The sequence below is a fragment of the Pleurodeles waltl genome, chromosome 2_1, assembly GCF_031143425.1.
Source record: "Pleurodeles waltl isolate 20211129_DDA chromosome 2_1, aPleWal1.hap1.20221129, whole genome shotgun sequence".
Lineage (NCBI taxonomy): Eukaryota > Metazoa > Chordata > Amphibia > Caudata > Salamandridae > Pleurodeles > Pleurodeles waltl.
In genome coordinates this window covers 634586077-634658165 of record NC_090438.1, presented here as the reverse complement: position 1 = coordinate 634658165, position 72089 = coordinate 634586077, and positions in this window count along the sequence as shown.

The window sequence follows — 72089 nt, the reverse complement described above, 5'->3', positions numbered from 1 at the left end:
AAGACATTTCCTGGAGAAGAGAACCTGAAGCAGAACCTACATCCTGCCAAGAAGAACTGCCTGGCTGCCCAAAGGACTCACCTGATTGCTTTCTGTGAAGGACTGCTGCCTTACTGTTTCCCTGCTACCTTGCTGCTCTCTGGCGAGAAGTGCTCTCCAAGGGCTTGGATAGAGCTTGCCTCCTGTTCCCTGAAGTCTCAGGACCAAAAAGACTTCATCTCTACAAGAAGGACTTCTTATGTGGCGAAAATCGACGCACAGCTTGCCAGAAACGGAGCAGAGCCTGCACTGCGGTGAAAAATTCACTGCATGCCGAACCGGAACGATGCAGCCCGACTTTGCAGCGAGAAGATCAGTGCAGCACCAACGTAGCAACTAGAAATTAGACGCACAGCCCACTGGATCGACGCACACCTGAGCCGGAACTGTTAGGGTTTGTACACAGCAAAGAGCATGTCCCCTCTCACTGCACTAGTGGGTTCTGTAATAGCTCCCTTTTAAACTTACTATTCAAAGCCTTTCTTGTTATCTCACCTTCCCCCCCCCCTAGGCTTCTGTGTATGTTGTTTAATGTGCTGTTTTGTTTACACATTGGGCCTTGCTTTTACCAAGGCTTCTTTAAAACACTCCTCCCTAGGCCATGTGTTAATCCAACTCATTTGCATAATAACTGAAACTCTGCACACCTTTCAAGAACATGTGCAGCATGTGAGGACCACACCCAGCTCTTCAAACCACACCCAGCTCTGCACACCTTCCAAGAACATGTGCAGCATGTGAGGACCACACCCTGCCCTTCAAACCACACCCAGCTCTTCGAACCACACCCAGCCCTGTCTATAAAAGGCATCCCCCGAGCCTCACCCAGTGCTTGTGCTCGTCTACCTCCCGCTTACCTGAGAATAGATCCCTCGGCGCTGGCACTCCTGCTCTTTACAGACTTTCTTTGACTTCAATTGGCGCAGCTGCTGGCTCTTCCTTCTTCCGGTTTCCGGTTCCTCCTTGCCTCAGCCTCTCTCCTACGAGTAACCTGCAAAAGAGAAAGAAGACAAGGTTAGACTGATCAGTATCTCTTGCCAGCAACAAGTAAGTGCAAAACTTTTTATTACCTGAGGGAGCTTTGACGGCAATTTCTGGATTCGTGTATAGACAGTTTGAGGCGAAGTGCCTTCCACGAGCATTGTGATTAAGGCTCTTTGTTGCAGGATTATTTTGCAGGACTTTGTGAAGCGGACATTGTTTTTTTTCATGGAACTTTTGGGAATCGAACAGTGGAAACCATTGACAGCAAGGAAAACAGTAAATCAAGGACTTGCACAAATTACATGCTGTATTTTGATGTAAAAGTACAGTATTTGTTTTATAAAAGATTCTGGAAATATGCGAAAAGTGAGTCTGCTATTGGGAATTTAGGCTTTAGTTATATTATGATGAATGTTTGATATTGGTAATTCTGATAACGGTATTTGTTTAATTTTTTAGAAGCTTAACAGTAATAGAAAACAAATCCCAGAGCAGTAACACATTCCGAACCTGGAAACTAGAGACCAGGATCCAAGAGGTACTTTTAGAAGAGAATTTCCAATAAATAAAGGGATAGTCAGGAACCCATTTAGGAATAGGTTGCACTTATCTGTTCTTTGTTTATGTTTCATTAGGCACCAGTTTCTACAGAAGTCAGAAAGGGCCGCAGATTTGTGCAGCACTTCAACAGTGGAAACGCAAGAACGGTGTTGTCTCTCTTTTTTTAATTTTATCCACTTCCCCCCTTCCCTTGAGCTTCTGTTCTTAGTGCACTGTTTTAAAAACTAGTGTGCTGGAACAAGCAGTTTCAGGGTGGGGTCGGATTGTCTTCAACCTCCATCAGAACTGAACAAGAACTCAGGTGAGCTGGGCTTTGACAGAAGCACAAGCCTTAAAAAAAAAAAAATCAGTTCTGGTGGACGATGAATACCGGGGAAGAAATAGAGGGCATTGACGTCACGGATATGGCGCAGGCCCTAAATGAGGACTTGGCTCATAATGAATCAGTGTCTGGCATCTTGCAACATATGCAAGAGGAAATAGAGAGATTAAAGATGGAGAATACCTCTTTAAAACAGGATTTAAGCAGGTATAAATTTAGGGGATCTCAGTGGAACACAGCTTCTACGCCTTTGTTTAAAACCTCCTCAGAGACAGGGGCGCCATCAAAACATACAACTTTGCCTTCCCCAGTTGAGGTTACTGTTAATGTTCCTAATGTTGTGCCCTTAGCAGCACCTGAACGTTTTCATGGAGATAGTAACAAATTCCATGTTTTTATCAATCAATGTCAATTACACTTCATTTGTAAGCCACAACAGTTCCCTACTGATGATACGAAAGTGGCATTCGTCTTGTCTTATTTGGGTGGCACAGCAGCCAATTGGTCAATTCCTTTCGTGGATAGAGATGATCCCATCCTCCATAATTGGAATCAATTTAAACGTACCATGACCAGCCTTTTTGCAAAACACACTTTCATGCAGGCAAGTGATAATGAGCTTTTAAATCTTAAACAAGGTAACAAGGATTTATTGACCTATCTCACTAGTTTTAATCGTTTACTCACCGAGACACAGTGGCCAGAAGAAAAGCGTGTCTCCCTTTTTTATAAAGGTTTGAGAGACGAGTTAAAAGACGCGCTGGCTCATATCGTTGATTTGCCAAAAGACTATTCAGACTTTGTAGATTTAGTTGTGAAATTAGAACATAGACTAGGAGAAAGAAAGAGAGATAAATACAAACTGGAATCCCGGTTAACTTTTATTAGACACGAGAAGAAAGACACAGATAATAAACTCCCTGAACCAGAGCCTATGCAAATAGGGACACTCAGAGGTCCACTCACATCAGAGGAAAAAGAAAGAAGGAGAACATTTCAATTATGTTTATATTGTGGCAGGGCAGGTCACTTTGCCAGAGAATGTCCAGTAAAGCCTAAAACTCCACGAAAGGGTGCTGTTTCCTCCACCTCCTCAACTGAATCGGGAAACGATTAAGCTCGACAAGGGGAGAGGTTACTTGTTCGAGAAAACATCTTAATCAAACCTCTAATGCTGCAGCCTTCAGGGTACCGCACATACCTAGACATTTCATAATTCAGGTCGTTTTAATTGTTACTACCCAAGTGAGGCATTCTCTCCCTGTCCTACTGGACTCAGGCGCGACAGGAAATTTTGTGGATAATAAGTTAGCTGAAATCTTAGGACTTCCTATGTGCCTAAAGCCTTGTCCAGAAGCAGTATGTGCAGTGAATGGGTCAGAATTGACCTCTGGATTAATCACAAAACAAACAAGTCCACTTGTTATGGTCTGTCAGAACGGGCACACAGAGGTGATTAGCTTTGATCTGATAGATACTCCTAATTTTGGTTTGATTCTCGGGGTACCCTGGTTAACAACTCATAACCCAAAAATTGATTGGGTGAATAGAACTGTTACTTTGGATTCCTCTTTCTGTAGAACCAATTGCTATCAAGAAGCAGGTACAGAACAGAGCACAGTATTACACTGTGCTAGTGTTACACAAGATGAACCAAGTCTCCCTCCTGAATATTCTGACTTTAAAGACGTCTTTGATCCAGTAAAGGCTAGTGTGCTGCCCCCACATCGGTCTTATGACTGCCGTATAGATCTTATCCCAGGGGCCCCTTTACCTAATAACAGAGTATATGCTTTGACTGACGAAGAAACCAAATACTTAAGAACCTACCTAGATGACCTACTACAGTCTGGGTTCATCCGTCATTCCACATCTCCAGTGTCATCTCCACTCTTTTTTATCCCGAAGCCGGATAAATCCCTGCGCACGTGTATCGATTATAGAGGACTAAATAAGGCTACAATAAAGAATAAATATCCTCTTCCTCTAATACCTGTGTTGTTGGATCAATTAAGACATTCTACTGTATACACTAAACTAGATCTGCGGGGAGCTTACCACCTGGTCCGAGTAAAAGAGGGGGATGAGTGGAAGACAGCTTTCAAGACAAAGTTTGGTTTATTTGAGTACACAGTAATGCCCTTTGGGTTATGTAATGCCCCTGCGGCCTTTCAGTTCTTTATAAATGAGGTCCTACACGAATTCCTGGACGTTTGTGTCATAGCATACATAGACGACATCCTCATTTACTCTAAGAACTCAGAAGAACATACCCAACATGTTCGTGCAGTATTATCAAAGTTAAAAGAAAATCATCTTTTTGCTAAGTTAGAAAAGTGTACTTTTAATGTCAACAAGGTGGACTTTTTAGGATACTGCCTGTCACCTCAAGGAATAACTATGGATGTAAAGAAAATCAGTGCTATTGCTGATTGGCCAGAACCATCCTCTGTAAAAGATAATCAGAAATTTCTGGGTTTCGCCAATTTTTATAGGAGGTTTATTGCACATTTTGCAGACATTGCAGCCCCAATAACTACCTTGTTGCGGAAAGGGCAACGATTTCTTTGGACTGATGAGGCGGCACACGCCTTTCAACTCCTAAAACAAAAGTTCACTTCAGCCCCAATTCTGAAACATCCTGATCCTGACTTGCCCTTTTTTGTTGAAGCGGATGCTTCACAAGTAGCTTTAGGAGGAGTTCTCTCTCAACGAGATGCAGTAGATGGCCAGTTACATCCTATAGCCTTCTATTCCAAAAAGTTATTACCAGCTGAACAAAATTACACTGTGGCTGAAAGGGAACTACTAGCTATCAAAGTAGCCTTTTCAGAATGGAGGCCCCATTTAATGGGAGCCAATTACCCAGTTACAATCTTTTCTGACCATAAGAACCTACAGTTTTTTGGATCACTTAAAGCACTAACACCACGTCAGATGCGCTGGTTAAATTTTTTTAGCACATTTGACTTTGTTATAACCTATAGACCAGGTGCACAACAAATTCAATCTGATGTGTTATCTAGATACGGACATACCTCAGACATGAAACAAGATAAAATAGGAGAACCCATTATTCCTCCCCAAAAGTTGTTGGCACCAGTACAACAGAAGGATTTCATCACAGATCTATATAATGCACACATGCAAATAGCACCTCAGGATTGGTTAAAGGATTCCCATAACACAATACAACGAGGTTTATTGTATCACGACAACATGCTGTTAGTGCCCACCTCTGAATTACAAACACAGGTGATAATTTGGCATCACGCCTCACCGTTGGCAGGTCATCCTGGTTGGGTAAAAACCCTGGAAAATGTGCAAAAACACTTTTGGTGGGACACTATAAGAAAGGACATTAAGCAATTTGTCACTACCTGTCCAATTTGTGCAAGACATAAATCTTCTCATAAGGCTCCTGACGGCTTGTTAATACCAATGCCAACACCCAAACAACCTTGGCACACTGTGAGCGTAGACTTTATTGTAGGTTTACCACCTGTAAAATCCTTCACATGTCCCGGTTTCGGACGGGGCTGATCAGGACTTTGGTTGGGACACCCCTTGAGGTCACCGAATATCCTAAAGAGGTAGTACACTGGGGCAGAGGAGCAGCTAAAGGCATACACGGAAAGGACAGCTATGGATAGGCACAGGAAACAGGAAAGTAAAAGCAGAGCAACCCTTGTGCGAACAAACAGGAAACAGATTACCAGTGGACAAACACGCTGGGGTTGTACACAGAGTAAGGCGCAGAACCTCCCACAGTGACAGGGAATCTCAATGCCTCTGTGCAGTTTGCTCTTACAGATAGTCACCCTGCCAGCCCCATAGAAAGGAGGCGGCAGAAGTGATTCTGTCTCTGGACCCTAGAGCACAAACAAGGATAGTACTTACATACACAGGACACGCTCTTGTGGGTCCAGCTGGAAACACAGTGGCGATTCCTGAGAAAACAGCAATAGCACACTGTCACTGTTAGGCACGATATACAACGTATAACACTGGACAAGGATGGGGGCTGGAATTGCCTCCTGGAAACCAGGAGCCAACCCCAGTACACAGGAGGACACGTATACACTGGTGAAGACTGATAGAACACTTACCAGACACAAAGAACCAAGAAGAAACAGAAACAGAAGGGAACAAACAAAGAGGCAGAGGCAAGAACTAGGAACAGGCTCAGGCTGAAGCAAAGGCGGGACTAGGACTTGAAAACAGGGCGCAAACTTCTGTCTGGGACAGACAGAGACAGGACTGGGAAATTGAGAACAGGCTCTGGCTGGAACAGGCAAGGACAGGACTGGAATACAGGGAGTAGGAAATGAGCAGTAAACAGGACTGGGAAACAGAGAGAAGGTTCAGGCTGAAACAAGGCAGGAGCAGGGCAGAGAAACAGGGAGCAGGCTTTGGAAGAAACAAACAGGTACAAGGCTAAGAAATAGGGAGCAGACTCTGGCTGGAAAAATCAGGAGCAGGGCAGAGAAACAGGAAAAAGGATCAGGCTGGAACAGAACAGGAACAAAACTGGAACACCATCCGACAAGGGGTCTGTAACACAAAGGAATTGAAGTCCGATGCACGACGGGGAGCTTGAGGAAATGGCTGCTTATAAGCAGTTCCAAGCTGGGCTGCACAGGAGAGGTTTCAGGTGTGTGTGGTTTCGGACACTTGCAAGTCCTGGAGGAGAGGATCCAGTGAAAAGGAGCAACTGGATTTCTCCCATTGAAAACAATGGGAAACAGAATCCGGGTTTTCCTGACTACCAAGCAGTGCATTATGGGATTTGCAGTCCCAAGAAGCAAATGTAGTCCTACACAAGTGTACCATGGAGAAAAGAGAAACAAACAGGAGTCAGCAAGGGACTCTAGATAGGTGTTCAAGGTGCTTCCCAGGCTTCTGACAGTCCCCTTACAGCGCCCCCTGGAAATGGGACGACCGAGTCGTAACATCACAACAGTGTTGGTTATAGTGGATTTTTTATCTAAAATGGCACATTTTGTACCATTACGGAAATTACCCACGGCGGCAGAATTTGCCGATATTTTTATAAGGGAAATTGTGCGTTTACATGGTTTGCCAAGCAAAGTGGTGTCAGACCGAGGGAGCCAGTTCAACTCCAGATTTTGGAAAAAATTATGTGAAAAACTGAAAATAGATGTGGCCTTATCCACTGCTTTCCACCCAGAGACAGATGGACAGACTGAACGACTGAACCAAACCTTACTTCAAACGCTACGTTGTTTATTGGCTGATTATTCTAGTGAATGGTTGGAAGCTCTTCCTGTAGCAGAGTTTGTTTATAATAATACTGAGCATTCAGCTCTACTTTGCTCACCATTCTATTTCTTGCAGGGGTATCATCCAAGAGCTATACCCATTTTGTTAGAAGATTCCCTGTTGCCTACAGTAACGGATAGACTAACGAGGTTAGGTGACATACAAGACAAAGCCAGGAAACATTTATTAAAGTACAAGGAAAGCATGAAAAGACAAGCAGACAAACACAGGTCTGAGGCCCCAATGTATAAAATTGGTGACAAGGTATGGCTCTCCACAAAAAACCTAAACATAGAGGGATCCCGAAAGCTGCTACCACGTTTCATTGGACCCTTTAGTATAACTACCATAGTAAACCCGGTAACAGTAAAATTAGATTTACCAAAAAATATCCAGTACATACTACATTCCATGTGTCCTTGCTTAAGCCGTACAACTCAAAAACCCGACCTGAACCACCACCTCCACCCATACCAATTAAAGGAAATCTGGAATATGAAGTGAAAAGCATAAAAGACTCAAAAAGAATTAGTGGACGTCTGTTTTATTTAGTAGAATGGAAAGGATATGATGAATCTGAGAATTCATGGGAACCAGCATCATATGTACATGCCCCACAGCTGATTAGACGGTTTTATTTAAAAAATCCAGGAAAACCCCGTCCTGTAGGAGGGCCTTTGAGGGGGGCAACTGTTAGGGTTTGTACACAGCAAAGAGCATGTCCCCTCTCACTGCACTAGTGGGTTCTGTAATAGCTCCCTTTTAAACTTACTATTCAAAGCCTTTCTTGTTATCTCACCTTCCCCCCCCCTAGGCTTCTGTGTATGTTGTTTAATGTGCTGTTTTGTTTACACATTGGGCCTTGCTTTTACCAAGGCTTCTTTAAAACACTCCTCCCTAGGCCATGTGTTAATCCAACTCATTTGCATAATAACTGAAACTCTGCACACCTTTCAAGAACATGTGCAGCATGTGAGGACCACACCCAGCTCTTCAAACCACACCCAGCTCTGCACACCTTCCAAGAACATGTGCAGCATGTGAGGACCACACCCAGCCCTTCAAACCACACCCAGCTCTTCGAACCACACCCAGCCCTGTCTATAAAAGGCATCCCCCGAGCCTCACCCAGTGCTTGTGCTCGTCTACCTCCCGCTTACCTGAGAACAGATCCCTCGGCGCTGGCACTCCTGCTCTTTACAGATTTTCTTTGACTTCAATTGGCGCAGCTGCTGGCTCTTCCTTCTTCCGGTTTCCGGTTCCTCCTTGCCTCAGCCTCTCTCCTACGAGTAACCTGCAAAAGAGAAAGAAGACAAGGTTAGACTGATCAGTATCTCTTGCCAGCAACAAGTAAGTGCAAAACTTTTTATTACCTGAGGAAGCTTTGACGGCAATTTCTGTATTCGTGTATAGACAGTTTGAGGCGAAGTGCCTTCCACGAGCATTGTGATTAAGGCTCTTTGTTGCAGGATTATTTTGCAGGACTTTGTGAAGCGGACATTGTTTTTTTTCATGGATCTTTTGGGAATCGAACAGTGGAAACCATTGACAGCAAGGAAAACAGTAAATCAAGGACTTGCACAAATTACATGCTGTATTTTGATGTAAAAGTACAGTATTTGTTTTATAAAAGATTCTGGAAATATGCGAAAAGTGAGTCTGCTATTGGGAATTTAGGCTTTAGTTATATTATGATGAATGTTTGATATTGGTAATTCTGATAACGGTATTTGTTTAATTTTTTAGAAGCTTAACAGTAATAGAAAACACATCCCAGAGCAGTAACACATTCCAAACCTGGAAACTAGAGACCAGGATCCAAGAGGTACTTTTAGAAGAGAATTTCCAATAAATAAAGGGATAGTCAGGAACCCATTTAGGAATAGGTTGCACTTATCTGTTCTTTGTTTATGTTTCATTAGGCACCAGTTTCTACAGAAGTCAGAAAGGGCCGCAGATTTGTGCAGCACTTCAACAGTGGAAACGCAAGAACGGTGTTGTCTCTCTTTTTTTAATTTTAACAACGCAGCCTGACTTCCAGAGAGGAATTGACGCAGTGGCTGACGTGCTGTAGAAATTTCCACGCAACGCCCACCGGATCGACGCAGCCCCTGTGACTTCGTCCTGTCAGTGCTGGAAATCCATGCATCGTCCCTGGGGTGTCTGAAAACCCCACAACCTGAAGAGGATCCATGACCGAGCACCGGAAATCGATGCACAGCCGTCCCTGCGTGAAAACTAAATGACACATCGCCGTGTGCGGCCTGAGAACTCAACGCACACCCCCTTGTTTTCCACACATTTCCTTCTCTGCGTTCTTTGTGGAGATTTTAAACGCTTACCTTGTGCTTGAAAGAAACATTGATTGCTTTTAAAAGACTAAAGACACTTTATATCCCTTTTTAGAGGAATATCTCAACATATACTTATTTCATTTTAATCATTTTGACCTGCATCTTATCAGATAAATATTATATATTTTTTTCTAAACACTCTGTGGTGTATTTATGTGGTGCTATACTGTATTGTTGCATGATTTATTGCACAAATACTTTACACATTGCCTTCTAAGTTAAGCCTGACTGCTCAGTGCCAAGCTACCAAAGGGTGAGAACAGGATAATTCGGATTGTGTGTGACTTACCCTGACTAAAGTGAGGGTCCTTTCTTGAACAGGGGGTAACCTGACTGCCAACCAAAGTCCCCATTTCTAACAGTTCACAATAATGTTCACTTCTATTCTTTAATCAGTTGTGGGTTGCTGGGGTAACCTCAAGGGGAGGAAGTACATGTACACCTCAGAGGCAAATGGGTGCAAGCGTAGCAATAGCTTAACATGAAGAGGCTTAATGGTACAGTGTTAGACCTGACAGCCTTAGGGTGGTCTTCCCCCCAACCTTTTGCCTACCTTCTCCACTTTTCTGACCTCATTTTTCCTGGTCTTAGGACTAAGTGCCCTTTACAATTGCTAAATACTTTGAAAGTGTATATGCTTGCTCCTTAAAACATGGTAATTTTGGCTTATCCTCAATCAGTATATGTAATGAGCTAATAAATCCATAGTAAAGTGCAGCACATGTGCCAAGGGCCTCTAAATTAAAAGCTATTTGTGGGCTTGCAGCACTGATTGTACCACCCATTTAGGTATGTCTCAGGCTTGCCATTGCAGAGCCAGTTTGTGCACTTTTACACTACCATGTCTACCTGACAAAATAACCCTTTTGCCAGGCCAAAACGTCCCTTTTTTATACATATGTCACCCTTAAGGGGGGGCCTTCGACAACCAAAGAGATCCGGGTGCAAGGTATTTAAAAGAATGGGCATGTACTTTTGAATTTTATATGTCCTGGTAGTAACAAAATTCCCAAAGTCGCTTTTCACTATAGTAAGGCCTATCTCTTGTAGGATAACATTGGGATTACCTTATTATATCTTATAAGTATAATTCACAATCTGGAAGAGAGAAGTTTTTTGAGTTTGGTGTCTCTGTAATCACTATTCAAAATCACAATTTATGGTGAATTCGGATTTTAAAATGTAATTCTGCAAATACCTCTTTTAGAAAGCTGGCATTTTCTTAATTTAGCTATTTGGTGTCTGCTGCCTGTCTCTGATCACCTGTCGTGGGTGGGTGACAGCTCGACTTTGTGTATTCCCCTCAGACTCTCACACACAATGGAAGCTTAGGTGTGACTTGATGGCCCTTGTTGGACCATCCTGGCAGGATGGCAGGGAGGAGCTGGCCACATCAATCAATCAACCAAAAAATGTATAGAGCACGCTACTCACCCGTGACGGTCTCAAGGCCCTGGGAGGATGTGGTTAAGGGGGAGCAGTGAGGGTCACTGTTCGAACAACCATGTCTTGAGGCTCTTTCTGAAGAGCAGGAGGTCTTTGGTTTTGCGAAGGCTGGTGGGGAGGGAGTTCCAGGTTTTGGGGGCGAGGTAGGAGAAGGACCTGCCTCCTGTGGTGGTGCGTTGGATGCGGGGGACTGTGGCTAGGGCGAGGTCGGCTGATCAGAGGTTGCGCGTGGGAGTGTGGAAGTTCACTCTTTCGTTGAGGTAGGTTGGGCCGGTGTTGTGGAGGGATTTGTGTGCGTGGATGAGGATCTTGAATGTGATTCTCTTGTCTATGGGGAGCCAGTGAAGGGATTTGAGGTGTGGTGAGATTCGTTCGTGGTAGGGGAGGCCAAGGACGAGGCGTACGGATGTGTTCTGGATTCTCTGGAGTTTGCGTTTGAGTTTGAGTGTGGTGCCGGCGTAGAGGGTGTTACCGTAGTCTAGTCTGCTGCTGATGAGTGCATGGGTGACTGTCTTCCTGGTCTCTGGGGGAATCCCTTTGAAGGATTTTTTTAGAGTGCGGAGTGTGTGGAAGCAGGAGGAGGTTAGAGCATTGATTTGCTGTGTCATGGAGAGGAAGGGGTCCAGGATGATGCTGAGGTTGCGTGCGTGGTTTGCGGGGGTAGGTGCAGGGCCTAGGGCAGTGGGCCACCAGGCGTCGTCCCATGTGGTTTTGTTGGGGCCGAAGATGATGATCTCGGTTTTGTTGGAGTTAAGCTTGAGGTGGTTAGTAGTCATCCAGTTGGCGGTGTTGAGGAGAGCAGCATGTAGGTTGGTTTTGGCGGTGGTGGGGTTGCGGGTGAGGGAGAGGATGAGTTGGGTGTCATCTGCATAGGAGAGGATAGTGATTCCGTGTGCTCAGAGGATGTTGGCTAGGGGGATCATGTAGCTGTTGAAGAGTGTGGGGCTGAGGGAGGACCCTTGGGGGACTCCAAAGATGATCTTGGTAGCGGTGGAGTGGAATGGTGGAAGCCGGACTCTCTGGGTCCGGTCGGTGAGGAAGGAGGTGAGCCAGTCTCTGTAAGAGCGACCTCTGACCTGTTTTTGGTCCAGAGCTCGCCCCCCACGTCCGCAGCACCAACCTGCTGTCTCCTGCCTCTGACCCCCGCCCACGCTGCTGCGAGCGTGTTCGAGGCCCTGAGAAGCCTAACTTGACCCGTGTAGCGCTTTTCGCCGTCTGTAAGTGTTTTTCCGTTTTTTCAGCGCCTTGCCTCCTTGCGCTTCTGCCCTCGTTGTGCCCCTCTGATTGCTGTACCCCGAGTGTAACTTGTGCCATTATTGTATTTTGTGCCTTTTTTAAGTTTGTTTCCTTACTGTTTTGTGCCTTTTTCCCTGGTCTTTTTTCGCCCCTTGGGTGCTCCCCCTTGCTGATTTCCCCTTGCCGCTGCCTCCCTGCGGCCCCGCCCCCTCGCGCCCCCATTCGCCGCTCCCTCCCGCCTCCTGCCTCCCAGCTGCTCCTCCCTTCCCCCTCCCCCTCCCTTCTTAATGGCTGGCGCTGCGCGGCGCGAGTGAGCGACCTCTGACCTGTTTTTGGGTCCAGAGCTCGCCCCCCACGTCCGCAGCACCAACCTGCTGTCTCCTGCCTCTGACCCCCGCCCACGCTGCTGCTAGCATGTTTGAGGCCCTGAGAAGCCTCACTTGACCCGTGTAGCGCTTTTCGCCGTCTGTAAGTGTTTTTCAGTTTTTTCAGCACTTGCCTCCTTGCGCTTCTGCCCCCGTTGTGCCCCTCTGATTGCTGTACCCCGAGTGTAACTTGTGCCATTATTGTATTTTGTGCCTTTTTTAAGTTTGTTTCCTTAATGTTTTGTGCCTTTTTCCCTGGTCTTTCTTCGCCCCTTGGGCGCTCCCCCTTGCTGATCTCCCCTTGCCGCTGCCTCCATGCGGCCCGCCCCCCTCGCGCCCCCGTTCGCCGCTCCCTCCCACCTCCCGCCTCCCAGCTGCTCCTCCCTCCCCCCTCCTTTCTTAATGGCTGGCGCTGCGCGGTGCGAGTGAGCGACCTCTGACCTCTTTTTGGTCCAGAGCTCGCCCCCCACGTCCGCAGCACCAACCTGCTGTCTCCTGCCTCTGACCCCCGCCCACGCTGCTGCTAGCGTGTTCGAGGCCCTGAGAAGCCTCACTTGACCCGTGTAGCGCTTTTCGCCGTCTGTAAGTGTTTTTCAGTTTTTTCAGCGCCTTGCCTCCTTGCGCTTCTGCCCCCATTGTGCCCCTCTGATTGCTGTACCCCGAGTGTAACTTGTGCCATTATTGTATTTTGTGCCTTTTTTAAGTTTGTTTCCTTACTGTTTTGTGCCTTTTTCCCTGGTCTTTTTTCACCCCTTGGGCGCTCCCCCTTGATCTCCCCTTGCCGCTGCCTCCCTGCGGCCCCGCCCCCCTCGCGCCCCCTTTCGCCGCTCCCTCCCACCTCCCGCCTCCCAGCTGCTCCTCCCTCCCTCCCCCCTCCCTTCTTAATGGCTGGCGCTGCGCGGCACGAGTGAGCGACCTCTGACCTGTTTTTGGTCCAGAGCTCGCCCCCCACGTCCGCAGCACCAACCTGCTGTCTCCTGCCTCTGACCCCCGCCCACGCTGCTGCTAGCGTGTTCGAGGCCCTGAGAAGCCTCACTTGACCCGTGTAGCGCTTTTCGCCGTCTGTAAGTGTTTTTCCGTTTTTTCAGCGCCTTGCCTCCTTGCGCTTCTGCCCCCGTTGTGCCCCTCTGATTGCTGTACCCCGAGTGTAACTTGTGCCATTATTGTATTTTGTGCCTTTTTTAAGTTTGTTTCCTTACTGTTTTGTGCCTTTTTCCCTGGTCTTTTTTCGCCCCTTGGGCGCTCCCCCTTGCTGATCTCCCCTTGCCGCTGCCTCCCTGCGGCTCCGCCCCCCTCGCGCCCCCATTCGCCGCTCCCTCCCGCCTCCCGCCTCCCAGCTGCTCCTCCCTCCCCCCTCCCTTCTTAATGGCTGGCGCTGCACGGCTGCGCCGCTGGCGCGCCAGAGGCGCGCCAGAGGCAAGCCCGTCTGCGCCCGTCCGCGCATGGACCGCGCCCAGCGCCACCCCCCCCTGGTCCTCACGACCCCCGCACCCCATGCCTTCGCTACTCGGCCAGCAAACTCCTCGCCCTCAACCCTGGCCCCTCCTCAGAGTGCTTCCTGGCCACCCGGAAGCACACCAAAGGACCTTTTTCCTGCCGCACCTGCAACTTCACCTGCAACAAAACAACGAAACCAGCAACAACCAACACCAACCACCTGCACTGCATCCTCCTCAACACGCGCTCTGCACGAAAGCACGCCATCGAACTCTGGGACCTGCTCGACACCACCGCCCCAGACATAGCCTTCCTGACCAAAACCTGGTGGAACGACTCCTCGGCCCCTGACATCGCCATCGCCATCCTTGACGGCTACAAGATCACCAGAAGAGATCGCACCAACGGAATCGGCGGAGGAATAGCCATCGCCCACAAATCTACCCTTAAGATCCGCACCCACACGGACGACACCCTCAAGACAGCCGAACACCTCCACTTCCAGATTCACACAGACCCCAACACTACCCTCAGAGGAACCCTCATTTACCGCCCTCCAGGACCCAGAGCCCTCTTCAGCGACGCCGTCTCCGACCTCGCAAGCACCCACGCTCTCGCCTCTTCAGATTACATCCTCCTGGGAGACCTAAACTTCCACCTGGAAAACAAGAATGACGTCAATACCGCATCCCTGACCACCAACCTCTCCAACCTCGGACTCCGCCAGCTGGTCAACACTCCCACCCACATCGCCGGCCACACCCTTGACCCACTCTTCACTTCAAGCAACCACATCTCCTTCAGCCACACCTCCGAACTCCACTGGACCGACCATCACTGCGTCCATTTCTCCTTCCAGAAAAACACCGAACACCACCGCACCCCCCTACCGCCTCACCGCCGCTGGGGAAAAGTCACCGAAGATCAACTTACCAACACCCTCGCCAAAAACCCACCACCGGACCCCACCGACCCGGACTCCGCCGCCATCAACCTCCAACAATGGATCCTCGACTGCGCCAACATCCTAGCCCCACTAAAGAGACCCACCGCCAATCAAGAAAAGAAAAAACCAGCCTGGTTCACAGACGAACTGACCACCTCCAAACGCACCTGCCAGAAACTCAAGAAAAAATTGATCCTCGAGCGCACACCCGAGAACCTCACTACCCTCAAGGAAGCCAACCGTGAACATCACCGACGGATCCGACTCGCGAAGCGCTCCCACTTCACAGAACGCCTCAACAACAACGCTTATGACTGCAAGGAACTCTTCGGCATCGTGAAGGAACTCGCCAACCCCAACGCCATTATCAACGACATCCCTCCATCCCAGAAACTCTGCAACGATCTCTCCACCTTCTTCTAAAAGAAAATTGCAGCCATCCATGACAGCTTCAACAATCCACCTCCGCCAGACCCCACCCCCAACAACTCCTCCCACGCCGACCACATCACCACCTGGACCCAAGTAGACGATGCCGAAACCCTAAAGACCATGAACTCCATCCACTCAGGATCTCCCTCTGACCCCTGCCCACACCATGTGCTCAACAAAGCCGACGCCACCATCGCCCCCGCACTCCGAAAGATCATCAACCTTTCCTTCAACACCGCCACCTTCCCGGACAGCTGGAAGCACGCAGAAATCCAACCCCTCCTCAAGAAACCTAAGGCTGACCTCAACGATCTCAAAAACTTCCGACCAATCTCCCTCCTCCCTTTCCCAGCGAAAGTCATCGAGAAGATCGTCAACGCACAGCTCACCAACTACCTAGAAGACAACTCCATCCTTGACCCCTCCCAATCTGGCTTCAGACGAAACCACAGCACAGAGACTGCACTCCTCGCTGCCACTGATGACATCAGACTACAAATGGACAACGGCGAAACATCAGCCCTGATCCTCCTAGACCTATCAGCCGCCTTCGATACAGTCTGCCACCGCACCCTACTAACCCGCCTACACGAAGCCGGCATCCAAGGGCCCTCAAATGGATCTCCTCCTTTCTCTCCGGCAGAACCCAGAGAGTCCGACTCTCACCTTTCCGCTCCAATGCCACCAACCTCATCTGCGGCGTACCCCAAGGCTCTTCACTTAGCCCAACGCCGTTCAACGTCTACATGGCCCCCCTCGCACAACTGGCCCTCCAGCACAACCTCAGCATCCTCACCTACGCCGACGACACACAACTCGTCCTCTCCCTGACCAAAGATCCTCTCACCGCCAAAGCCAACCTCCACGAGGGACTGAAATCCATCGCCGAGTGGATGAACAACAGCCGCCTGAAACTCAACTCCGACAAGACGGAAGTCCTCATCCTCGGGCGCACCCCCTCGGCCTGGAACGACTCGTGGTGGCCGACCGCCCTGGGCCCCCCACCCACCCCAGCCAGCCACGCACGAAATCTCGGCTTCATCCTCGTCTCCACCTTCACCATGTCCAAACAGGTCAACGCAGTCTCATCCTCCTGTTTCAACACCCTCCGATTACTCCGCAGAATCTTCAAGTGGATTCCAACAGGAACCAGAAAGACGGTAACCCAAGCCCTCGTCAGTAGCAGACTCGACTACGGCAACGCACTCTACACAGGCATCCCAACAAAAGACATCAAACGACTCCAACGCATCCAGAACGCATCCGCCCGCCTGATCCTCGACATACCCCGCCGATGTCACATCTCCCCTCACCTGAAGGACCTCCACTGGCTCCCCGTGGACAAGAGGATCACCTTTAAACTCCTCACCCACGCACACAAGGCTCTACACGACACCGGACCCGCCTACCTGAACACCAAACTCAACTTCTACATTCCCTCACGACAACTACGCTCTGCCAACCTTGCCCTCGCCATCGTCCCCCGAATCCAGCGCAAGACCTCTGGCGGCAGATCCTTCTCCTACCTCGCCGCCAAAACCTGGAACTCACTCCCGACCTCACTGCGCCAGACCCAGGACCTCCTCACCTTCAGGAGACTCCTCAAGACATGGCTCTTCGAACGATAGCAGCGCACCCCCCCCACCCCTCCCCTCCAACGGGTACATAGCGCGCTTTATAAATTATTGATTGATTGATTGATTGATTGCTTTGTGGCGAATTCCTATGTTGTTGGGGCATTTGTGGAGTGTGTGGTGGCAGACGGTGTAAAAGGCTGCGGAGAGGTCTAGGAGGATGAGTGCAACGGTCTCGCCTTTGTCGACTTTGGTCCTGATGTCGTCAGTGCATGCGATGAGGGCGTCTTCCATGCTGTGGTTCTTGCGGGACCTGGATTGTGAGGGGTCAAGAGTGTTGTTTGCTTCGAGGAAGTGGGATAGGCAGGCGTTGACTAGTTTCTCGGCAACCTTGGCTGGGAAAGGGAGGAGGGAGATGGGGCGATAGTTGGAGAGGATCTCTGGGTCGGCTTTGTTTTTTTTTTAGGAGAGCGGTGATTTCCGAGTGCTTCCTGGGGTCTGGGTAGGTGGCGGAGTCGAAAGAGGAATTGATTATGTCGCGGAGTATGGGGGCGATGGTTAGGCTGGCTTTGTTGTAGATGCGATGTGGACAGGGGTCGGAGGAGGATCCAGAGTGGATGGAGTTCATGTTTTTTTCGGTTTCTTCGTGTGTGGTGGGGGCCCAGGTGGTGAGTGTGGTGGGGGGGTCATGAGTGGGGGTTGGGTAGGGTGAGTGAGGGTTTTGTGGTGGGTGTGTGTGGTATGAAGCTGTTGTGGATGTCCAGGATTTTGTGGTGGAAGTGGTTGGAGAGGGCGTCACATAGGGGCTGTGTGTGTGAGGGGTCTATGTTGCTGGCTTTGGGTTTGGCAAGCTCATTAATGATGGTGAAGAGTTCTTTGCTGTTCTGAGAGTTGTTGTCAAGGCGTGTCTTGAAGTGATCTCTTTTGGCGGTGCGTATGAGTTGGTGATGGGTGCAAATGGTGGTTTTGAGGGTAGAGAAGTTGGTTGTAGAGGGCTCTAGTCGCCATATTTTCTCAGCTTGGCGGCATTTGCGCTTGGAGTTCGGGGGTGAACCATGGGGCGTTCTTGATGTTGCAGGTGGCGATGTGTTTTCTGAGGGGGGCTAGTGTGTCTGCGCAGTTGGTGATCTATTTGGATAGGTTGTGCGCTCCTGTGTTGGAGTCATTGGTGTGGGGGGCGGGTTGTGAGCCAGTTGGGAGTTTAGGCGTTCTGTGGGGATCTTGTCCCACATGCGGTAGGGTGTTGTGTGTTGATGGTGGTGTGTGGGGGGTTTGGTGAAGGAGAAGTGGACGCAGTGGTGGTCAGTCCAGAGGAGTTCAGTGGTGTGGGTGTAGGCTATGTGTTGGCTTGAGGTGAAAATTGCGCCAAGCGTGTGTCCTGCTGAGTGGGTCGGTGCGGTGACCAGTTGTTTAAGTCCGAGGTTGGTGAGGTTGTCTATGAGGGAGGTAGAGTTGTGGTCTTGTAGGTTTTCCAAGTGAAAGTTGAAATCACCGAGGAGGATGTAGTCTGTGGAGGTGAGGGCGTTGCGAGCTGATGGTGTCGCAGAAGGCGGGCGTGGTCCTGTTGGTCTGTAGATTAATGTACCTCTGAGGGTGGAGTTGTTGTTAATGTGGATCAGGAAGTGCATGTGTTCTGTGTTGTTGATAGTGTCTTGGGAGCTGGTGGTGACTTTGATGGTGTCCCTGTGTAGGATAGTGATGCCACCACCTGGCCTCTTGAGGCGGTCTTTGCATTGGAGTTTGTATCCCTTGGGGGTGGTGATGGCTATGTCGGGTTCTGAGGAGGGGTTGGTCCAGGTTTCTGTAAGGAAGGCGATGTCGGGTGAGTGTGATGTGATGAGGTCCCAGAGTTCTATGGCATGTTTGTGAAGGGAGCGGGTGTTGAGGAGCAGGCAGTTGAGGTGGTTGTGGTGGGTGATATTGGTGTGGTGCATGAGTGTGTTGTTGCGGGGTGTGTTCTGGTTGTGGGCTGGTGTGCAGCATGGCTGGTTGGTGGGGGTGGGGGCAGAGCAGGTGAGTATTGCGTTGGGGGTGTTGAGTTTGTTGTCGGGGTTCGCTATGGTTGGTGTGTGGTGTGAGGGATGAGGAGCAGGAGAAATGACAGGTGTGGCAGGTGAAGGGGCCATGAGTGTGTGTGGGGCTGGAAAGGGTGCACGTGAGGCGGGGGCCTGAGTTGAGTGAGTGGAGGGTGAGAGGGAGTAGGTTTGTCTGAGAGGGCCAGGGGGACTGGCGCTGGGCGCGGTCTTGGCGCGGACGGGCGCAGACGGGCTTGCCTTTGGCACGCTAGCGGCGCGACCGCGCCGCGGCTGCCATAAATGGAGGATAGGGTGGGAGTGGCTGCTGGGAGGAGGGAGGGCTGGTTGAATGGGAAGGCTGTGGGGGTGGGGCCGCAGGGGATGGCAGCGGCGGGAAAAAATGCAAAGGAAACGGAGGTGAGGAGGAGGGGGGAGGCGGGAGGGCCCGCAAGGGACGCAGCGGCTGGGGAAATTGACTAAAGCAAAAAAAAAGATGGTGACTACCATAGTCAATGGGATTTAGAATGATGGAGTAACCCGCCCGCCAAGTTCTAAATCAGGCACTAAATGCAATTTGAAGCATATGTACATACATGCTACACTTTTAGAGGAATCATCCTCAATCTTTACAAGATAGAAGGTGGGGTGCAGGTAAGCTGTCTTACCAGAAAACATGGGACGGTGATTTAGAAAGAGAAATATCATATATAGGGAACTATGTTAAAAGTTGATTTAGAATTGGTAATTAATACCGCAGAGTCTGAATGCCTTTACCTGGGGAGTTCAGACATATTAAGGAAATGCAAAACAGAGATGGCAACTCACTTGCACATCTAGTGATTATGTCCAAAATTGAGGGCCTTTTGTAAGGAAGTACTGACCAGAATTACAACAGTGTGGGTTACACCATAACAGTAAGCCAGGAGATGATACTGTTGAGATCTGGGGATCTATGAGCAGGTAGAACGTTAAGAAATGTTAGAGAGTTGGCAGCCCTTTCTTGTTTACTGAACAACACCTTATACAGGTGGTCTGAAAAACACCAGACACATCTCCCTTTGCTAAACGGTAGTGTAAGCTATGGGAGAAGCAGGCATTAAATAGCTACCCCTTGAAATGATGGATTCGCATGCAGGGGTGTAGATTAGTCAGTAAGATTCGAAGGGGGTGAATTTCAATTTTCTCAGTAAAAAAGCAGTGGGAAATATGACAGAAGTTTAGGTTGGACTGCCCCACCCTCCCAAATTAGCAGCAGAGTCAGCACTGATTTGCTTTAGGTGGGCCTCTGAGGCTAATTTAGAGTTTGGCGAACAGGTACCCTATTGCAAATGCAAAGGAGTACCCTGTCTGCCAAACTCAAGGTCTGCCCACCTGATATCATGTCAGGCAAAATGCAGGTTTTACACTGATGGAGTAAAATGTACTCTGTTCATGTGAAAGTTCCTCTGAGAGCCTAATAGAGTGGTGCCCTCGGAAGTAAGCCTTCCAGCCTTCTGCCCAATTTACTGCAGATGGTCGGATGCCTTTTGTTTCTGTCCACCATTGCCAGGTATATTCTGGTAATCGGGGACAATAAGAAACAAAAATGACCCCCCCCCAGACCATGGGTGAAAACTCCCATGGCGTGTGGGTCATTCGTTTTTAAAAACCATAGGGGGTCAATACAACATTGGCGGTAAAAGCCGCTTACCGCCGTGCAGAAGACCGCCAACACACCGCCGCGGCTGCGGAATTCCGCCACGGTCATTATGACCCACAGCTCAGAATCCGCCAAAATCCAGACACCCACACAAGTCCGCCACACCAAAGGTCAATGATAAACTTGCGATAACAAAACCTCCACTGTCACACCAACAGGAATACGCCCACACTATCCCGACCCACGAATGCACACAGCGGTCTTTCAACCGTGGTATTCCATTGGCGGTACACACCGCCACGCTCAAAATACACACACATATACAAAACACAACCACATTAGACAATTCCAAATACACACACCTGATACACATACACACACCACACCCACACACTCAATACAATATAAAACACACACCCACATCACCCACAAACACTTACAACCACAATTGTGACTGAGGGCCAGAGAGAGACACCACCATCTACAAACTAGCATCCACAGGTACTCAACACCATGACTCACACAACATCCACGCACTTCTCACAACACACCTCTAAATATCACCCCACACATCACAACACACACTACCCCACACATCACCCACACCACCCCATGGCACCGCAAAGACACCCCAGGTTCTCTGAGGAGGAGCTCAGGGTCATGGTGGAGGAAATCATCCGGGTAGAACCACAGCTATTTGGATCACAGGTGCAGCACACCACCATAGCTAGGAAGATGGAGCTATGGCGAAGAATCGTGGACAGGTTCAACGCAGTGGGACAGCACCCAAGAACTAAGGATGACATCAGGAAGAGGTGGAACGACCTACGGGGGAATGTGTGTTCCGTGGTCTCAAGACACCACATCACGGTTCAGAGGACTGACGGCAGACCCCCACCTCCTCCCCCACAACTAACAACATGGGAGGAGCAGGTCTTAGCTATGTTGCATCCTGAGGGCCTCGCAGGAGTAGCTGGAGGAATGGACTCTGCTAAGTCAAATCTTAACTAGTGCATCCCCCACCCACCTGCATGCTATCACATACCCCCACCCTCGCCCGCACCCCATCACTCCAACTTCTCATGTATGTCCCAATATCACAAACCATACATCCCAAACTCAAGCCCTGCATGTAACACCAAAGCATGGACACCCATCACCAATGCATGGCCACTACACATACCCATACACCACCCTAAACCATTATCACACAAGGTCCTACACAGGAATGCAAGCACTGGGGTACACGGTCACCCACCCATTGCACACCATGGCACACACAGATGCAATAATCCTGCCTTTACACCCCTGCAGGACCCCTACCCAATTTCACCGGACAGGAGGGTCCAGATATGTCCACTCCACCCACAGAAGAGGCCCACAGTGATGACAGCAGCTCTGACCAACTGGATCTAGATGACCAGCCCGGCCCATCTGGGACCTCGGGACAGTCGGTTTCCCTCACACTGGCACAGGCCACTACAGAGCTTGCCCCCTCTGGAAACACCAGCGCCGCACCCACCCAGCGGGCCCATACCTCTGTCCCCAGGACACGTCAATCAGCAGTGTGTCCACCACTACAGAGAACCCAGGCTAACCCACCACCCCAACAACACCAGGGACCTGGGGGCAGTGGTAGTGGGCACAGGGTTCAGGGGACAGAGGCCCAGGAACACAGGGGAACTGGGAGGGCTGCTGTGCGACAGGGGGAGTACAGGCCCAGGGAACCCACTCTCCACGAGGCCCTCTCCAACATCATGGGAGCCTACCACCATTCCCAGGAGACGATGGCAACGGTACTGGCCAAGTTTCAGGAGACCCAGCGGCTACAGGAGGAACAGTATTTGGGGTTCAGGAAGGAATTCAAATCCATCAATTCCACCCTGGGCACCATTGTAGGGGTGCTGAAAGAACTCGTGAACACCAGGAGGGACACTGTGGCACAACAAGGGGCCCCTGACACTAGCCTGGACGATTAACTGCCCACCACCTCCGCCGGGGCTAGTGGACAGGAGGAACCGCCACAGGACCACCACACCAGCACCCCACCCCCTGCAGATGGAGAACCACTCCGCAAATGGTCCCTGAGATCCAGGACAAAGACAGAGAACAATGCCAAGACCCCCGCCAAGAAATGAGACCACCCTGATTGTCATCCTTCTGTCCCATTTTGTCACCCTGTCCATGCATAAACTGCCCCAGCTCCATTTCCTATGCCCCTTTGGACAATGCACCTGTGAGACTAATAGACTGGACTCTGCCATGGACATTCCTCCACCATCACCCCTGACCATTTTACAACCCCCTCCACTATTGAGCACGTAAATAAACACCCTTAAATCAAAAAACAATCTGGAGTCAGTCTGTGTTTTCGAAAATGTGTATTTGCAATAACAGTGGCAAAATGCTATATCAAATGTAATGTCAACATACCTATGTCACACAGCACTAGTCCATGCGGAAACAAAGCAGATGTCACACAGTGGGACCCACATCTGTGAAATCGTAAGGGAAAGTGACAACTCAGTGACCATACACTGGGTGAAAATGACAGACAGGTGAGAGGTAGTAGAATTAAATCAGATGTAGCAGGCTGTGTTGTCTTCTTACCTGTGTCTCACTGGAAGTATTGCAGGATCACCGTGTTCCTGTTGTCTATGTCCTCTTCTTCAGCTTTCTCGTCTTCACTGTCCACAGGCTCCACAGCTGCCACAACACCTCCATCTGGACCATCCTCCTGCAGAAAAGGCACCTGTCGTCGCAAAGCCAAGTTGTGAAGCATACAGCAGGCCACGATGATCTGGCATACCTTCTTTGGTGAGTAGAATAGGGAACCACCTGTCATATGGAGGCACGGGAACTTGGCCTTCAGGAGGCCGAAGGTCCCCTGTATAATCCTCCTAGTTTGCTCATGGGCCTCATTGTAGCGTTCCTCTGCCATTGTCCTGGGATTCCTCACTGGGGTCAGTAGCCATGACAGGTTGGGGTAGCCAGAGTCACCTGCAAATGTCGTGGGACAACTGTTAGACACACACTAACCCTTAGGGATAACACCAGACCCAGACACCTAGTCACACTGTATAGGGTCCATGTCCTCACCCAATAGCCACACATGGTGCCTCTGGAGTTGCCCCATCACATAAGGGATGCTGTTATTTCTCTAAATGTAAGTGTCATGCACTGAGCCAGGGAATTTGGCGTTCACATGGGAGATGTACGGTTCTGCCAAACACACAATCTGTACATTCATCGAATGGTAACTCTTCCGGTTTCTGTACACCTGTTCACTCCTGCGGGGGGGACCAAGGCCACATGTGTCCCATCAATGGCACCTATGATGTTGGGGATATGTCCCAGGGCATAGAAATCATCTTTCACTGTAGGCAAATCCTCCACCTCAGGGAAAACGATGTAGCTCCGCAAGTGTTTCAGCAGGGCAGACAACACTCTGGACAACACGTTGGAAAACATAGGCTGGGACATCCCTGATGCAATGACCACTGTAGTTTGAAATGACCCACTTGCTAGGAAATGGAGTACTGACAGTACCTGCACTTGAGGGGGGATTCCTGTGGGATGGTGGCTAGCTGACATCAGGTCTGGCTCCAACTGGGCACAAAGTTCCTGGATTTTGGCACGATCAAGTCTGCAGGTGATGATCACATGTCACTCCTCCATTGTCAACAGGTCCACCAGCGGTCTGTACACCGGAGGATGCCGCCATCTCCTCACATGCCCCAGCGGACGGTGCCTATGGAGGAGAACAGCGAGGAGAGAGTCAACCAACTCTGAGGTACATAAACACAGCATACTCAGAAATATTAGCAAATCGACATATGCCTGTATGAGTGTTTAGGCAAGGCCTATATATGTGTGACACAGTCCAAAATAATGCCATGTGGGCCCATGAAATGGCGGCTGCCTGACCTGTAAAGTGGGACAAGGGGATATCAGGTAACTGCGCTGGCGTTGTAAACCGTCACGGTAGGCGGTCAAAGACCGCGGCGCAATCCTGCATTGGTTAACATTGGACCCTATGGGTCCCAGGAGCCAATGACGATGTACGCCGGAGGTGACGGTACGCACTGCCGTGGACGTGACCACCATTTTCTCTCTGTTCAATCACTTGATACCTGATCTTCGACAGGAGAGGACCTACACTGCAAGTGCTGCTGTGACCTCAGTCTGGAAGAGGCAATGGTTTGTGTGTCTGGGGAAAGGGCCCCTGCCTTCAGCACGGAGGAGTTGGAGAAACTCGTGGATGGGGTCCTCCCCAGTACACGCTACTCTACGGTCCTCCAGACAAACAGGTAAGTACACTGTGAGCATGCTGTATGGGCAATGCCTGTGTGGAGTGGTGTGGATGAAAGATAGTGGGGGGTGAGAATGAGGCGTGCATGAAACGACAGTGAGTGCATGTGCGTCATGGCAAGGGTAGGGACGCGGGCCAATGACTGTGACGGTGCGGACGGTAATAACTTATCTTTTTCCCCTGTACTATTCCTGTAGGTCAGCGCCCACCAGAAGAAAGACATTTGGCGTGCCATCGCCAAGGAAGTCCGGACCCTGGGGGTCTACCACAGATGGAGCACCCACTGCCGAAAAAGATGGGAGGACATTCGCTGTTGGAGCAAGAAGATGGCGGAGGCCCAGCTGGGGATGGCCTCCCAACGTGGGAGGGGTGCCCGTCGCACAATGACCCCCCTGATGCATCTCCTTCGTCCCAGGCACCTAAGCCCCCGCCACCCCTGCTGCCCTCAGTGAGGAGGCCATTGACCTCCTCAGGTCCCTCACTGTTGGGCAGTCTACTATTTTGAATGCATCCAGGGTGTAGAGAGGCAGTTTCAACAAAACCAATGCATACCTGGAGGGAATTTACTCTGGTCAGGCAGCCCATCAGCGAGCTTTTCAGACTCTGGCCTCAGCACTGATGGCAGCCATTGTCCCTGTCTCTAACCTCCCCCCTCCAACTTCCTCCACCCAGACCCAAACCCCTGTACCTCAGCCTATCCCAAGCACACCATCAGACCAGCATGCACACACCTCAACACACAAGGGAAGCTCTGGCAAACATAAGCACCACACATCCCACAGGCACTCACGCAAGCATCACACACACATGCAGACACACCAACATACACTGCCTCCACCGTGTCCCCCTCCTCCTCATCTCCCTCTGCCCTCCCTGTCTTGTCTCCACTCACAACTGCATGCACTACATCCTCAGCCACTACCTCCATCACCAGCATACCCACCACCACACCCCGCTCACGTGCAGTCACCACCCCCACTACCATTCACATGTCACCTGTGTCCTCTCCCAGTGTTTCTGTGAGGCCACCTCCCAAGGTACACAAACGCAGCCACACACCCACCCAACAGCCATCCACCTCACGACAGCCTCCAGCCCATGCACCTTCACCCAAAGTCAACAAACGTACACCTCCTACAACCACAACCTCTTTCTCCACTCCCAAACCCCCTCCATCTACCCGTCCCAGTGTTCCTAAGAAACTTTTCCTGTCCAACCGAGACCTCTTTCCCTCACCTCCCCCACCCCTTCAGTCTCCTAGGGCCCGACTCTCCAGGTCCCAACCCAGCACCTCAGCCACAACATCTGCGGGACCAGTGGTGCCAGTAGTAACCGGCTTCTGGAGTGTGCCAGGCAGCAGGGCAGCCAGTGTGGCAAGGAGCCAGAGCACGGACAGTCCCCCACCTGTAAAGCATAAAAAGTTGTCCAGTGCCCGGCGGCAGAGGGGAAAGAAATCAGCCACCAAAGCCTCTCCCAGGGGTACAGTTGGGGGTGTGGAGACAGCTGCGCCACCATCCAAAGTGGGGGAGGGGCACAGTAAAACCGGCAAGTCTGGGAAGATCTGCACAGCGGACAAGACTGCCACCAGCCACGCTGCCCAGGCCACCGCCGCCAGCAGCACCGCTGCCCAGGACACCGCCGCCAGCAGCACTGCTGACCAGGACACCGCCGCCCCCAGCCCCGCTGCCCAGGACACCGCCGCCAGCAGCACCGCTGAACAGGACACTACCGCCACCATCCCCGCTGCCCAGGACACCGCCGCCGGCAGCAACGCAGGCCAGGGAGCGCCAATGATTCCGACGCTACTGAGGCTGCCACGGGCAGGATGAAGCACTCTGGGTACAAAGCTCCCTCCAGAACCAGTGGAGTATCACATCCACTACCTCAGTCCTTAGCAGGATGAAGCACTCTGGGCACCAAGCCCCCTCCAGAACCAGTGGAGAGATACATCCACTACCTCAGTCCTTGGCAGGATGAAGCACTCTGGGCACAAAGCCCCCTCCAGAACCAGTGGAGTATCACATCCACTACCTCAGTCCTTGGCGGGATGAAGCACTCTGGGCACAAAGCCCCCTCCAGAACCAGTGGAGAACAGCATCCACTACCCCAGTCATTGGCAGGATGAAGCACTCTGGGCACAAAGCCCCCTCCAGAACCAGTGGAGTATCACATCCACTACCTCAGTCCTTGGCAGGATGAAGCACTCTGGGCACAAAACCCCCTCCAGAACCAGTGGAGTATCACATTCACTACCTCAGTCTTTGGCAGGATGAAGCACTCTGGGCACAAAGCCCCCTCCAGAACCAGTGGAGAACAGCATCCACTACCCCAGTCCTTGTCAGGATGAAGCACTCTGGGCACAAAGCCCTCTGGGCACAAAGCCCCCTCCAGAACCAGTGGAGAACAGCATCCACTACTCCAGTCCTTGGCAGGATGAAGCACTCTGGGCACAAAGCCCCCTCCAGAACCAGTGGAGTATCACATCCACTACCTCAGTCCTTGGCAGGATGAAGCACTCTGGGCACAAAGCCCCCTCCAGAACCAGTGGAGAACAGCATCCACTACCCCAGTCGTTGGAAGGATAAATCACTTTGGGCACAAAGCCCCCTCCAGAAACCAGTGGAGAATGTTATCCACTTGAGAGACTGTGGCTTTGCACTCCCCAGGATTGAACAGTGGGCAAACCACCCACTGTAGAGACTTGAGAGACTGTTGCTTTGCACTCCGCAGGATATATCAGTGGGCAACCCACCCACTGTAAAGACTTGAGAGACTGTGGCTTTGCACTCCCCAGGATATAGCAGTGGGCAACCCACCCACTGTAGAGACTTGAGTGACTGTGGCTTTGCACTCCCCAGGATATAGCAGTGGGCAACCCACCCACTGTAGAGACTTGAGGGACTGTGGCTTTGCACTCCCCAGGATTGAACAGTGGACATGGAGCCCCCTCGTGGATCTGGCGTTGTGCACTCATCCGGCTGAGGTGCCACCCCTTCCCTTCCCCCTGAGGTGCCTGTTTTATTTCTATCTGATGTCCCAGCAGTGTTCTCTCCGTCTTGTTTGGGTATTGAGTGTGGTCCTCGCCCATGCCTTTTGGGGCCAGTGGTCCACGGACTATGATAGTGGAATACCTTAGACTTGGATTCTTGGTGTATATATTTGTTTATAGTGTGAATATCTTAATATATGTATATATTTTTTATTACTGTCTTCGTATAAATTACAATCATTCGACTCATTTCCTTTTGTCCTTGCATTCTTCCAGGGGAGGCTGGGGGGTGTAACTGTAATGTATCATGATGTATTAGTGTGTGTGTTGTCGTGAGTGAGGGTGGGGGTGGGGTTGTTGCGTGTGTGTCCCCCTGTTTTTTGCCTCCCCCTCCCCTGTGTCATAGGTGCAGTCCTCTCCGTGGTCTTCGCCGCCGGCGTTCGTGCTCCTGGTAGAGGAGCAGGAAGATAAGGGCTGGAAGAATCTGAAGTTCCGGTTCCATGGCGTCCTGGTTCCTCGTGGGATGTGTAGAGGTGAGCGTTTTCCCTTCCAAGTCCTGTTTCTGCCGTGTTTTTGTTTGCGGTGTATCCGCCCCGGAAAAGGTGGCGGATTGGTGGCTTGTAATAATGTGGGCGGTACATTGTCTTCCGCCTGTCTGTTGGCGGTTACCGCCGCGGTGTTTGTTTGTACCGCCGTGGTGGTCGGAGTGTTAAAGATGCTGTCTATGTTGGCGGTTTCCGCCACGGTCGTAATTCCGTTTTTTTTCCGCCGGCCTGTTGACGGTTTTACCGCCGCTTTAACACCGACCGCCAGGGTTGTAATGACCACCATAATCTCCCGCTTTTTGTTCTTGAAAAAAAAAAAACTGGGAAAAGTTTGACTGCCAGCCACAATTTTGATGGCGTGTCCAGTAAATGCTTCCTACTTTGACATCAACCACCATTTTCTATCAATGTATTCATATGTCTGCAGGGCTTGTGGATATCTCTAAATTTGGCAGGCAGAGTTAAGGCAGGGTGACAGGCGTAAATTCCTCTGCCACCTTGTCCACCTTTACTCTGTCTTCCAAACCCTAAATCAGGTCCTCTGTCTAGTGTGGCACGGTGGGCAAAAAACAATGGTTTGGAATGCCACTCCAAGTGATTTCAAGTGTGTACACTATTTGCAAGTCTGGAAACCTAACACTGGTGAACCTTTACATGCCTACTACTGCTAATGAGTATGAATTCCAAAAAGTAGTACATTTGCCTCCATTTAAGGAGTATTTCTGTGGGTGAAGATTTGCTACTTTTTGGTAAACTGGTTACAATGTTTCTTTAAGTTCCTTAACCAGCTAAAACCAGTAAGTTAAATCAGGGCATTAAGAAAAACTAACACAAATACAACAAATCTGGCTTAGAAACCCCAGATCCAACTTTCAAGCCAAGAAAGCATTTATTTGGAAAGTTTCTCATCCTACTCTTCCCCTCCTAGAAGCTATGCCCTTATCAGCAAGAGTGCTTTCTGTGTTCTATTTGCCAACCACTGATCATCATTTGCAGTTGAACACTATTCATATGCAATCAGTGAAAATGCTCATGATGGTTCTGCAGTGCTGACAGGAGTTGGAGCGAACAGGGTCACTCAGAGAGTCATTATGACTTTGGTGGACGATTTACACCGTCCTCCGAAGTCCAGACGGTCAGGTTGCCACCAGTGCGGCCACCTTCCCGTGGCCCCAATAGGAGTTCCTTGCTGGGTCAGCGGGCAGAAACGGTGTTTCAACCTGCTGGCCCAGTGGGGAATGGCCTACAACATTGAGGCCGGCTCATAACAGAGCCGGCGGCAATGCTGTAGTGCGTAGGGTGCACCAGTACCCATCGCGATGTTCACTGTCTGTTGCGACGGGGCTGTCCAGGGGGGTCCTGCACTGCCCATGGCAAGGGCCCCTGCACCCTGTCTCCACCATGCGTTACATGGCAATGCTACCGCCACGTAATCGCTTGCAAAGAAAGGGAGTCGTAATCCCAGGATGGAGCTGCTTGCAGCACAGCCCTGGCAGATTAGGACCGCCAGCAGTGCAAGTCCCTCCTATGGAGGATATCTGGCCGCTCTGGGTCGTAATGAGGCCCTTAGTGTGTATGACTTAGAGCAGCTTGGATGGGAATTTGACTCTTTACTTTTTCTTTCACTTTTCTCATGGCGGTGTGGGATGTGCAGGGGTGGTGGGATGCGTAGTGAATCATGGGACTAGGGTTGGAATTCTTGTCACTACAAGTTGTAAAACGGAAATGGTGGTAATCATGTTGCCGTTTTGTGACTTTGATCTTTATTATTTGAAACTGATATGTTTAGATCAGACCAGTCAACTTGCAAAGAGTACGTTTTAATGACTATCACACCCTTTAGGGAATTATGTAATGCTCCAGCAGAAAGGCGGAAAATAGGGATTATTACGTGCTACTAAGGTTTCAATAGTGCAGGTTGAAGTAACCTACACGTTATTGGGCAGGTTTTGTCGTTATTATTGGGCAGAATGAGCTAGGGCATCATGTGATCCATACAATGTTCGATAAGTGAGTGGATGGGCTTTAGATGCCTTCAGAATTTGGACCTGTGAAGTTATGATGAAATAGGGAAGACGCTGTCTGGCTGTTTAATATTTTCCTTTCTAAAAGTAGTATTGTGAACACTAGGCTGTTGTTTTCGATGAGCTAAACTTACGTTTTGGAACAAATATAATGATAGGGAAATATGACTGTGTGCACTTTTTAAGTCTGTTGTAATGGGATTGTAAACTTAAACTAATCAGCGGATGATACAGGATGGCTTTCGGTGTCTTGTATTAGCCAAAACCTTTTGGCTTTTGATTTTACTAAAATTATAGGCATAATGTAAATTTAGACACTTTCAGTCAGCCCTCTTAAACCATCGGTCTGTTGTTTTGTCATTTACATTTTCTTCCACTTACTACAACATACGTGATTGGGAAATTGGCTAGCCCGTTTCGGCTATTGGCTAATTTCACTGCGAGTGCTGGAATTCTGCACTTTCACAAGCAACACTTCCTCACACAAAATACTTCGTTTTATGCTAATGATTGCCATGTAAATGTGTGCTTTTTGAGACAGAAACATCCTTTTTATAGGGTTATTTTACACAGGGAAAAGGGCCCAGCTCCTGCCTCGATCATTAAGTTTTGCAAGAGCAATGACAAAACAAAACAAGCATTACAAACGCTAAACTGCTGGCAGAACTGTAGATCTATTGGCTTTGCCATTGATTGATTCTAGTCATGGTTCCAAAAGAAGTACTAATTGGCTAAAGTGAGGTTGAAACTGTATTGACTTAAGAGTTTAGCAGACAGGTACATCTGTCTCATAGGTAATGGCACTTGTAATAAGGCAGATGGGAATTCATTCACTCACTTGAGATGGAGAACCCATAGACGACTAAATACCGCATTCATAAGCTGCGCTGAAGATAAGAAAAATCTAGCAATTGTCAGTAGTGTTAACAATTTGTCTATGTGCTTATTCAAACAATGATTTATCCAGTAACCTATCTACCAGAATCAGAAACAATTCTAGGAAAACCTTTACTTCCAACGTTCTCAGACACCTGGCTAAAATGGAATGTGTTATGAACTAACCCCTGCTTATTCATTTTTTTGACTCATGGAGACCCACTAAATTGAGCAAAGATTTAGGGGCATATTCAAGAGCCCCTAGCGCAACCTTAGCACCATCATAGCATCATTTTTTCATGCTAAGCTGGTGCTAAAGTAGCTTTTTCCATGTGCCACTTTGTAAACCCTTGAGCCACGTTATGCCTGCTACAGGCATAATGTATGCAAGGGGGGCGTTCTCCTGTTAATGGGGCTGAAAAAATGGCGCAAAGAAATCTAAAAGTTTTCTTTGGACCATTTTTTGTGGCATTTTAAACACCTGCACAAAGCAGGTGTTAAAATGAGGCTCCCATTGTTTTCAGTGGGCCGCTAGGTGCTTTGCAGGATTAGCGTCAAAATAGCATCTTCAATAGCGTCGACAATTTTGATGCTAGTTCCCTAACTACTGCAGTGGTGCACCGTATGTTAAATATGGCGCACACACAGTGACGTTAGGGGGGGAATTAAGGGCCACAGGAAAAGTGGTCTGCATATGATGCAGCACCACTTTTCTTAAATTTTGCCCTTAGTCCCATATTAGCAAGGGATGTTTCATGCCAGCTGTCCATCATGTGAAATGCCTCATGTTATTATGAGACATGACAAAAAATGGTTCTCCAGGTGAATAGACTTATTGACAAAGTTCAAATGGTGATGGGATATTGCAAGAACAGAGTTGAGTGGAAAAGATTAGTTGGTTGATCTCAGAGAAATATGTCATAGATTACATGATGTTAGTAGTTAACTATGAACCGCTTTCTCAGAAGAGTGAGGCTAAGTTAAGTGCACTTTAATGAATGAGTGGTAGACTTAACAGTCTTAAGTGATCTTCCCAACACGTTTTGCCTGCCTCCATCCATTTTTCTGATCTCATCTTAGCTGGTTTTAGGACTCTGTCCACTTTCCCACTGCTGACCAGTGCTAAAATGATTGTGCTCTCTCCCCTAAACATGGTAACATTGGCTCATACCCAATTGGCATATTTCCCTAGTAAAGTGCACTAAATGTGACCAGGATCTGTAATTTAAATGCTACACGTGGGCTTGCAGCACTGATTGCACCACCCACATAAGTAGTCCCTTAACCATGCTGCATGTCTGCCATGGCCAAGCCTCTGTGGGCAGTTTGTCTGACACTTCAACTTGGCATTGAAAACTACTTGCCAAGCCTTAAATTCCCCTTTTCTTACACATAAGGCACCCCTAGGGTAGGCCCTGCGTAGCCCATAGGGCAGTATGCTATGTAAGTAAAAGGCAGGACATGTACCTGGTAGTGAAAAAAAAAACAAAGTCATTTTTCACTACTGTGAAACCTGCTCCTCTCATAGTCCAACAAACACAAATGGTGAAAGGAATGCGGAACCAATCAAACATTCACCCCCAGTCACAGTTCTGGGTTTAATCCATTAATTCTTTTGCTCACCAAGCCACCCATATGCAAATCAGATTTGACCCTGTTCCCCATTGGAACAGTCCAGCCCGAACTGCCAGGCCAGGTCCTCCCTGGAACGGAAACAAGCATCCTGGGACTGGTTTTAGGGTATCACCCTCCAAAAGCCAGGCTAGCTTGAATCCAGTGGCAGAGTGAGCCCAGGACCCACATCTGGGCATACCCGGCGCACTGAGGGCGACAAAAGCCAACAAACACAAATGATGGACGGAATGCGGAACCAATCAAACATTCACCCCAAGTCACAGATCTGGGTTTAATCCATCAATTCTTTCGCTCAAAGCTGCTTTCCATGTCCTTGTAGATATAGGTCAGCAGTCTGCGCCGCCAATACATCAAAAAAGTGATGCATCGGTGGCACAGGCTGCTTGTAAATCTGGGACCCAATTTCTAACAATGAGGAAGTGGGGCCTGAGTCTCATTGTGAATTAATTTAAAGTGGCTATTCAGATTTTAAGGAAGAGATATTCCAAACCAGTAAATTAAGCAGTGAGAATGAATGGGAACATGAGAACGTAGATGGGACTGATCAATTGTGCTCCAAGGAGGACCACAGATATTGGCAGGGATTTTCTGAGTGATACTGCTACGGAAAGGATGCAATGTATAGAGAGCAGATACACAAGGCAGTATTCCATGAAAACATCTTTGGAACTGGTGAAAGAGTAAACCATGAAAGACGGTGTTTAAAAATCAATCCATAAGAAAGTGCTTACTTTCAGTTTGCTTTTCTTGACATTATTAATTGTAGCATCATTCAGCGTTTAATTGCAGTACAACAGTGTGAAATATGGATGAAGATGAAGTAATGTGTTGGTATGTGAGCATAATGAGTTTAGTGGGTGTATGGCTTCAGTCAAAAATGGCAGATGCTGTCCTGCCAACCTTGTGGTTCACTCAGCTGATTGTGTCGTCCATTGGATGTCCAGGTTTCGTTTGGAAAGCGACTGCTCGCTGTTTTGTTTCATAACAATTATATGAACGCAAATTAAGGGTAACCTGAAGTTGCCTGTGCTGCACAATCAAGCGGCTGGACTGGTGATGGTGATCTAGTGTCTGCTACTTGGAATTTATGCCATATACAAATTTTCCCAGAACAATATAGAGCACTGAAAGACATTGTCATCTTCATTTTTCTTAGACTTTAAAGTTCAGTCAAGGCTGTAAAAACATGTTTAGATTCAAAGACTTTACAAAGCAGCAGGCAAATGACAGTACATCACTTTCAAATCTGTCCCTTAGTTCATATATGTTCAACCCTGAACAGTATCGGCTGCTAATGATACTGGTACCAATGCACAAATGCAAACATAGAAAACAAATCAGGGAGCACTCTATTAGAAGAGTAGATCTATTACGCCCATGTGTTAAAAAGAAAGAAAGACGGAGATGAGGTGTCTCAGTGTTTTTAATCAACCTTTTTATTTCCGTTCCAAAAAGAGCCCATACAGCCAACAGGTTTCATTCAAGCAAAGTTCTTCAGGGCTGCAGATACTAATAAAAGCATGCGACTAAGCCAACATGATTCTAAAATTTACAAAATAAATAAATACAAGTCACAATCCATCAAGTCACAAGAAAACCCCATTAAAAGACCACTTATGTAGTCAAATCATTTAGCTCCTTAATTCATACCCATAATTGATGAGGTCAAGAAAACCAAAGTCTTACCCAAAACTTAAATATACAAAAGGCTCATATTAATCTTCTCAAATATATATCAATTCAAACTAAATAAAACAATAATAAACCTCTTAATCTAGCATGTAAGAGACACGAATAATATAACAAACACAATTATGAAAAGTAGCACAGAACCAAACAAGTGCATGCAAAGATTCATTAGGCACTATGTGCAATCATACATTAAAAAGACCCAGTGATGGTGTATTCAGCTCCATGTTCATGTGGCAGGAAGTTTACATGTAAATATTGTATTTAAAAAAGCCAGATTTTAGTATTTCTCTCTCCCTCTGATTGTTACAACCGTTTTGTTCACAATACATCCAATTTTGAAGTCATTGGTCAATGGTATTCGATACCTAATTATGATTGGAATCAGACATAGAATTCCTAAGTGCAGAAGTTGTAGACCAATAGCATATTGCATAACAATAAACAACATTTGTATCTCCAAATGGTGGGTTTGTACCAGATGCTAGCTATCCTAAAACCCCTATGTAGTTGGCTTTAAGGGACATCAAAGGACAAAAAAAATCTTTAGCGCACTATCTGTTTATAACCCTGTGTAAACTGTAAAACATGCTTAGATTCATTCTCAATTTTCAAAATGCATCGAAATTAATAAAAGCCCCTTTTTTCACTGTGTGCCTCTCACAAATTCTAATTACTAAGGACTTTAATTAGAGTTTGACATCTGCCAGACAGTGAAAGGTGTTGCTTCCTCTCTAGAGTACACAAAGGAAGATGTCCTTTCTACATAGGACATGTTTGAAATGGGGCCTCTGGTTGGCAGTCAGTTTGCTCTCTTTCCAAGCAGGGACCCTCACTCTTGTCAGAGCAAGGAAGATACTTAAGATAACCCCTGCTCACCACCTTGGTAGCTTGGCACAAGCAGTCAGGCTCATCTCAAAGGCAATGTGTAAAGAATTTGTACCAACACACACAGTAATTCATTGAAACCACTACAAAATGGACACCACACCTGTTAAGAAAAATAGCCAATATATGTCTAAATCAAACAAGACAAAAACGAAAAAAATTTAACATACATATGGATATTTAAGAATTTTCAAAATAATAGAATCTTACTCCATTGAAAACAATGGAAACATTGTTACACAAAGTACCTGGTTTGCCTCAAAAATAAAGCCGCACGGGTGAGTGTGCATCGGAAATGTCAGTGATGCGTCGATTCCTTTCTCGCATGTGAGGCCATACATCATTTCTTCTCTGGTCAGGTAGGTGATGTATTGTTTTTATCTCCTGCAAGAGAGTGATGCATCGATTGCCGGGCGGTAACACAGGTTCACGTTGATTTTCACTCCCAGAGATGATGCGTGCAAAATCCGGCCGCATGAGGACAAGAATCCGTGCTGTTTGTGTCGAATTTATCAGCCACAAGTGGGTGCTGTGTCGTTTCACCAGCTGCAATGCAGGGGATGCATCGATTTCCCAGCCACGATGGAGGTGGTGCATTGATTTCAGCTGCGAGGTTGGTGGCGCATTGTTTTTACATCTGCGTCGGAAGTGGTGCGTCAAAACTTTCCCTGCTAGGCTCCTGTGTGTGGATTCTCATCATGGTTCCACCAGCTTCACGTTTCAAGATCCCAAGGACTGGATAGGACACCACTTGGCAGGGTTGGAGTCTCAGCAGAGAGTCTAAGTGCTGACAGAGGAAGTCTTTGATGGCACTGAGACTTCAAAACAGGAGGCAAGCTCAATTCAATCCCTTGGAGACACTTCACAGGCAGGAATATACCACAAAGTCATGTCTTTGTCCTCTTTCAGGCAGAAGCAGCAACTGCAGGCCAACCAAGCAAAGCACAGTCACAGGCAAATGGGCAGTGATCCTCCTCCAGCTTTTCAGCTCTTTTCCTTGGCAGAGGTTCTTCTTGGTTCCAAACGTAATCTGAAAATCTGGGGTTTTGGGTCCACTACTTATACCCCTTTCTGCCTTTGAAGTAGGCAAACTTCAAAGGAGATTCTCTGTTGTTCGCAAGATACTGCCCAGACCTGGCCCCAGACACACAACAGGGGGTTGGAGATTGCATTGTGTGTGGGCAGGAACAGCCCATTCAGGTGTAAGTGTCAGCTCTTCCCTCCTCTCTAGCCCAGATGGCCCATCGGGAAGTGCAGGCTGCACCCCAGCTCTCTTTGTGCCACTGTCTAGTGGAGATTCAAAAAACGCCCAACTGTGAGTCTGACCCAGACAGGGAAACACAGCCAGGCAGAGTCACAGAATGGTTTAAGCAAGAAAATGCCCAATTTCAAAAAGTGGCATTTTGAAACTGACAATCTAAAACCCAACATTACCAAAAGATGTATTTTTAAATTGTGAGTTCAGAAACCCCAAACTCTGCATCTCTATCTGATCCCAATGGGAAACTACACTTAAATTATATTTAAAGGCAGCCCCCTTGTTAACCTATGAGAGAGATAGGCCTTGCAACAATGAAAAATGAATTTGGCGCTATTTCACTGTTAGGACATGTAAAAACATCAGTAAATGTCCCATCTTTAACATACACTACACCCTGCCCATGGGGCTGCTACCTCGGGCCTACCTTAGGGGTGCCTTCCAAGTACAAAAAGGGAAGGTTTGGGCCTGGGAAGTGGGTACACTTGCCAGGTCGAATTGGCAGTTGAAAAATGCACACACAGACACTGCAGTGGCAGGTCTGAGCCATGCTTACAGGTCTACTCATGTGGGCGGCACAATCAGTGCCGAAGGACCATTAGTAGCATTTGATTTACAGGTTTTGGGCACCTCTAGTGCACTTTACTAGGGACATACTAGTAAATCAAATATGCCAATCATGGAAAAGACAATTACACATGCAATTTACACAGGGGACACTTCCACTTTAGCACTGGTCAGCAGTGGTAAAGTGCCCAGAGTAACAAAACCAACAAAAACAGAGTCCAGCACACAGTCAAAACATAGGAAGCAGATGCAAAAAAGACAGGGGAGACTAAGCAAAAGATGCCAGGTCTAACAGGACAGATGTAACATTTGCTACTTTTTGGGGGATATCCTGCATCTTTCACACTCTAAATAAGGCCCTAAATCTTTAGTTAGTGTCAGAGTCACCAGATCCTCGGGGTCTGTGCACGTTCCCAACACGTCCACCACTGAACAGCTCCAAGACTCTGATAGATAAATCACAGAGACTGAGAGAGTTCAAGAGGGGAAGAGGGGATTAGGAAGGGAACAGCCAGGAAGGAGACCTGTAGTAAGAAAAAGGTTAGAACACACAATATGAAAATTATATCTCCTGAAATCAATACTAGACTATGATTCTAAGCCTAGTCACTCTGAAAACATGAACAATCTAAGAGTTAAGTTTAAAATGACTAAGTTTCAAGATGGCCGGATACCTGTAAGGGAATCAAGATGAATTAAATGAAAACTTTCTTATTCAAGTAGTTTCCTTTACATGAGAATCAGAAAAAACATTCTGACTAAATTTTAAACCAGTCATATAAATTCTGTTTTGAGAATGTATGCTAGGACCATACAATATTGCATCTAGAAACTCTGGCCTTCTGTGTACTCTTAAAATGTTTCAACACAAATTGCGCATATTGCAAATATATATATATATATATATATATATATATATATATATATATATATAGTAAACACCATAAAAGGATTGTGCATCATGGATAACACAATATGGATTCAGGAAACAAATCACATAACTTGTCAACTCGAATATTACATAATAAATATCTTAGAATAGTGGCATACAATAAACAACATGAAATAAACTTGAGGAGAGAATCGTGCGTCTTGCCGATTCGAGTGTCACCATGTAAAATACCAAGAAATGGTAACACACAATGAATATCAAAGTCAAATCATCATTAATCGAATTGCGCGTCTTGCCGATTCATAAAACATGATGTAAATGTCAAGAAATAACAGCTCACAATAAATAACAAGATCAAAGTACATTGAAACGAATCGCGCTTCTTTTGCCAATTCTTAAGCCACAATGTAAATGTCAAGAAATGGTAGCGCACAATGAACAACAAAGTTAAATCCTCATGAAACGAGTTGCGCATCTTGCCAATGCGTAAAACATCATGTAAATATCAAGAAATAGTAGCGCGCAATGGACAACAATGTTTAAACACGATAAAACGAATTGCGCGTCTTGCCGATTCTTAAGTCACCATGCCAATGTCAAGAAATGGTAGCACGCAATGAATAACAAAGTCAAACCTTTATAAAACAAATCGCGCGTCTTGCCTATTTGTAAACTACCATATAAATGTCAAGAAATGGTAGCGCGCAAGTAATCTGTTACTCATTTAAGAATTAAACCAAGAATATGAAAATTCACAATAACGGTGTCGGAAAAGTCCAACCACTGTCTTACCGCCTGGAACAATGATCACCAATGAAGGATGAAGGGCAGAAGAATGGAAGATCCAAATAGGCCGCCGGGAGAGGAGCTCAGGAAGAAGCTGCTGCTCTGCACCGGAACCTCTGAATAGTGAGCACTGGGAGTTGGGCTGGCTCTCTTTTATAGAGTCTTGGCCCAGCCCAGAACCACGCCCAGGCATGTTGCAGGGAAAGTTTCTTGAAGGCCCTGGAAAGGGGCCACACCCTAACACACTCTGAAAAGCTGCAGCAATACATTGCAAAGGAACAGTATTTGTAAGCATATTAAAAATAAGTTTTCAGGATTGAACTCTGCAATGCAAAAGGTTAAACCACAACATATCAGCACAATGCATAAATTAAGTTGTATTGAGAGTGCTGGGTTTTTGCATTTTTGTCGCCAATAGAGCGCGTACTGCTCTGGTGTTGACAGTACTCCCCTATCCCAGATGCGCTTTAAGGCCTGGTTTGCTTGGATTAAGACGATGAAAGCGTCTCACAAGTACTGGAGCATGAACATCAGATGCGGAAACCCATGAGTTACTTTCAGGACCATAACCTTTCCATGAGATTAAGTACCATAGATTACCCCCTCTCAGTTTAGAATCCAACACTTTCTTGACTTCGTATTCTTCTTCCCCTTGTACTAGAACAGGAGCTGGATAAGGGTGGACCTTCTGGACTGCCTTTTTAAGAGGGAAGTGTGAAACACTGGATGAATCTGTAAGGATCTGGGCAATTGTAGTTTATAGGTCACTGGATTGATTTGCTGAAGGACAGTATGAGGACCTATGAATTTGGGGTTAAACATGTGCTTCTTCTTGAAGTCTATATGTTTTGTGGAAAGCCACACTTTGTCACCTGGTTGATATTGCGGCCCCTCACAATGTTTCTTGTCATAATGTCTTTTATATTTTTGTTTGGCTTTTTCTAAATGCTGTTGAATCAGTTTCTGGGTTTGATGTAAATGCTGAATGGTTTCTGACACAGCTGGAGTAAGAGAACTTTCTTGAGGAATTGTGATGGGCAAGGTGTCAGGATGATAGCCAAATAAACCAAAAAAGGGTGTAACACCAATAGAAGTGTGGAATGAGTTATTGTAAGCTAACTCAGCTAACCAGAGCATAGATGTCCAAGAATGAAGTGCCTGTTCAGCATAGGCTCGTAGGTATTGTTTCAAAGTCTGACTTAGTCTCTCCGTTTGACCATCTGTTTGAGGTTGGTGACTAGTAGATAGCGTAGATGTCACTTGGAGTGTTTTACACCATGTCTTCCAGAAATTGGAGGAAAATTGTGACCCCCGATCGGAGAGGATAACCTTTGGCAGTCCATGATAACGAACCACTCTGTTCAGTAACATAGTTGCCAATACACTAGAAGTGGGCAATTTTTTACAGCCGATGAAATGTCCATATTTCGTTAGACTATCTACTACCACAAGAATTACTGAATGCTGTTGAACCACTGGCAGACCGGTAATAAAGTCTAAAGAAATGTGCTCCCATGGACGACTTGGGGTTGGAAGTGGATTTAACAACCCTTTTGGTTTTGAATGACTTGTTTTAATGCGATCACAAACTTCACAGTTGTTTACCATTGCTTTTATATCTTTTGTAAGGGTAGGCCACCAAAAATAGCGTTGGATCAGTTCTAAGAGTTTTAGGAGTACCTGGGTGCCTGCCGTAGGTATAACATGCAACCAATGAAACACTATCTTGCGAAGTTTGGTAGTGGGTATGAACAAGCGAGCGTCATGAAAGGGTAAACCTTGCTTGATTGACCTTTTGGGATGTGCTTGGGCCCATGTTTGCCATTTTTCAACAGTCAAAGAGTTGCAAATTTCTTCAAAGAAATCTTCAGTTTTTATGATACATAGAACCTTGTCAGGAGCAATGATAGCTCTGGAGGCTTGAAATGCAGGCAACGTGGTAAACTCTTGACGGGACAAGGCGTCAGCCTTGCGATTATCTTTACCAGGCCGGAAGGTTACTACAAAATCAAATTCAGCAAAAAAAAGCATCCAGCGTAATTGCAGAGGGGTCAAAAGTCTGGCGGAACTCATGAATTGAAGATTACGATGATCAGTATATAACTGTGACAGTGTATTTGGCACCCAACAAATGATGTCTCCATTCTTTAAAGGCGTCACGAATCGCCTGAAGCTCTTTTTCAGCAATGGCATAGTTCTGTTCGGCTTCGTTCAGCTTCCGAGACATATAAGCTACAGGATGAAGTTGACCAGTGTCTTTATTTCGTTGTGATAAGACGGCTCCTATTGCTACATCTGAAGCATCAGCTTCCACTATGAAAGGTTGATTCGCACCAGGATGAGTCAAGACTGGGGCAGTGGAGAGAGCTTCCTTCAAAGTTGAGAAGGCTTGATCAGCTTCTGGGGACCATACACACTTTTCTTTCTTTCTTAGTAGCTTAGTGATTGGAGCCACTGTCTGGGAGAAATGATTTATGAACCTCCGGTAAAAATTTGCAAACCCAAGGAAACATTGTACATCACGAACAGTCTTTGGGTTGGGCCAATCAGATACAGCTTTTACTTTCTTTTCTGCCATGACCATACCTTTAGGGGTAAGAATAACCCCTAAAAACTCAACTGTGGTAACATGAAACTCACACTTGGTTAGTTTGCAATATAAATGGTGTTTTCGAAGGGCTGCAAGAATTTTCTTGACATGTTGGACATGTTCGTTTTCATTGTCTGAGTAGATCAAAATGTCATCGATGTGGACTATGGCAAATATGTCGAGGTACTCTCTAAGAACGTCATTCAAGAAAAATTGAAATGCTGCTGGAGCATCACACAGACCAAAAGGCATGACAGTGTATTAAAAAAGGCCATATCTTGTCTTGAATGCTGTTTTCCATCAGTCACCCCCTCTCATTCTGACCAAATGATAAGCACCTCGAAGGTCAAGCTTCGTGTAGATTTTTGCTCTCTTTACTTATTCCAATAACACCGGAATTAGGGGTAAAGGATATTTATTCTTGATGGTGACTTTGTTCAAACCCCTATAGTCGATGCAAGTTCAAAGTTCTCCATTAGCTTTTGGAACAAAAAACAAAGGCAAAGCTGCAGGAGACTTAGAGGGGCGAATGAAGCCATTCTCCAAAAATTGATCTAGGTATTTTCCTAAATGTTGATTTTCATGTTCTGACAGGGCATATATACGACAGTTGGGAAGTATCGCACCTGGGGCTAGATCAATTTGACAGTCATAAGATCTATGAGGAGGTAGAGTCTCTGCTCCTTTCTCATCAAATACATCTTTGTAAGATGAATACTGTTTGGGCAGCTGAATTTCTTTCTCCGCGGCAGTAGCTATGTAAGAGTTGCAAACTTTTGGTACTTGAATCTTTTGGAGACATTGTTCGTTACATAGCGCAGATGAGAACACGATTTTTCGTTCTGCCCAATTGATCTCCGGATTGTGATGAGTTAACCATGGCAAGCCGAGGATAATCCCATATTGGGGAGCCTGGATCACGTCAAGGATGATTTTTTCTTTATGTTTTTTTTTTTTATTCTTATCTTCACAAATCATCGACAAGGGGATAGTCTGAAGAGTTATCGGACCGCCAGTCAAGAGTTTTCCATCGACTGCCTGGATGGTTTCTGGGGTCTTCTTTTCAATGCTTGGGATCCCCCATGCACGAACCAATTGAACATCAACAAAGTTCCCAGTAGCCCCAGAATCGACTAGAGCTTTTTTGAAATAGATCTTTTTCTTGACCTGAACTCTTATTTCCAGTTTAAGATGTCTAGATTGTGAAGGGTCCACGTGACACCCAAGAGCAACCCTTCTGTGCATCTTGGGTGTTTTAGTTTTCCAACTCGACTGGTGCATTGGCTGCGACCTTCTGAACTGGACCTTGCTTGTTCTCTGGTTTGATTGGACAATCTTTGGCAAAATGACCTTTTCGCCCACAATAAAGACATTGTCCATTTTTTCTGCATAGGTCCTTTTCATCTTTGGTCAAAGGTCTTCTGATGGTTCCAATTCCCATCGGTTCCGGCGTTCTTTCTTTCGGAGTTCTTGAGTCTCTGTTATCATGAACGCGCCATGAATATTTTTCAATCTTTTTGCGCGTTCCTTTACGTTCTGCTAAACGATGATCAAGTCTCAAGACTAGATTTATTGATTCTTGACAGTCTGTAGGTTGTGGGTCGATTTGCGCTAAGATATCTTTTAGTTCCTCTTTGAGTCCCTTGTAAAACAAGACCGCTTGTTTTTCTTCAGGCCAGGATGTCTCGGCAACCAGCTGGTTAAAGTTGGCTACATACGACACTAGGTCTTGATTCCTTTGGCTTCAATCTAATAATTCACGATCTGCTGACTGTGTTACAGTTCTACGATCAAAAACTCTCTCAAACTCACAAACAAAATTTCTCCAGTTGTACAACAAGGGACTATTTTTACGCACAAGAGGAATTGCCCAAGTAGCTGCATCCCCAGACAAATATGATAACAAGAAAGCTACTTTGGACTGGGCATCGGGGAAAGTATTTGGTCTGCAGGTGAAGTGTAGTTCCACTTGAACCAGGAAAGATTGCGCTTTCAAAGGGTCACCTGAGAAATGTTCTGGGGGAGCTAAAGGAATTGCAGAAGGAACATTTAGGGAAATCGGATTACTTCCAGAAGCCTGAGAAGAAGTACCTGGCCAAGACACACCTGTGGGACTTTGTTCCTTCTTCTCCACCTTATCTTGCAACTGACTCACTCTCTCTGCTATGCTAGTTGTCAATTCTTTGGATAATACCACCTCTGCTTGGAGCTGGGTGATAGCCTTGACTAACTCGTCTAGCATGGCCATGCTGAGAACATACACAAGCCAGGAGGATAATAATTTGTGGGCTCACTATTCTGTCAGAGTCACCAGATCCTCGGGGTCTGTTCACGTTCGCAACACGTCCACCACTGAACAGCTCCAAGACTCTGATAGATAAATCACAGAGACTGAGAGAGTTCAAGAGGGGAAGAGGTGATTAGGAAGGGAACAGCTGGGAAGGAGACCTGTAGTAAGAAAAAGGTTAGAACACACAATATGAAAATTATATCTCCTGAAATCAATACTAGACTATGATTCTAAGCCTAGTCACTCTGAAAACATGAACAATCTAAGAGTTAAGTTTAAAATGACTAGGTTTCAAGATGGCCGGATACCTGTAAGGGAATCAAGATGAATTAAATGAAAACTTTCTTATTCAAGTACTTTCCTTTACATGAGAATAAAAAAAAACATTCTGACTACATTTTAAACCAGTCATATAAATCCTGTTTTGAGAATGTATACTAGGACCATACAATATTGCATCTAAAAACTCTGGCCTTCTGTGTACTCTTAAAATGTTTCAACACAAATTGTGTATATTGCATATATATATATATAAATATATATATATTAAACACCATAAAAGGATGGTGCACCATGAATAACACAATATGGATTCAGGAAACAAATCACATAACTTGTCAACTCGAATATTACATAATAAATATCTTAGAATAGTGGCATACAATAAACAACATGAAATAAACTCGAGGAGAGAATTGTGCGTCTTGCCGATTCAAGTGTCACCATGTAAAATACCAAGAAATGGTAGCACACAATGAATATCAAAGTCAAATCATCATTAATCGAATTGCGCGTCTTGCTGATTCATAAAACATGATGTAAATATCAAGAAATAACAGCTCACAATAATTAACAAGATCAAAGTACAATGAAACGAATTGCGCTTCTTTTGCAGATTCTTAAGCCACCATGTAAATGTCAAGAAATGGTAGAGCGCAATGAACAACAAAGTTAAATCCTCATGAAACGAGTTGCGCGTCTTGCCAATTCGTAAAACATCATGTATATGTCAAGAAATAGTAGCGCGCAATGGACAACAATGTTTAAACACCATAAAACGAATCGCGCGTCTTGCCGATTCTTAAGCCACCATGCCAATGTCAAAAAATGGTAGCACGCAATGAATAACAAAGTCAAACCTTTATGAAACAAATCGCGCATCTTGCCTATTTGTAAACTACCATATAAATGTCAAGAAATGGTAGCGCGCAAGTAATCTGTTACTCATTTAAGAATTAAACCAAGAATATGAAAATTCTCAATAACGGTGTCGGAACAGTCCAACCACCGTCTTACCGCCTGGAACAATGATCACCAATGAAGGATGAAGGTCAGAAGACTGGAAGATCCAAATAGGCCGCCGGGAGAGGAGCTCAGGAAGAAGCTGCTGCTCTGCACCGGGACCTCTGAATAGTGAGCAATGGGAGTTGGGCTGGCTCTCTTTTATGGAGTCTTGGCCCAGACCAGAACCACGCCCAGGCATGTTGCAGGGAAAGTCTCTGGAAGGCCCTGGAAAGGGGCCACACCCTAACACACTCTGAAAAGCTGCAGCAATACATTACAAAGGAACAGTATTTGTAAGCATATTAAAAATAAGTTTTCAGGATTGAACTCTGCAGTGCAAAAGGTTAAACCACAACATATCAGCACAATGCATAAATTACGTTGTTATGAGAGTGCTGGGTTTTTGCATTTTTGTCGCCAATAGAGCGCGTACTGCTCTGGTGTTGACAGTTAGCAATGAAATGCTTTACATTATTAATTGATTTTGTGTGAAAACTCATTTTTTACATTTGTAATTATTGATATATGAAGAGATGTGGTTTACCAATAGTAGTTTTGTGTGACTGTTCTTACCAGAATGGTACTTCGTTTATACTGTGTAGGTGCGGCACAGGGCAGTTTTCTGTAAAAACCCTGTTCATGTGTTTCAATAAAAGTAAACAAATAAATAATTAAATAAATAACCATTATAGGATGTACGAGAATGAATATTTGTGTATTCTTGACTACTATTAGGTGAATGTTGTCCTTTTTCATTAAGGAGCCAAGCAGCTGCATGATAAAGTAAAACTATAATCATTTAAAGTGACTTGTTTCCTATTCATAAATATATTACTTTATTTTAGGTGTCAGAAATAGTACGACGTTTTCCATAGGGCAGCAAATCTCTTTAAAGAGAACACTCTATTGTAGCAATATCACAGTGCCTAATTTGTAAAAGAAATACCGGCAGCCAGCATTATTAAATAGCGGCGTGACAAATACCAAAGAAGCCTAATTTTGATTCAACCTAATGCTACTTTCATCCACATTCAGACATTCAATAGCCCACTGTCTCATTTCAAAAGTCAGTCAGTCAGAATAACTTTATTCGGCATACTGCCATAAAAGTACACATACATACATATAAATCATCATAATATACAGTACTTATTTGTATAATTCGAAGACAAATATCTTTGATCTGCAAATCTATAGAATCTAAGTTTACCACTTAAGCCTACTAATCAGTATAAAATAATAAATACTTATAAAATCGTATACAGCAGTAAAACAATATCTAAATTCCCTTAATTAATAATCACGTTACTGATTCGTTTCGGTTCCTAATGGTGATAGCGGATTTGATCAAATTTAAAATAGAACTGCACATTTGTTTGGATGAAAGGCTTTGAATGCCAATCAATCCTTCTTTATAGGAAAGGGTGTGCAAATTACGCAAAATAGGTAATAAAAAGATTTCCCTAGGAGCTGAATAAAGTGTACAAAATAAAATAAAGTGGCAAGTACTTTGTTTTGAAAAATTATCACAAGGGCATGGTGGTAATATTTTTTCCCACACACATTTTGTCGGGAATGCCACTCTAAAATGGATCAAGTTAAATCTAAAAAGTACAAGTAAAGAGTATAAGGAGGGGATCGGGAACCAAACAAAATAAGGTACTAACGAATCTAAAGATGAAATTTGTACATATGAATTAAAAGAACTCAATTTCTCTGCCACTTGATATCTAAGATTCATAACATGCTCTTTATAACGGAGTTTAACAGTTTCTTTCGCATTGGCAGACAAAAGCTCTGGTTTGAAATACATGTACTCCAAGTCCAAGTTTCGAAAGCCATTGCGAACAGAATTTAACCATGGAATTTTGTTAAAATTTGCTAACGAGATACAGTCTTTTATACAATCATGTGTTAAAATGGCCGCCGGATTTAACCATACATTTATCCAAAAACAGAAGTGGGGCAATATCTATCAGGTCTGTAATATGACGGATTCCCAACTTCTCATGGCATATAGGAGGTCATTCCGACCCCGGCGGTCAAGGACCGCCGGGGCCGGGGATGCGGGAGCACCGCCAACAGGCTGGCGGTGCTCCTCAGGACATTCTGACCACGGCGGTTCAGCTGTGGTCAGAACAGGAAATCCGGCGGTCTCCCGCCGGTTTTCCGCTGTCCTGCAGAATCCTCCATGGCGGCGCAGCTTGCTGCACCGCCATGGGGATTCTGACACCCCATACCGCCATCCTGTTCCTGGCGGGTCGCCGCCCGCGGGGGTCAGAATGACCCCCATAATATTTGCTACGTTCTGGGCACCATAAGTAACCGATGGAGAAATTTATTCTCTGCCAGTTGTAATATACTTGAACTGGTATATCCCCAGAGGCCACTCCCATAAATCGCCGCCGAAACACATTTGGATTTATAGAGTGTGATGATCTGGTGAACCGGTCTATGCCCTAATCTACGGGCAAAGCGGAAAATTGCTTCAACATTTCTTTCCAGTTGTTGGAGCTTTGAATTCAAATGAAATTTCCATGACAGAGTGGTACTTAAATACAGGCCTAGATAACAAAAATCTTTTAACTTTGTTAAAACATTTCCCCCCATTATAAAACATTTAGTGCGTGTGTTTTTAGGGCTGCAAATCATAACATGTGATTTTTTAAAATTAACTTTCAGATCAAGCTCTTGTATGTGTGTTAAAAAAAGATCCAAAAGAGACTGTAGGCCATTAGCCGTGTGGGCAATTAAAACGGCGTCGTCAGCGTATAATAAAATCGGCAATTGTCTAAAACTCATCCTTGGGAAATCCTTGCCATTTTGGGCTAAATAACCATACAAACCATTTCTATACAGCAGAAATAAAAAAGGTGCCAAAGTGCAGACCTGTCTAACACCCCGATTGGATGCAAGAGGATGGGATCTTTCGCCATGTTGTCCAAACTGAATTATAATAGTAAGGTCAGAATATAGGCGTTTAATCAAATCCAACAGATCTTGCTCGATCCCCATTGTGTCCATTATTTCCCACAATTTTGCTCTGTTCACCATATCAAATGCACTGGACAGATCTATGAAGGCTAGGTGGATAGATTCCCTTTTTGCAATAACATATTTGCTAAGAATGAGATGTAAATTTAGGGCCTGATCCACTGTGCCTAATCCAGTCCTAAACCCATATTGAATTGGCGATAAAATGTTTGTCCCTGCAGCCCACTCCTCCAGCCGAGTCAATATGATACTCCCCAGAATCTTAGCCGTGGAGTCAATGAGAGAGATGGGTCTATAGCAGAAGGGGTCGAGCCTATTACCCTTTTTAAATATCGGGACAAGTATTGCAGTTAACCATGAGGAAAGGATAGCGCTTTGAATAGCACTATTCAAAACATTTGTAATTAGTGGAACCCACAAATCAGGTAAAGATTTGAATAAGTCCACTGGAATCCCATCGGGCCGGGGGCTTTCCTTATTTTCATTTTAGTTATTGCTGCACTGATCTCATATGCCTCAAATAAAATACTACTCTTGATTGGAATGGAAGTAGGCGAGCGTGGGAGGACGCATACCTCCACACCATAATTAGGGTTATTTACAGACTGAAATACGGCTGAGAAATGTTCTACCCAGACCCCTTCTGGTATCAGACAGTCATCCTCCCTGTTTGCCTGCCCTGAAAAATATGGATGATTAACCACCTTCCAAAATTGGGAGGGGTCCCGCAATTCTGTGGCTGCCATGAGATCTTCCCATGCGCTAGTGCGCATTTCATTCTTCCTTTCCTCAAGAACTAACTTGTATCGGCCATTTCAAAAGTCATTTTTATCCCTGTTGTTAGACCTGACAGCTTTGGGGTGGTCACCCCTAACTTTGTGCCTGCCTCCCTCCACTTTTTAGATACTGTTTTTGCTGGTTTTAAGACTCTGCACACTTTACCACTGCTAACCAGTGCTAAAGTGCATATGCTCTCTCCCTTTAAACATGGTAACATTGGATCATACTCAACTGGATTATTTAATTTACTTATAAGTCCCTAGTAAAGTGCACTATATGTGCCCAGGGCCCGTAGATTAAATGCTACTAGTGGGCCTGCAGCACTGATTGTGCCACCCACTCAGGTAGCTCCTTAACCTTGTCTCAGGCCTGCCATTGCAAGGTCTGTGTGTGCAGTTTCACTGCCAATTTGACTTGGCATTTAAAAGTACTTGCCAAGCCTAAAGCTCCGCTTTTTCTACATATAAGTCACCCCTAAGGTATGCCCTAGGTAACCCAAAGGGCAGGGTGCTGTGTAAGCAAAAGGCAGGACATGCACCTGTGTAGTTTACATGTCCTGGTAGTGTAAAACTCCTAAATTCGTTTTTGCACTGCTGCGAGGCCTGCTCCCTTCATAGGCTAACATTGGGGCTACCCTCATATACTATTGGAGTGTTAGCTGCTGATCTGAAAGGAGTAGGAAGGTCATATTTAGTATGGCCAGAATGGTGATACAAAATCCTGCTGACTGGTGAAGTTGGGTTTAATATTACTATTTTTTAAATGCCACTTTTAGAAAGTGAGCATTTCTCTGCACTTAAATCCTTCTGTGCCTTACAATACACGCCAGGCTGGGTTTAGTTGACGGCTCCCTTGTGCATTCACTCAGACATACCCCAAAGACAGGATACCCAGCCTCACTTGCATACATCTGCATTTTGAATGGGTCTTCCTGAGCTGTTAGGGAGAAGGGCCTGACATTTACATGTCAAAGGACTGTAGCCTGGCCTCACACAAAGGACTGCCACACCCCCTACTGGGACCCTGGCAGACAGGCTTGAACTGAAAGGGGACCTGGTGCACTCCTAAGCCACTCTTTGAAGTCTCCCCCCACTTCAAAGGCACATTTGGGTATTAAAACAGGGCCTCTGCCCCTACCAACTCAGACACTTCCTGGAGAAGAGAACCTGAACCAGGAACTTGCATCCTGCCAAGAAGACCTGCCTGGCTGCCCAAAGGACTCACTTCTCTGCTTTCTGTGAAGGACTGCTGCCTTGCTGTTGCCCTGCTGCCTTGCTGCTCTCTGGCTGTGGTGAGAAGTGCTCTCCAAGGGCTTGGAGAGAGCTTGCCTCCTGTTCCGTGAGGTCTCAGGACCAAAAAGACTTCATCTCTACAAGAACGACTTCTTGTGCGGCAAAAATTGACACACAGAGTGCCAGAAACGATGCACAGCCTGCACGGAGGTGAAAAATTCACCGCATGCCGAACCGGACCGACGCAGCCTGACTTCCGAATGGGAAGATCGATGCAGCACCAGCGTAGCGACCGGAAATTCGCACACGGCCCACTGGATCGACGCACAGCTGAGCCGGAATGACGCAGCCCGACTTCCAGAGAGGAATCGACGCAGTGCCTGCCATGCGTTAGAAATTTCCACGCAACACCCACTGGATCGACGCAGCTCCTGTGACTTCATCCTTTCAGCACCAGAAATCCACGTATCGTCCCTTGGGCATCAGAAAACCCCGCAACCTGAAGAGGATCCACGAACAAGCGCCGGAAATTGATGCACAGCCGTCCCTGCGTGAAAACACAACTACGCATCGCCGTGTGCGCCCCGAGAAATTGACGCACACCCCCTTTGTTTCCACGCACCTCCTCCTCTGCGGTTCTTTGTGGAGATTTTGCACATGAACCAGGTACTTTGTGCTTGAAAGAGACATTTATTGCTTTTTAAAGACTAAAGACACTTTATATCACTTTTACAGTGATATCTCAACATATACTTATTGCATTTTAATCGTTTTGACCTGCATCTTATCAGATAAATATTATAAATTTTTCTAAACACTGTGTGGTGTATTTCTGTGGTGCTATACTGTTATTGCATGATTTATTGCACAAATACTTTATACATTGCCTTCTACGTTAAGCCTGACTGTTCAGTCAAGCTACCAGAGGGTGGGCACAGGATAATTTGGACTGTGTGTGACTTACCCTGACTAGAGTGAGTGTCCTTGCTTGGACAGGTGGTAACCTGACTGTCAACCAAAGACCCCATTTCTAACACCTGTTTTCTTCCTATGTCACTGTTTTTCAGTCTTTCTCTTTCTGCTTATCTCCCCTATTTGTGTTTCTCTCTCTCTTGGACCCTACCTGTACCCAAATTAAGTTCTGCAGTAGCATGTCAATCTGACTGAGATCTGAAATCCGATTGCCTAAACAACAGTGCAATGGTCCTGAGGTATTTATGTGTAAGTGGGACAGCGCTAGAGCCAATACCCACTTCGACCCCAGACAAGACAAACTAGGCTAACACATTTAAGGTTGGCAGGCGTTTTTTTCTCCAAAGCGTCATTTGCCTCCCTGGCAGTGGCAGCTTTAGGGTAAAAAATCAGCTATAACATGCCTGCTTTGCTATGGCAGTGTGGCATATTTCATGGCACTTTTTTAGGAATAAAATCCCCATGAACTGGTTGAGGTGGATTTGCCTAGGGAGGAAAGAAAGGAATGTCTATTACACACTTGGATTTTTCTTCCAGCACATGCAGAATAGCTATAATCTTTAGTTTCCCAGCCTGCCTTAGCTTACATGTTGGATCCAGTCAGGAGTAACTTCCACTGCCAGTACTGGGTCTGTCATAAGGGGTTTCCTGTGAACCGAGATGGGGTGGGGTTCTGCCACTGGGAAAACCATCATTTCCTAAACCTGAATGACGCTGTGGATGTGAGAGATGGAAGGACGTGTCATCTCTATATTACAGTCATTATCCACTAAATCATTCTCCATTTATGTGTAAGATATACATGTCTACCATCCGTACTAAACAAGACACAAAACAAAGAGTTCATGGTAATGGTTTTATGACCACATTAAGCAGAAAGTAAAGTATGGTCATTAATACCAGAGCATGGAAAATAAACATACTATAGGCTTCACAAAGGATGTTTACATAGCCTGAGGTGTGGCTACCAATCAATTATGATGCAGTGTATATCTATAACCCACCATCTAAACATTTACGTACATGTAATTAATAACACATGTGAATGGAAGCCAACAATGTGGCAAGAATTTCCACCATTATATCTGGTTCAGCATTTTGCCAGAAATGGGTGACATCATGTAATCCGTTTCCACACTATGCCATTAATTATCACCATTATATTATGGCCAGCACTGTGCTAGAAGTGTGCACCACCATACTACACTGCACTAGGAATTACCAACACTATGATGATACTTAGCATCATTATTGCATTGGTCGGTCCTATCCAATTGCAGATGGGCCCAGTATGTAGTGGGTATACATGAGGTGCTACCAGATGCCACGTGTGGCCTGAAATGAGGGTGATTTGATTACTGGCCAATGAGCGGGATAGTACCAGGTGGAGTGACTTGGACTTGCAGGCACCATCTGCTCAAGACACAAGTACAGGGCAGGTTTCTAACCAGACCTAAAGACTCCTTAATCAGCTCATTTGTTTTGTTTTGAAAGACTCCTTTTAATTTAGTGACTAATCAAATTATAATGGTTATTAGTATTTCTTTTAGAGCTTCTTGATGGCATTCACAATGGTTTACAGCACTACAGAGATGGACCTCACAAGGTCAATAGCCTCCTCACTCAGGGCAGCAGGTCTCACTGGGGCAGGGCCTGAGGTGCCTGGGGCGAAGGAGATGCCCACCATCCTGGGTGAGCGGGCATGGGCAACTCGCTGAGGGGCTACTGGGAGGGCGGTGCTGGTACAGGGGGATTGCTGCTGTACCTGCAGCTGGGGTGGTCAGAGGGGTGTCCGCCACCACCAGGGAGCTCCCATTGGAGGAGGTATCAGAGTCTGTGTTGTCCCCTCCAGTCTCCACCATGGTACTCCCTTCGCCCTCCGTCCCACTGGTTCCCTCAGCGACGGTGGACTCTGCCTCCAGGGTCTTGTGGGATGCAGCTCCCTCTGTCGCCGGTGCCTCTGATGCCAGATTATGCCAATGCACATAATGACAGGATGACAAAATAAGAAAGGGAGGGAGAGAGACAAAGGAAATACTGGGTTAATGACTGCACCAACAGCACTGCTGGCGTACACAGCACCCTCACAAACAGGGAACAGGCCTACGCACTATACATTTCACTACCAGTGAAATGGCTAGTCACCAAGGCATGAGGAGAGGCACACAGCGCAAACTGCAGCACACCTGGGACACACGCAGCTCTGCTCAGAAGTGAATACTAACAAGCTATGTAAGCAGTATTTTTAATCAAACCCTTACCCTCCAGAGGACCTACGATGCTATGCCTGGCCTGGCCTATTGGCACCCACTGACACACAACCACCACCTGGATACCACCCCACCAGCCATAAGTTGTAATCATAGCCACTGCACTCACCCCTTTGTGGCTGCGGTGATGCCCATCCAGCTCAGAGTAGGCCACTGCCAGTATGCGGGCCATCAGGGTGTCTGGGTCCGATGGGCACCTCTTCCTCGTTGGGAGGCCATCCCCAGCTGGGCCTCCGCGGTCTTTCGTGCCCAGTGTCTCAGGTCCTCCCACCGTTTCTGACAGTGGAGGCTTCACCTTCCATAGACCCCCAGTGTCCGCACGTCCACGCCATAATCCCTTCTTTTGATGAGCGCTGACCTGCAGAGGTAATACAGACAGGAGAACTCCATGAAGCAAACAGTCCAGCCTGTCACACACATGACCCACCATACCCAATCCCATCACCACTGGCACACACATAGGCCAGCTCACAACATGTACACTTCCAACATATAGGCGGTCATTCTGACCTTGGCGGGCGGCGGAGGCCGCCCGCCAAAGTCCCGCCGTCAGGTTACCGTTCCGCGGTCGAAAGACCGCGGCGGTAATTCTGACTTTCCCGCTGGGCTGGCGGGCGGTCGCCTTCAGACCGCCCGCCAGCCCCGCGGGAAAGAGGCTTCCACGATGAAGCCGGCTCGGAATCGAGCCGGCGGAGTGGAAGCTGTGCGACGGGTGCAGTTGCACCCGTCGCGTATTTCACTGTCTGCGCAGCAGACAGTGAAATACATGTAGGGGCCCTCTTACGGGGGCCCCTGCAATGCCCATGCCAGTGGCATGGGCACTGCAGGGGCCCCCAGGGGCCCCGCGACCCCCCCTACCGCCATCCGGATCCCGGCGGTCGGACCGCCGGGATCTGGATGGCGGTAGGGGGGGTCGGAATCCCCGCGGCGGTGCAGCAAGCTGCGCCGCCGTGGAGGATTCAATGGGGCGGCGGTACACTGGCGGGAGCCCGCCAGTGGTGCCGGTCCGACCGCGGCTTTACCGCCGCGGTCGGAATCCCCATTGGAGCACCGCCGGCCTGTCGGCGGTGCTCCCGCGGTCCTCCGCCCTGGCGGTCTTTGACCAGAATGACCGCCATAATCTCCCCACCCCAACCACCCTTACACGATGCCTTCACACACATCTCCATGCCTTCATGCCACATGCATCGTGCACACAGTGTACTCATCTGTTGGTCTGGAGCCCATACAGCAGTCCGTACTTTGGTAAGACCCCATCCACCAGTCGCTCCAACTACTCAGAAGTGAAGGCTGGGGCCCTTTCCCCGGTCACGCGGGCCATGGTAGCTTCCAAAGGTTACAGCAGCACATGCAGTGTAGGTCCTCTCCTGTGGAAGGTCAGGAAACAAGTGAGGAATGTGAAATATGATGGCGGTCACATCCGCGGTGGTGCATTCCGTCACCCCTGGCGTAGATCCCCAATGGCCACTGTACCCCATAGGGACCAATATTATCCAATCAGGAATTGCATGGCAGTTCACAACCACCCACCGCCACGGCACCCAATGTCGGCGGAATTATGTCACTTCCACCTGTCCCTCCACACAGGACAGGTGGTTGCCATTTCAGGGGGGGTGAACAGGCCTATCAATAATTGCTGCGTCAGAGGATAAATAGGCACATACTTTCACTGTCCCAAAACATGATTGCATAATGTAGACTGCTGTTGTGGTATAGTTGTTCAAATTGTGACAGTCTAGCCACTCTTGTGTCCCTTAGATATCTTCCACTGTGGATGAATAGGAGATGGAGAAATACCCCTGTGTACAGATCCCTGGTGGACTTGGCTACACTGGAGGACAGGCGCATTATCCTCACCTATAGACTGGACAGGGCCCCAATCACAGAGCTATGTGCCCAGTTAGAACCTGACCTGATTTCAGCTATCCGTCATCCGACTGGGCTACCCCCTCTTGTGCAGGTTCTATCAGTACTCCATTTCATGGCCACTGGTTCTTTCCAAGCGACAGTGGGGTGGGCAACAGGAATGTCACAGCCAATGTTCTCAATTATGCTGGCAAGAGTTTTGTCTGCCTTGATAAAACACATGTGCAGCTACATTGCTTTCCCCCAAGTGGAGGATTTGGCCACTGTGAAGGCTGGGTTTTATGCAATGGGACATATCCCCAATATAATTTGGGTGATTAATGGAACACATATTGTGTTTGTCCGCCCCCCCAGCAAAATGAACAGGTGTTCAGGAATCGTAAGAGTTTCCACTCCATGAATGTGCAGATGGTGTGCCTAGCGGGCCAGTACATCTCCCACGTCAATGCTAAGTATTCTGGGTTGGTGCATGATGCCTTTGTCCTAAGGAATAGCAGCATCCCAAATGTGATGCCCAACCATGGAAGCACAGGGTGTGGCTAATAGGTGAGCCTTGGTTCCCACCCAGTATATGTTGGTGTATGCCTATGCTGTTTGCCATATAGGATAGTGTGTGGCTAAATGTTGTCCCTCAATATTTGCAGGTGCCTCTGGTTACCCAAACATATCATGGCTGCTGACCCCGGTGAGGAATGCCAGGACAAGGGCTGAAGAACATTATAATGAAGGCACATAGGCAAACCAGAAGGATCATTGAGAGGACCTTTGGCCTCCTGAAGGCCAGGTTCAGGTGCCTCCATCTGTGCTACTCACTCGAGAAGGTCTGCCAGATGGTAGTGGCATGCTGCATGTTGCACAACCTGGCCCTCAGACACCATGTGCCTTTTCTGCTGGAAGAGAAGACTGGAGATGCCCCTGTGGCAGCAGTGGACTCTGAAGACAGTGAGGATGAAGAGGCATATGATGAGGATGTGGACAACAGAACATTGGTGATACATCAGTACTTTCAATGACACACAGGTGAGACAGTGCAACTTCACATTTCTATGACTATTGGTGTATTCTGTGTGGCACTGACATGCTGCCTTTACACACGTCTTTCCCCTACTTACTGTTACCTATGGATATTCATTTTACAGATGTTGGTGGTATGACAACATTGTCCTGATGTGATCACAACAGCCAGCAACAGGTCATAATATTTACAGTTCATTTGAAATGGTTGTAGCTGTTTCAAACAATACAAATTTGCAATACATGAAATACTAGTAGTCAAGTTTTATCCCAGGGTGTTTAGTGTAGTGCTATGAAATTGAGGGAAAAGTGCAATGGAATGGGTTGATGATGGAGGAAAGTCCAGGGTATTGTTCCAGTCTGTTTGTAGCACAGGTGCATTGTCCATGGGGACATAGGACGACATAGGAAGGGGAGCAATGACAGTTCAAGGTGGAAAGGTGACTGAGTGGGACACAAGGGGGACAGTCAGGAGAGTCTCATTTCCCTGCAGTGGTCTTGGCAAGTGTCTCTGGCTTCTGTCTAGTTCGCAGGAAATGTTTGCAGGGTGGTTTACCTTCTGCAGGGGGGGTGCTGGTGGCCTGTTGGTCCTGTGGCGGGGCCTCCAGGCCACTAGCTGCAGTGGAAGTGTAGGGCTGTTCAGATGACTGGCTAGTGGCAGGGGCCCGCTGGTGTGCTGCTGCCTCCCTCATGATGTTGGCCATGTCTGCTAGCACCCCTGCTATGGAGATCAAGGTTATGTTGACGGCCTGCAAGTCCTCCCTGATCCCCTGATACTGTACCTCCTGCAGCCGCCTGTTCTCCTGCACCTTGTCTAGGATCTGGCCCATCGTGTCCTTGGAATGTAGGTAGGCTTCCAGGATCTCGGAGAGTGCCTCTTGGAGAGTGGGTTTCCTGCTCCTGTCCTCCCCCTGTCGCACAGCAGTCCTCCCAGTTTCCCTGTTGGCTTGTGCCTCTGTCCCCTGAACGCTGTACCCACTGATGGATTGCCTTGTGTGCGAGGTGTGGCCTGGTGTCCCTTTACAGGTGGGCACACTGCAGATTGACGTGTCCTGGCGACAGAGGCGTGGGTACACTGGGTGGGTGCTGTGGTGTTGGTTCCTAATAGGGGAGGCTCTGTGGTGGTCTGTGAGTGGAATTGGATGAACGGCTGTCCAGTGGTCCCCGATAGGCCAGGTAGGTCGTCCAGATCCAGAAGTCCAGAGTTACTGTCATCACTGTGGGCCTCTTCTGTTTGGAGACTGGATAGTTGTGGCACCATCTGCTTCTGCAGGCAGGTCGCTCTCCGCTCCGCCATCCGCGCCACCTCCACTTCCTTTTTCCTGGTTTTTCCCTGCCGCTGCGTCTCCTGCAGCCCCTCCCGCCTCCCCCCTCCTCCTCACGTCTCTTTTTTCCTTGTTGTCCTTTTTCCTGGTTTTTCCCCGCCGCTGCCTCCCCTGCGGCCCCTCCTACCTCCCCCCTCCTCCTCACCGTCTCTTTTTTCCTCGTTGTCCTTTGTCCTTGTTTTTCCCCGCCGCTGCGTCGACATCAGCCCCACCCCCAGCCCTCTCATTCGTCAAGCCCTCCCTCCTCCCAGCTGCCTCTCCCACCCTCCCCTACTCTTAAGGCAGCCGCAGGGCTGCCGTGCCGCTGGCGCACCACTGGCGCACCGCTGGCATGCCAAAGGCAAGCCCGTCTGCGCCCGTCCGTGCCAAGACCGTGCCCAGCGCCAGTCCCCCTGGCCCTCTCAGACACACCTACTCCCCCCTCACCCTCCACTCTCTCAGCCCAAGCCCCCGCCCCACATGCACCCCATCTAGCCCCACACACACTCATGGCCCCTTCACCTGCCACACCTGTCACTTCTCCTGCTCCTCATCCCTCACACCACACACCAACCATAGCGACACCACCCTCAACAAACGCAAGACTCACCCGCCCTGCCCCCACCAACCAACCCCGCCGCACACCAGCCCACAACCAGAACACACCCCGCAACAACACCATCACGCACCACACCAACGCCACCCACCACAACCACCTCAACTGCCTGCTCCTCAACACCCGCTCCCTTCACAAACATGCCACAGAACTCTGGGACCTCATCACATCACACTTACCTGACATCGCCTTCCTCACAGAAACCTGGACCAACCCATCCTCAGAACCCGACATAGCCATCGCCACCCCCAAGGGATACAAACTCCAACGCAAAGACTGCCTCAACAGGCCAGGTGGTGGCATCGCCATCCTACACAGAGACACCATCAAAGTCACCACCAGCACCCAAGACACTATCGACAACACTGAACACATGCACTTCCTAATCCACATTAACAACAACTCCACCCTCAGAGGTACACTTATCTACAGACCACCAGGACCACGCCCCGCCTTCTGCGACACCATCACCGACAGCATCAGCTCGCACGCCCTCACCTCCACAGACTACATCCTGCTTGGTGATTTCAACTTTCACTTAGAAAACCTACAAGACCACAACGCTACCTCCCTCCTAGACAACCTCACGAACCTTGGACTCAAACAACTGGTCACCGCACCCACCCACTCAGCAGGACACACGCTCTATGCAATTTTCACTGCAAGCCAACACATAGCCTACACCCACACCACGAACTCCTCTGGACTGACCACCACTGCGTCCACTTCTCCTTCACCAAACCCCCCACACACTACCATCAACACACCACACCCTACCGCATGTGGGATAAGATCCCCACAGAATGACTAAACGCCCAACTGGCCCATAACCCCCCCACGCCAACGACCCCAACACCGGAGCACACAACCTCTCCAAATGGATCACCACCTGCGCAGACACAGTAGCCCCCCTAAGAAAACACATCGCCACCCGCAACATCAAGAACGCCCCATGATTCACCCCTGAACTCCAAGACTCCAAGCGCAAATGCGGCCAAGCTGAGAAAATATGGCGACTAGAACCTTCCGCAACCAACTTCTCCACCCTCAAAACCACCATCCGCACCCATCACCAACTCATACGCACCGCCAAAAGAGATCACTACAAGACACGCCTCGACAACAACTCTCAAAACAGCAAAGAACTCTTCACCATCATCATCAATGAACTTGCCAAACCCAAAGCCAGAAACATAGACCCTGCACACACACAGCCCCTTTGTGACGTCCTTTCCAACCACTTCCCGCACAAAATCATGGACATCCACAACTGCTTCATCCCCCACACTCCCACCACACACACCCCTCACCCATCCAACCCAACCCCCACGCATGACCCCCCCACCACACTCTCCACCTGGACCCCCACCACACACGAAGAAACCGAAAAAACCATGAACTCCATCCCCTCCGGTTCCCCCTTCAACCCCTGCCCACATCGCATATACAACAAAGCCAGCCCAAACATCGCCCCCATACTCTACAACATAATCAACTCCACTTTCGACTCTGCCACCTACCCAGACCCCTGGAAGCACACGGAAATCACCGCTCTCCTAAAAAAAAAAAAAGCCGACCCGCAGATCCTCTCCAACTACCGCCCCATCTCCCTACTCCCTTTCCTGCCAAGGTTACACAGAAATTAGTCAACGCCCGCCTATCCCACTTCCTCGAAGCAAACAACACTCTTGACCCCTCACAATCCGGGTTCCGCAAGAACCACAGCACGGAAACCGCCCTCATCGCATGCACTGACGACATCAGGACCAAAGTCGACAAAGGCGAGACCGTCTCACTCATCCTCCTAGACCTCTCCGCTGCCTTTGACACCATCTGCCACCACACACTCCGCACACGCCTCCACAACATAGGAATTCACCACAAAGCCTTAGACTGGCTTACCTCCTTCCTCACCGACAGGACACAGAGAGTCCTCCTTCCACCCTTCCTCTCCAACACTACCAAGATCCCCTGCGGAGTCCCCCACGGGCCCTCCCTCAGCCCCACACTCTTCAACATCTACATGACCCCCCTAGCCAACATCCTCCGAGCACACGGAATCACTATCCTCTCCTATGCAGATGACACCCAACTCATCCTCTCCCTCACCCGCAACCCCACCACTGCCAAAACCAACCTACAAGCTGCTCTCCTCGACACCGTCAACAGGATGACCACTAACCAACTCAAGCTCAACTCAAACAAAACCGAGATCATCATCTTTGGCCACAACAAAACCACATGGGATGACTCCTGGTGGCCCACCGCCCTAGGCCCCGCGTCCACCCCCGCAAACCACGCACGCAACCTCAGCATCATCCCAGACCCCTCCCTCTCCATGACACAGCAAATCAGTGCTCTAACCTCCTCCTGCTTCCACACACTCCGCAAAAATCCTTCAAAGGGATTCTCCCAGAAACCAGGAAGACAGTCACCCACGCACTCATCAGCAGCAGACTGGACTACGGTAACGCCCTCTATGCCGGCACCACACTCAAACTCAAACGCAAACTCCAGAGAATCCAGAACACAGCTGCCCGCCTCGTCCATGGCCTCCCCCACCACGAACGAATCTCACCACACCTCAAATCCCTTCACCTGCTCCCATAGACAAGAGAATCACATTCAAGATCCTCATCCACGCACACAAATCCCTCCACAACACCGGCCCAACCTACCTCAACGAAAGAGTGAACTTCCACACTCCGACACCCAACCTCCGTTCATCTGACCTCGCCCTAGCCACAGTCCCCCGCATCCAACGCACCACCACAGGAGGCAGGTCCTTCTCTTACCTCGCCCCCAAAACCTGGAACTCCCTCCCAACCGACCTTCGCAAAACCAAAGACCTCCTGGTCTTCAGAAAGAACCTTAAGACATGGTTGTTCGATCACTGACCCTCCCTGCCCCCCTTTATTCCCCCCCGTCAGCGCCTTGAGACCCTCACGGGTGAGTAGCACGCTCTGCAAATTTTTTTGATTGATTGATCTCTCCAGTGACATTGGCTGGGGTACCTGGGGTAACTGTGGGGATGTTAATGATGTATTATGCTTCAAGTGTATGACATTTCTACTTCTAAGATTCCCCTCTATGGTTGTTGTTACCCTGCCAGCTTTTGCTTGTGTGTTTTGATGTATTGCGGGATTGTTAGTTTCCCTATGCTGTGCATGCTTTAGTGATGAGTGTCCATGCAGGGCTGGGAGGGGTGTCCATGCATTGGTACAGCATGCAGGGCTTGGCATTGGGATTAGTGTGATGTGATGGTGGAGTGTGTGGGATGGAGTGAAGTGATGGGGGTGAGGGTGTGGGTGTGTAATGGCATGCAGGTATGGGGGGTGATAATTTGTTAAAAGTTGACTTACCAGTGTCCAGTCCTCCGCCAACTCTGCCGAGTCCCTCAGGATGCAGTATTGCCCGTACCTGCTCCTCCCATGTTGTGAGGGAGGAGGTGGGGGTCCACTGCCAGTCCTCTGTATGGCGAGCTGGTGTTGTGCTACTATGGACGGTACCTTCCCCCATAGGTCATTCCACCTCTTCCTGATGTCGTCCCTTGTTCCTGGGTACTGTCCCACTGAGTTGACCCTGTCCACGATTCTCTGCCATAGCTCCATCTTCCTTGCTATTGATATCTGGTGCTCCTGTGTTCCAAAGAGCTGTGGCTCTAACCTTACGATTTCCTCCCCCATGACCCTTAACTCCTCCTCAGTGAAACGGGGGTGCCTTTATGGTGCCATGGTTGTGGTGTGATGTGTGTTGGTGAGGGTGTGTTGGGTAATGTGGTGGGGTGTGTGATGTGGAGTGCATGAGGGGTGTATGTGGTGTGTGTCTAGTTGTCTTTGTGCTCTTCTTCTCAGTCTTGTGGTGGCAATAGTTGTTCGTAAAGGGTTGTGGGTAATGTGGGTGTGTGTTTTATAATGGGGTGGGTGTGTGGGTGTGCTGTGTGTATGAGTGTCAGGCATGTGTTTTTTATATTGGCCAATGTGGTGTTGTTTTTTTATGTGGGTGTCCATTCTGAGCGCGGCAGTATGTACTGCCTATGTTTTACCACCACTGAATGTCCGCCGTGGTGATTCATTGGTCATAATGGGATGAGCATTGTTCTGTTGAAGTAATGGTATGGGCTTTGGGACCGCCACTTTAGCACTGACCTTTGGGCTGGCAGATTTATGTATGAGGCTGTATTCTGTCGGATTGGTGCGTGTGTGTCATAATATGGTGAACTGATATTCGCCATCGCGGCAGTTAGTTGGCGGCTGTCAGCATGGCGGTAAGCGGGATTTACCGCCAATGTCATAATGAGGGCCTTTATCTAGACCTTTTGAAAGACTTGCTTTTCACAATGAATATTTGTTGTGCAAAATGTTTTCCTTCTCATTTATTCAGATGTTCCTACTTCTAAAAAGGCTTCTGTTAGCTAATACATTTACAAAGATAGATATCAAAGTTCACACACAGGGATATAGTTTTAAATGGGAGGATGCATCATGAGAAACTAGATGAAATAGTTGTGTGATAAGACATAGTTGCAGCCTTAGAAACTGCTGTCTGAAGTTTATTGTGTTCCTGTGAGAAGACGGGGAATTAATATGTTCCCAAGGGCGTATCAAAAACTGAATGAACAGCTGAAGAAAGAAGAGCAACAAGTTTCACAACATTGATTTTGTGTGATTAAAATAGTGTATGTTCCTAGGGTAAGTTTTTCATCTTTCTGTTTGCCCTTTTTCCTGCCCATACCATTTCGTACATGCTAGAGACTCTATTGAGTTTCTTGAAACACTCTTCATGAGAAGCTCTGCCTTGATAGATTTTGAACTATTAAACTGACCTTTGATTTTGAAGCTTTATGCTTTATGCTTGATTTTTCCTGAATCAGAACTCTTTATGGGTGTCTGAAACTGACAACTTTTCCTTTTCATTCTTAGAATAGGAATGCTTTCCATTATGGATCTTGCTTAATCCATAATTATTGAGACTTATTGATGACCTATTGATTGTGTGTTGGAGTATGTGCATTGAATGAACTGGTGATGCTTCAGTGTTTAATGTAAAGAAGGTGACATGGTTATTGGACTCAGGAGTAGTGTAAGATCCCTGGATAGATAGATAAAAGAGTTCATTTAATGTTTTTTGTCTGCTAAAGGTTTGTGGTTCAGAGTGTGAGGTACCGTTGACTGTACAATTGAAATAAGGACTCTAATCAGTTAGTGCAGATGTACTAATATTGACTGGTATAAATGAAACCTATTGCGCAATAATAAAATACATCAATTAGGGTGATTTTCTGCTGGTCGAGATTTCATTTGCATGTGTGAAGGTCTTTGGTATGAAAACCCGAAGAGTGTTAAAACCTTAATATTTCGATTGTTGAATTACCTTTGTTTCTTTAGAAGAGCAGACAAAGGGCCTTATTATGAGTTTGTTGGTACCAGGACGGCCATGTTGGCAGTGGTGGTCTGACTGTCATCAGTCTGGTGGATATGACCGCTGTATTGCGAGTTTGGAGGCTGTACCAACAGAAGACCGCCAGTGGTCCACTGGCACCACCAGGCAGCATAGACCACCACAGTTATGAGGAAGCACAAACAGGCCGGCGGAGCCTGTGTTTCCACTGGACTCATTACGAGATTGTACACCATCAATGTAACCGTGGCTGTCCAACCACCACGTATCAGAAGGCGGAAACAGACAGTATAAAGGGAGACACTCACCTGGAGGCTGCCTAACACATCCAATGCCACCATGGAGCTATTCACAAACGTCAAGCTGTCACTGATGATCATTGATAGACAACAAAGTCAATGTCTATGACACCAACAACCATATGTACACACATACCTACCTGCATCCGCAACCATAAAAAGAGCTTGTAGCGCCAGCGAACACATCATAAGGGGGAACGCCAGGGGCAGCTGGTACACATCTCAAATAACACACACTCACAAACATACATCAACATGGACATGTACACAGTCAAAATACACACACTTTGAGCAGCGCACTCACACATCACTGCAACACTACACAAATGCACACGGCCACACATCTTAGGCACATGGAAACTGAAGGCTACAGAACATTGTCATGCACATCAATAACAACACACCTACAGCACATATACAAATACAACTCACACATTCACATTCCACACTGGCCAGGGACTGTCCTCACATACAACACACATATGTAGCGATGTGGCATGGAACACAAACAACACCACCAGTAAACAATCCTGCAGTGGACACACACACATCACAGTACGATGGAAGCACAATGGCATGCACAAAACACAGAGACAAAAATAGACCAAGAACAGCATGACAACTATGCCTACACAATTGGGATGGGGCCATCTGGGTCACCCAGGGAAGGAGATTGCACTGGGACATATAACACTTTGACCAGACCCTCAAACAACATGTTCATAGGAAATTGCCCTACATGGGTCTCAGAGACAAACAATACCAAAACCAATAGTCAAGTACATCTGCACAATGGAGAAGGACAACTCAAAAAAGCACATACAACTCCTACTGCATGGGACATACCTCTACAAGAACTAGCTACAAGGGACACACACAAAATGGATACATGGACAGGCAAATGCAAACACTGCTAGCACAATTTAACACATTCCATGTCTGCACAAACACAACTCAAGATGACTGACATCACATGTATACATAAGACATATCAGGGGGACAAGTCTAACACCATACCTGCCCACATTGGACAACAGAAACAGAAATACTCACCATCTAAATCAGTACACAGTGTCATGGCACCACCATTGTCTTTACACACACATACTTATACACACAACATATACCCTTCTATTGTGGGACAACAGCAGTGCACACAAACTCATATACTTCAAACAAAAGCTCATTAAGCAGCAAGCAGACCTAAAAACACACAACTGGAGGCATACAACCAAAGTCACTCAGGAACAACATAAAGCTGGAAAAGGAATTGAAGGACAAATGTATACCTAAACACCTGTTTGGGTTTATTAACTATGAAAAATAGGAATGGCCAAAGGCCGTTAGCCAGTCCATATAACATGCCAATTATGGCACAGTGTTGTGCCTAAATGTGACTCTCAACTGCCATGTAACCTCCACAGGAAGGGGCATCAAGGGGGGCAGGCAGGTATCTCAGGGATTATCCAGGGGTGGGGAGGACTGAATTTGGGAGTGGGGGTTGGGCTTGGGCTAGGGAGGGGTGGTCTTCTTGGGAGGGGTGGGCTTATTCTTGGGAGGGTCGGGCTTCTTCTTCTGGGAGAGAGGTATGGGTACTTGTAGGGGGACAGGGGAGGTCTTGGACGTGGAAGGGACTGCCTGGGAGCTTGTTGGGGTCTTTCTGGGTCTGGAACAGGGCAAAGGTTAAGGTCAAGCAAAAAAGTTTTTGGGACACATGGGGACGGTCATCGGTGTCGGGATTTGGAGGTTGAGGGAGTGGTTGTCTGATGTGTAGGTGTGGATGTTGTAAGTGTGTGCTTATGGGAGGTATTCTTGTGTGTGGTGTGTGTCTGTTGAGTGGGTGAGTGAGAGCGTTTATGTGTCTTGGGCTTAGTGGGGGTGGAGGTCCTGGGGGATGCCCTTGTCTGTTGTGGCGGTGACTACAGGTATGGAGGATGTGGTGGATGTATGTGTGTTTGTAGTTGTGGTGTCTGCGGGGTGGTGCTTATGGTGGATGTCTGGGGGTTTGCTGGGGTGGTATCTGTGGATAGGAAGGCTCTGTCAGTGACTCTTGTGGTGGTGTCTGTAGTTTGCTTGATGTCATGTGTGTGATGCTGGGAGTGGTAGGGGTGTCAGGGGAAGTTGTGAGTGTGGATGTTGTTTGTGTGCCTGCCAGTGTGTCCTGTGGTGCTTGTGTACGCTCCATTTGTCTGCTGAGGTGGATATCTGCAGATCTGTTTGTGTGCTTTTGTGGGATTTGGACTGGGAAGAGGGAGTTAGAGCAGGGACAGAAGGTGGGGGGTGACTGCCTGCCATCAGTGTGGAGGCCAGAGCCTGAAAAGATCTCTGTAGGCAAGCCATCACACCATGAATGCCTTCCAGGAATTTGTTAGTCTGTTGGAGCTGACTTGTCAATTACTGGATGACATTCACAATGGTTTTCTGACCCACAGAGATACTCCTCATGATCTTAATAGCCTCTTCACAGAGGGCAGCAGGGGTAACAGGGCTGGGGCAGAGGTGCCTGCAATGTAGGAGATGCCCACCCTTTAGGGTGAGTGGGCACAGCCAACTGGGTGGGAGCAACAGGGAGGGCGGTGATAGGACAGGGGGTGGACAAGAATGGTACTGGAGGATTCCCCAATGGCTCCTCCATTACTAGGGAATGGCCACTGGAGGAGGAATCTGAGGGTGATGACGATGTCCCAGTCTCCCCTGTGGCATTTCCCTCACCCTCCAGACAACTGGGTCTCTCTGTGTCTGTGGTGTCTTGACCTGAGGTCCCATGGCCAGGTGCTTCCCCACTTGGCTCAGCCCTGTCTCCTTTGCTTGCCTGATGAGCAAAAAGAAAGAGAAATAGAGTAATAGCAGGTCCATTATAACAGTTCAATCACAACTATGATTAACATACAATACCAACATGTCAAGTAGGCCCCAGCAAATACTTACACCTAAGTGGCACATACATGAGCATAAGCATGCATGCCATCTGGATTTACTAAAGTTGCCCACAGGAAGATGAGGATCTCAGACAACTACAGTTTGCCTAGTTGCATGGCTGAAGTCTTGCAACCACAATAACCACAATAACCACAATAATGTACTCTCAGCAGTGTCGAGACAGCTACATCCAATTTCCTCAACGTGAGGATGTCACCCATGAGAAGGCTGAGTTTTATGGTTTGGCACACATCCCACATGTGGTGGGAGCCATTGATGGTACACATGTTGCCTTGGTCCCACCGCATGGCAATGAACAAGTGTACTGCAACAGAAAGAGCTTCTATTCCATCACTGTCCAAGTTGTTTGTTTGGCGGACCTCTACATTTCACAGGTCTGTGCCTGTCTTCCAGTTTCAGTCCATGATGCCTTCATTATGCGAACAGCACGATCCCCCCAGCTGATGTCACAACTGTATCCAGAGTAGGCCTAGCTGGTTGGTAAGTTACATATGTCCTGTTTGTTTGTGTACAATGTCTGCTGCACAAATTGCAGTGGGAAGAACTCATAGTTGCACATATGTCCCATTCCATAACAGGGGACTTTGCATACCCTAACCGTCCATGGTTGTTGACACCAGTGAGGAACCCAACTACGCCAGGGGAAATCCATTTCAACTATGTGCATAGAAGAACAGAGTGTGACGTGGAGTGGGCATTTAGGCTCCTGAAGGCCAGATTTAGGTGTCTGGACAACACAGGTGAAGCCCTCCACTACTCACACGAAAAAGGTTGTAGTATCATTGTGGCCAGCTGCTTACTCTACAACATTGCCCTGTAGAGGGATATCCCATATATTCCAGATGAGGGGTAGCTAGCAATGACACCGGGTGAGAATCCTGAAATGCCAAGTGAAGATGACAGTGATGAAGAGGAAGGTGAAGACTTGCGGACTTTACTTGAGTGTAAGTATGTAATGTTATGTGATTACTGTGAGGACCTGTAGTTGTCAGGATGTGTTGAGCAGGGTTATTTTTTCAAAAGACAGGGGAACTTATGCTTTGCAGTATATGGCCAAGGTGTGCTTACTTTAAACATTTCACTACCTTGAATATCTGCTTTGTTTCTGTCAGTCTCATTTTAGTGTAAGTGTAAATATTGATTTGGGGTTTTGGTCATAGGTATTACATTTCCAGCCTAAACTCATTGTATTGTTTTTGACCAGGTACCTTCATCATGCCATCCTCATGTAAGTTGTGACATTGGCAGGTATCTGTTGCTGTTCTGACATGTGAAGTGGACATGGATTGATCCAGGTAATGTTGGTCCCAGATTTAGGGTGTGCAAGTCCTATGTCAATGCAGCTTGCACAGTGGGTGGATGGAAATCTGAAGTGCACAATACACTGGTTTGATGTGGTGTGTTGATCCAATTGTCTCGTGTCTGAACGTGCAATCCATGCATTCTCCTTTCACGTTGTGTTGCCAGTGATCCAGTATGACCTTTTTGTAGCTGTAGATTTGTTTTATCATTGCAGGCCACAGTGCCTGTGTCACAACACGGACATAGGTTTGTATTGTACCACCAGAAGCTTGGTCATTGTAATAGGACGGACCTATGAGCAGCGACTTTTGTACTGCCCTCTGTCTGTGCAATGGCATATGTTATGTTGGCAGACCGATCTGTTAGCCTATTCTTCGGGACGAGATCTGACAAAGCCCTTTTTCCTGCGGTCTGGGGGACTGCACCTTGGGATATCTAGCCTGACTCAATATGGTTCAGCAATTTTGGGATATAACATTCCAGACATGTTAACAGCCTGTGTGTTGTATAGTGCTATAAAATGTCTGGTGTGACCAGACACTAGTATCATTGTGTTGCAAGTAATGCTCAGCATGACACTACCTGAGAGACATCCCTACTTCCCTTATCATCATGTATCTTCCTCATGTGCATCACATGGGCTTACATTTCAACATTTCAAAATGTGGATAAGAAGGTAGCAGGCAATGTCTTAGTGAAAGATGAGTTTAATGATAGGTGCAGGAAATAATTGAAAGATATAACAAAGAAGTAAACTGGAGGAATCAGTCATGGTGGATGTAGTCATATTAGTAGATGCCACAACATTTAAAGTCCAGTGTCCTACTACCATAGGGCATGGAAGGTGGTCAAATAACATTAAACAGAGTACATATGTGAAACACAAAGGAATTCCTTCAGGAACTTGCATGCAGTGATTGGTGTCTTGCCATCCGCACTTCCTGGATGCTTGGATGGGTGTCTGCGCTTGCAAGGGGGGTCTTCTGCTACAGAGGCAGGGGTGTCTGAGGTGGGTCCTTCCTCTGACAGGGCCTCCATTCCAGTGGCCACCACAGATGTTGACTGGACTGGTGTTGCTTGGCCAAAGAAGGGGGCGTGGTATTGCTCACAGTCCCTAATCACTGCTGACCTCCCTGAACATTCCTGATAGGAAGGCCAGGAAGGTGTTGGTGGCTCTCACTTTTCCAGAGACTCACGATGGAAGTCCCTCCGTAACTGCTTGATCTCCCTGGGTTTAGCAAGTACCTGGCCCATCACGTCTTGGGATTCTTGATAGGCTCATAAGACTTGGCTGATGACTTCCTGCCCAGGACAATCCCCAGTATACTCAAGCTGCTGACCTACAACATTCCTCCCACACACCCTACCCCCACGTGCCTGCGCCCTTGGCACAGCTTGCACCCTACCACTGGTTCCAGGACCATCACTGTCAGAGGTGGGTTGCTGTGACTCAGGATTCTGGAGTGGGGGGGCACAAGATGGCACAAGATGGTTGTCACAGTCCTTGGGACACAGATTGGGGGGGGCGAATGGCTGCCTGTGATATAGATGCAACTGGACAGGGAGGACTCAATGTGGTCATGGTGAGGGTTACTGGTATCATGTAACCAGTTGCCTTGATGGGCCACAACTGTCCTTTACGTCCAGATGTCCCAGAGTGTTGTCCTCACTAAGGGATTCATCCATGGGGGTAGTGGCAGTCTCTTGAGTGGGCTCGATGTTCCCAGTGGCAGCTAGACCTGAGATTTGGTGTTACATGTTGTATTGTGACATCTACCTCCAATAGTTTACAATGATATTTAGCAAAGGCCATGTACACATTGGATTTGCAGGTTTCCTTCATGTGATAGGTACACATGCTATCAATTGTATTGACCTGACATTTGAGTAACATAAAAAATCCATTTCAGTTCCATTTCAGTCAACCAGCTGCAGCATGTATGAGTTCATTATTACTGCGGAGGATGGTCATAAATTTACATCTTGCTGGTAGTGCAGGCAAAGCAGTGGCTGGGCAGAATGTGGTTTACATCATTTTATGGTGTATATGTGATTGTTGTCATCATGTGGTCATTGCATTGTGAAAGTGTCTGCTGCCAATACCATTCAGGTGATGCATCTGAGGCCTTTGATTTTTTTTGGCTGCACATAGGTTAAGCTGTCCTTCCTGTTCACAATATTTTCATCTTTTCTTAGCTGCTCAATATGGATCAAGGTAGTTAGCGACATCACAGAGTGCACCATGATCTGTATCTTGGTCCCTCCCAGGTAAGTAAACTTCATTTGTGAGTTCACAGACAGATGCACAATAACATATGGACACTGGCCTGGTTATTGGAGTTACAAGGACTGGCCATCCTCCTACAATCATTTTACTCCAAGGACTACACACAGTATACATAGGTCATCCTCTCAGGTGAGTACACTTCCATTGTAAGTTGACAAACAAGGATATTTGGACATATGCACACTGGCTTGCGTTTGGATTTGGGGAGACAGAGCCTCCTGGCCTTAGTAGTCATGTCACTCCCTGTACTTCATATACTTTTTATATGTCATTCCCCAAGTGTGTACACTTTTTTGTGATTTCCGAAATAATGGTATATTTGCTAGTGTACACTGGACTGGTGTATGGAGTGACAGTAAGGGAGCCTCCTGTGAGTTGCAGCTATGTAACTCCCTCTATTACACACACTATACTGATGGTTTCCTCCCAGATGAGTACACTTCAATGATGATTTGGTTCACAGGTGTATTTTGGAGGCAGACACAATTTTGTTGCTTGTGGTTTGGGGAGCATTGTCTGCTGTGAGTTGAAGTCCTGTTACTCTCATTGGAGCAGAGGATACTGTGTTAGCTCCGGAGAGTGACAGTACAAGTACCTCTTGGCCTTAGCAGTCCTGTTTGGGCGTGTACTACACACATCCTATACAGATGTCATCCTTCCAGGTGGTTGCACTTCAATGGTGAGTTCAGGGACAATAGTCATTGGAGCAGGGGACACTGTGTTGGCTGAGTGAAGTGACAGTACCAGTGCCTCTTGGCCTTATCAGTCCTGCCAGTGCCTGTACTACGCGCACACTATACAGATGTCCTGCTCTCAGGTGGGTACACTCCAATGGGGAGTTGACAAACAAGGTAATTTTGAGTAGGATGAACTGTTCTGGTTTTTTGAATTTTAGAACAGTGCCTGCTGGGAATTGTAGTGCTGTCGATCCCTGTACTATGTAAAATACACAGAGATGTTGACCCCCCAGCTGTGTCTACTTCACCTGTGGGATGCCAGACCGGGATCTATGGACAGGTGGACACTGGGCTCGTGAGTGAGGTGACAGTGAAGGCATCAAAAGGTGATCAGTGAACATGCACGAAAATACATCTTGGTGATATTTTTGTGTTGTGACTTACCAGACTCCCCCAGGTATTCCAGTCACGCCCTCAGGCTGTAGGATGGTCAAGACCTTCTCCTCCCAGGTTGTGAGTTGTAAGGGAGGAAGAGGGGATCACCGCCAGTCTTCTGGACCTGCAGCTGGGGCCTTAATGCCTTGTAACAGACCTTCCTCCTGAGGTTGTTCCACCTCTTCCTGATGTCATCCCTTGTGCACACGCACAATGGGGCCTACAGAATTCACTTTGTTGAATATCCTTTGACACAGTTCTATTTTTCTGGCGATAGTAGTGTGCTGGATTTGGGCTCCAAATAAATGTGGCTCTACTCTTATAATTTCACCCACCATGACTTCACTCATCTTCAGTGAAACAGGGATTTTTCTGGGATGACATGGTGGGGATTAAACAATAAGTGATGGGAAATGAATAGGTGATGGTGAGTTAATAGGATT